General features: G+C 40.0%; 9 protein-coding genes across 10 annotated transcripts in view; 7 read left to right on the forward strand and 2 right to left on the reverse strand.

Moving 5' to 3' along the window:
- Positions 1 to 3303: 3303 nt before the first annotated feature.
- On the reverse strand, positions 3304 to 5482 carry LOC120425046 (E3 ubiquitin-protein ligase FANCL). 2 transcript variants are annotated; one of them, XM_052707533.1, is made up of 3 exons: positions 5343 to 5482; positions 3545 to 4435; positions 3304 to 3479 (listed from the first exon to the last, which is right to left on the reverse strand). In XM_052707533.1, the coding sequence occupies exons 2-3, from the start codon at positions 4385 to 4387 to the stop codon at positions 3318 to 3320; spliced, it is 1005 nt and encodes a 334-aa protein (XP_052563493.1). In that variant the 5' UTR covers positions 4388 to 4435; positions 5343 to 5482; the 3' UTR covers positions 3304 to 3317. The 2 variants fall into 2 exon arrangements, with proteins under 2 accessions (XP_052563493.1, XP_039445350.2); XM_039589416.2 differs by lacking the exon at positions 5343 to 5482 and adding an exon at positions 4951 to 5174.
- On the forward strand, positions 5392 to 11330 carry LOC120425047 (ubiquitin-like domain-containing CTD phosphatase 1). Its single transcript, XM_039589418.2, has 2 exons — positions 5392 to 5659; positions 10336 to 11330. Exons 1-2 carry the CDS (start codon positions 5488 to 5490, stop codon positions 11151 to 11153), a joined length of 990 nt encoding a protein of 329 aa, XP_039445352.1. The 5' UTR covers positions 5392 to 5487; the 3' UTR covers positions 11154 to 11330.
- Positions 11331 to 11482: 152 nt separating this feature from the next.
- On the forward strand, positions 11483 to 14675 carry LOC120425045 (vacuolar protein sorting-associated protein 16 homolog). The gene is made up of 5 exons (XM_039589415.2): positions 11483 to 11674; positions 11748 to 11943; positions 12258 to 13345; positions 13403 to 13551; positions 13609 to 14675. The coding sequence occupies exons 1-5, from the start codon at positions 11616 to 11618 to the stop codon at positions 14628 to 14630; spliced, it is 2514 nt and encodes an 837-aa protein (XP_039445349.1). The 5' UTR covers positions 11483 to 11615; the 3' UTR covers positions 14631 to 14675.
- A 459-nt stretch (positions 14676 to 15134) lies between these two features.
- On the forward strand, positions 15135 to 25950 carry LOC120425050 (titin-like). The gene is made up of 4 exons (XM_039589423.2): positions 15135 to 15448; positions 15588 to 15740; positions 15797 to 18796; positions 24424 to 25950. Exons 1-4 carry the CDS (start codon positions 15272 to 15274, stop codon positions 25354 to 25356), a joined length of 4263 nt encoding a protein of 1420 aa, XP_039445357.1. The 5' UTR covers positions 15135 to 15271; the 3' UTR covers positions 25357 to 25950.
- A 104-nt stretch (positions 25951 to 26054) lies between these two features.
- Positions 26055 to 26469, forward strand: LOC120425062 (coiled-coil domain-containing protein 103). The gene is made up of 2 exons (XM_039589435.2): positions 26055 to 26287; positions 26341 to 26469. Exons 1-2 carry the CDS (start codon positions 26154 to 26156, stop codon positions 26438 to 26440), a joined length of 234 nt encoding a protein of 77 aa, XP_039445369.1. The 5' UTR covers positions 26055 to 26153; the 3' UTR covers positions 26441 to 26469.
- On the reverse strand, positions 26453 to 27886 carry LOC120425058 (serine protease easter-like). The gene is made up of 4 exons (XM_039589431.2): positions 27727 to 27886; positions 27256 to 27652; positions 26983 to 27188; positions 26453 to 26926 (listed from the first exon to the last, which is right to left on the reverse strand). Exons 1-4 carry the CDS (start codon positions 27791 to 27793, stop codon positions 26490 to 26492), a joined length of 1107 nt encoding a protein of 368 aa, XP_039445365.1. The 5' UTR covers positions 27794 to 27886; the 3' UTR covers positions 26453 to 26489.
- Positions 27887 to 39234: 11348 nt separating this feature from the next.
- LOC120425070 (CLIP domain-containing serine protease B9-like) lies at positions 39235 to 43874 on the forward strand. Its single transcript, XM_039589446.2, has 3 exons — positions 39235 to 39398; positions 39458 to 39917; positions 43823 to 43874. The coding sequence occupies exons 1-3, from the start codon at positions 39338 to 39340 to the stop codon at positions 43872 to 43874; spliced, it is 573 nt and encodes a 190-aa protein (XP_039445380.1). The 5' UTR covers positions 39235 to 39337.
- A 993-nt stretch (positions 43875 to 44867) lies between these two features.
- On the forward strand, positions 44868 to 59183 carry LOC120425056 (serine protease grass-like). The gene is made up of 4 exons (XM_039589428.1): positions 44868 to 44948; positions 57888 to 58326; positions 58388 to 58599; positions 58673 to 59183. Exons 1-4 carry the CDS (start codon positions 44882 to 44884, stop codon positions 59086 to 59088), a joined length of 1134 nt encoding a protein of 377 aa, XP_039445362.1. The 5' UTR covers positions 44868 to 44881; the 3' UTR covers positions 59089 to 59183.
- A 6052-nt stretch (positions 59184 to 65235) lies between these two features.
- Positions 65236 to 68214, forward strand: part of LOC120425057 (serine protease grass-like) — a 5772-nt gene continuing 2793 nt past the window's right edge. Inside the window, exon 1 of the mRNA XM_039589430.2 lies at positions 65236 to 65791. Coding sequence (XP_039445364.1) covers positions 65719 to 65791 — 73 coding nt within the window. The 5' untranslated portion in view covers positions 65236 to 65718. The remainder of the gene's footprint in view (positions 65792 to 68214) is intronic.

Genomic DNA, 68214 nt, shown 5'->3' on the forward strand with positions numbered 1-68214 from the left:
AACGGTGGAGATGCCTTACGATCTGACGCGAAATATCGACTGGAAACAGTACGCGGAGGCAGTCTCCATTGGAGTTGAGTTGCGAGCTGGGTTGGCACCGCTTGAAGAATATGCGTTTCTGGCTAATACGATCTATGACAGTGCGTTACAAGCTCAGACGAAACCCGTCCCGGGACCATACATCCGAACGCGCCCTCCACTTCCCTGGTGGGACAAGGAGTGTACGGATCTCTCGGCGGCCAGGTCTGTAGCTTATGTGGACTTCTGCAAGTGTGGATCCCCAGCGAACTTCCAAAGGTATAGAGCTCTCGATCGAAGGTACAGTAATACTCTGAAGCGGAAGAAGCGAATGTACTGGCGGGAGTTCGTTGAAGGACTACCAGCAGATACGTCCATGAGCACTCTGTGGCGCGTTGCGAGGGCCATGCGTAGAGGTTCCGTTCCGAACGAGAGTGTGGAAAAATCGGACAAGTGGATATTGGATTTCGCCAAGAAGGTGTGCCCGGACTCGGTGCCGACACAACCATCATTCGACGATGTTGATGGGAGCGATGCTAATCCTCCCTTCTCGATGGTAGAGCTCTCCATAGCACTATTGACGGGCAACAACACTGCTCCTGGTCCGGACAAGATCAAGTTCAGCTTGCTGAAGAATCTTCCGGACGTCGCCAAGCAGCGTCTGTTGAATCTGTTCAACACGTTCGTGGAGCAGAACGTAATTCCACACGAATGGCGACAGGTCCGGGTGGTTGCCATTCAAAAGCCCGGTAAGCCGGCGTCCGACCACAACTCGTATCGTCCAATCAGCTTGTTGTCGTGTCTACGCAAGTTGCTGGAGAAGATGATCCTCGACCGCCTCGAACCATGGATGGAACGAGAGCACTTGCTGTCTGACACGCAGTATGGCTTCCGGAGAGGCAAGGGAACAAGCGACTGTCTAGCCTTGCTGGCCACAGGGATCGACATAGCCCGTGGTAAGAAACAGCAAATGGCTTCTGTCTTTCTAGACATCAAGGGTGCATTCGATTCAGTCTCCATCGATGTGTTGGGAGTAAAGCTGCGGCGGAGCGGTCTCAATCCGACGATGTGCAACTTCCTCATCAACCTGTTGTCAGAAAAACACATGCACTTTGTGCAAGGTGATCTGGCAATCACCCGGATAAGTTACATGGGTTTGGCACAAGGCTCACGCCTTAGCCCATCCATGTATAACTTCTACGTCAGCGACATCGATGATTGCTTGACCGGTGACTGCACCCTTATACAGTACGCAGATGACGCAGTGGTTTCAATCGCTGCCAAGAAGGAAGTCGATCTGCTAGAACCCTTGCAAGATACCCTGAACAACTTGGCCCATTGGGCAGTTGAAAAGGGTATTGAATTCTCTCCGGCGAAGACGGAACTGGTCGTTTTTACGGGGAAGCATGAACCGCCGCAGCTCAATCTTTCTCTCTCGGGAAAGACTATCGAGCAGTCGGACCACTTCATGTACATGGGTACCATCTTCGATCAAAAGGGAACATGGGGGAAGCACATTAACTACCTGAAGCAAAAGTGCCTGCAAAGGACTAATTTTCTGCGCAGCGTCTCTGGCAACCGGTGGGGTGCTCATCCTTCTGACCTGCTTCGACTGTACAAGACAACGATACTCTCGGTGCTGGAATATGGCAGTTTCTGCTTCCAGTCAGCTGCGAAATCACGCTTGTTGGTTCTCCAGCGGATACAGTACCGAAGTCTTCGCATTGTCTTGGGATGCATGCACTCAACTCACAACATGACCCTCGAGGTCTTGGCGGGAGTATTGCCTCTGCGAACTCGTTACTACGAACTGTCTTACCGGTTCCTGATCCGGTGTGATTACAGGAATAAACTGGTAATTGACAACTTTGAAACGTTGCTGAACCTTCACGTTGAGTCTCGGCGCATGCTTCTATACTATGACTTTATGTCATCGTGGGAGTGGAGCCCGAGCACAACGGTACAGCGCACGCCTCCGTTAACCAACAGCACCCTGATTGGCTTCGACACGTCCATGAAAGCCGATACTCGCGGTATCCCAAACCATCTTCTGCGGGGAGTTGTACCGTCGATCTTCGCATCAAAGTACAACCATGTTCCTCCAAACAACAGATTCTTCACCGATGGCTCCAAGCTCGACGGCTGTACGGGCTTCGGTGTTTATCATGAATCTTATCAGCTGTTCTTTAAGCTGAAGGACCCGAGTTCGGTTTACGTCGCAGAGTTAGCCGCGGTTTACTGCGCACTGCGAATCATCGAGACCATGCCACCTGACCACTACTTCATCTTCACCGATAGCTTTAGCTCTGTTGAGGCTATCCGGTCTCTGAAGCCGACCAGGGAGTCTGCGTTTTTTCTCACGGAAATACGCAAGACTTTAAACAACCTGGCGGCTCAGTCCTTCAGCATCACGGTGGTGTGGGTCCGCGCTCATTGCTCGATTCCGGGTAATGAGAAAGCGGACTTGCTCGCCAAGAAGGGTGCTGAGAGTGGAGACATTTTTGAAAGGCCAATTAGCCTACAAGAATGCTACGGTTTGCCGAGGCAGCGTGCGCTCCTGGATTGGCAAAAACAATGGGACGACGACACCAAGGGACGTTGGATGTATTCCATACGACCTAAGGTGCAAAGAAAAGCCTGGTTCAAGGGAATGGACTTGACGCGTGGATTCATCAGAACGATGTCCCGCCTTATGTCGAACCATTACTCGTCCAAGGCTCATCTTTACCGTATCAACATGAGTGATACAAACTTATGCGACTGTGGGCAGGGTTATCAGGACATCGACCATCTCGTATGGGCGTGTCCAGATCACCAGGCTCACAGAATTAAGTTGAAAGATACCCTCAGGGCCCGAGGAAGACCACCAGAAATCCCGATGCGAGACGCGTTATCTCAACTAGACCTTGATGTTCTCTATCCGATCTATCAGTTCCTCGTAGATTCCAAAATATCCATTTAGTTTTCTTCCAGTTAGTTTTCCTTCAGTTAGTTTTCCTTCAGTTAGTATAACTCGCCTTCACACAAAGCCGTCGTTTCTGGATTGCACCGGAAGCAAAGCAAGAACGCCCCAGCAGCTGGACACCGAGTTGCGGCTGAGGACACAAGCAAAGGCCAGCAGAGCCAACCAAGACCCCTACACAATCCCCCTTCCCATCCCACGCCTTGTCTTTAACATCAATCCCTTCCCTACTAACCCCGAGTAGGCCGCGGGTAATCGGCTCCCCTCCCACTAACATTTACACACAAGATCCTCTGTAATTATTAAGTCAAATGTAATTACAAAAGCCGACTCGGTCCTAACCAGGTCCCAGTACCGAAAAGGACCTAATAAAAATAATTTTATGAAAAAAAAAAAAAAAAAAAATATCGAAGCTCGATGACAACTTTTGCTTACAATAAGGACACGTTCCGATGGATATGGCGAAGAAAGTTTTGCTTTCCTTCAACGATAGGAACCACTGCAACAACAAGAAAAAATACATTGAAACCACTTAATTCTACAAGCAATCCCCAATCAACCCACCTGCTTCATACAATCGATGTGAAACACCAGCGAGCACTTTTCGTTGTCACAGCTGACGATCGGAATCTTGCCCCTCTCGTCCCGGTGCGACATACAGATGCCACAGTCGATCGCGTCCGCCTCGTCCTCGGTGCGCATCGGAAATGACATGATCTCGAATATTCGCAGCATGTTCGTATACACGTCGCTGTCCGGATCCCAGTCCTCCAGCTTGCCGTTGTACTGCTCTCGCAGCAGTTCAATCTCGTCCGTTGGCCCGATGAACGCAACCTCGATCGAGGACGGCTGCAGAGGGTGCAGCGTAATCTTTAGGAACACCTTTTGGCTGAACTTGATGATGCGCCATGTGAGGCGCGTGTCGACCTCCGTCGGATCTACCACGTAGCAAAGCTGATCGAGCGTGTTGAGGTTGCTGTAGAATTCATCGAGTTGCTCTAAAACACGCACGAATTGCGTGGTGTGCGCTTCCGGTGCCGCAGGGTACATGAAGAGCTCCACGGACGAACCCAAATCCGGCAGGCTGTGCGAAATGACCGAGAAGGTCGTTTCGGAGGCTCGTGCCAATTCTAAAAAATGTTGATCGTCCCCTTTGAATCTGGATAATTTAAGCTGCGAAAGCGAGCTGTTGATGTGGACTGGGCAATGGTGCTCCTTTTTCAGCTGTTCAAGTTGGCTCAAGATGGCCAGGATGGCGGAAGCATCCGGATTGGACTCTTTCGCTGGTGGCGTGGTTCGACCAGTTAGGAAGTTTATCAAATTTTCCATGTATTCATCGAGTGTGCCGTTTTTGGAAACCTGTTCAGTGTTCACTAATTGCAACGCATCGAAAACAGCAATTTTCATATTATCAAGTTGCGGGAAATCTGGTAAAATAATTTGCAGCTTGAATCGCTGAAATGTAAAAAATGCAAACATTAATTCAATATTTTGGAAGAAATAGTCCGGAAATCGGGCTAACTTGAAATTTGACGTGAAATTTATTTCAAACCAATTGTTAAATAATAGAAAAAAACTTTTGTTTTAGTTATTTTCAGATATCTGCTATAATTAATTGAATTGTCAAATATTTAGAAACAAACTTAGGAAGAGGAATTCCCGAGAATTTCAGACTTTTTTTTTTTGAAAAGGGCCTATATGCTATTGTTTTTCATATGTTTATAGGACCTAATAAAAAAATACTCTAGAATTCGATACCCATGAATTTGGATTTTTTATTTCTCCTGTAGCAAAATTCAATTTATACATATTTAAAAAAAATCAGAAGCGAAAAAGTAATCGATAAAAAACAAGTTTCATATGACAAGTCAAACAACGGGCAACCTGCTCTAAGGAAAATTTAAGGAGTTACTCTACGACGGTGTTATGCATTCGACCTCCGGCTCTGACTCCAATGTTTGTTTACTTACACCGGCAACATAACCAACAAAACAGTTTTCCTCAATTTCTGCGATAAATGGATGGTTTTGTAAAAACTTGAACTTTTCATCACAAAACAGTGACATTTTTGATGGACGCAATTTACTTCTTCCGAAAACTTGTACTCAAAAACTGATAAATTTTAAATTTCAAAAAATCACTCGACTTGTTGATACAAAGGCTTTGATGACTTTCGACCTGTCTTTACACAACCGGCCGAAAGTGGAGTCACAACGAAATACGTAACGATTTTGTTATTTTCGATGATTTAAAAAATATAATCAGATTATTTCGCAATAAAAAATATCATTATTTAATGAAGAATGTTGATGTTTTTGAAATAAAAAGTTTTTTTTTTCTAAAAACCTTAACCGTTACGTACCTTTCGGTCGCGCCCCAAACGTAAATAACGCGACTCAGCAGTTTGACATAACCGCAAAAAGAGATAGATCTTTTGCAGCAGGTGAAATTTTGAGCAAAAACAAGTTTGTTGTTTTCGTGCGGAAGAGTTTTAAACGCGACAGAAAATGGAACCGCAAGTGTCGAACGAGATTAAAATTATCGTCAAATGGAGCGGCAAAGAGTTCCCGATAGAAGATTTGACCGATCAGGACACAGTTGCTGTGTTAAAGCACGAAATTTGCAAAAAGACACAAGTGAAGCCGCCGCGGCAGAAACTTCTCAATCTAAAGTACAAGGGTAAGTGGGGAGAAAAATTTGTTAATCTAATTACGATCTGCCGGGTCGGAAAAATTTCCATCTCACGTGTTTTGACAGGAAATTTGTGTATGAGATCATCGGTTTTTGAAATTTCATGGAAATTTTCTTTCCCAGTATGGAAAAAATAAAATTTGTAGACACAAGCTTGCTCAGTTTATTTTTTTCTCTTTTTCTTTTTGAACCCTTTCTGTCTGTATTTGAATAAATAAAAATTACTCAATTTTAAGTAGTTCCTGTGCTAAGTCAAAAACGTCTAAAAAATGGGTGTCGTTCCCATATTCCGTAACACTACGACATTGAAAACATTTTCCTTAGCATTAGCGTTAGCACGTTGAGGATGCCCTTAGAAAAGAGAAATTAAATCGCTCCAGATTTCTAAAGGATGAGGACTATGACAAACTCGCACTTTTTGACAGTTAGCCTGCCTTGTTTGTTTGCCTGCATTTGTTTGCAGAAGCGTCAGCCTGTTTAAATACATTTTACTTTGTTTGCGAGTTTGGCAAACTGGTTAACTATTTCTGATATTTTTCTGTTATAAAAAAAAATATAAAAATAAAAGATTGATGGCAATTTATGGATTAACAAAGTGGTCTTCTTGAATTAAGCTGGCAAAAACAGAATTTTCTGAAAAAAGGCCGAGGTGTTTTTTAAGGCCGTTTCAAATACTTTTTCAAAGTATATGTCAAAACAACTGGACAGGTTTCAAAAATAACCCTGTTTTCAAATGGCTTTATCTTGAAAACAAAGAAAGGGAATTGGATGATGAATTGAATGGCGTTATCAGATTTTCGATTGGAATCAAACGTTGATGCATTTTGCGCAATTGGGTACTAAAGCTCTATGTCAATTTTTATGTACAACGGTAAAAAACACGATCAAAAACCATTTCTGACCACTTTTTTTCATTTTAATGCAAAAAAAAAATTACAAGACAACATTTTTTCGATGGATTAACTATGGTCCCCTTGGAACGAGCTGTCAAGTAGGAACTTTTCTGTCAAGAAGGACCACGAGGATAATATTTCAAAATTGATTTAAAAACTTTAAAAATCCATTTTAAACTCTTTGTGGTGGTACAAAGGGTCATTGTACTCAGAAAAATACGCTTTATCGCTGTAAACAATGATATCAGCAATCAAAGCTTCATTTTAGGACCCAATTGAAAACCTGGCATGCTATTTTCTCAACAAACAATCGAGCTCCCCAGACGATATTACATAAGAATATTTTTTTTCGTGTTGGGCGAATTGGAATCTCTTAAGATAACGAGTTTTTAAGCCTGCAGTTACAGAATATAATTACCAAAATACAAAAAAAATGATTCTAATCGAAAATCTGATGCCGCCATTGAATTCAGCGTAAATACAATTTCTTTTAAAAGGAGTATTCGAGTTTTGTTCTATCATTTTATGTTAACAAGATACGGTCATCTAAAAACAGAGGTTTTTCGAAAAATTGTCGAAAAACGCCAAACTTTGGGCGGAAATTGGGTCCTTAAATGAAGCTTAGATTGCAGATATTATTGTTTACAGTGATAAAGCTTATTTTTCTGAGTACAATGACCCTTTGTACGACCACAAAGAGTTTAAAATGGATTTTTAAATCAATTTTGAAAAATTATCCTCGCGGTCAGGGGCGCCGACTCTGGGGGGGCACGGTACTTTTTGCCCCCCCTAAAATTTGGCTGGGGGGGCAGCCCATACATTGTGCCCCCCCAGAAATTTTGGAAGAAAAATATACTTATATCAAATATAAAAAAAGGAAATAATTGAAAATAATATCTAAAACTTAAATGGAACATTTTTTGTACACACGGATAGAATTCTTGTAAGCGAATCCGTAAAATAGTTCAAACACATTTGTTGTTTTCGAAATCGCTGGAATTTTTCGAACAAGATCGTTTAAAATATTCTGGATTTAGATGCATTATTTTTCTAAATCGACAACGTTTTATCTATACCACTGTGCACAGAGGCATCGGTGTTTGATTTGAGAGATGTCGTCAACATAGATTTTACGGATTTGCTCATTAGATTTCTATCTGTGCATGTTGTTCCAAAAACAAAACCAATGTACTTTTTTCCATAGCACTTCATCTACAATAAAACTTACGCAAACTCTTGTGAAAACAATCATCAAGTTTTCAAACGCAACATTCTGCGATTTGCCATTGTAGATCAGGATTTAGCGAATATAAGCTGAAACACTTTTCAAAATGGTAATTTGTTGACTGCTTTACATTTACAAATATGCTGATAAATTCGATAATTTTTTGGTAATTTTAGAAAGGATTTGAAAAGATTTCAAATACATTTGTTAACCGTTAACCGTTCTATACCAATTTTAGCCAAAAAATAGAATTGTTTCAAAAAAAGTAAATTTTTGAAAACTAGCGCACCGCTTCACTGAGAAACCGACAAATTAAAACCTAATCTGAGACAATTCCACATTATAATCTTAAAAAAAAACAAGCAATTTATGATCGATTTAAAAAAAAATAAAAAGGCTGTAGAAATTTTAACTGCACCCTCAAAAAATATGCCAAAAAATCAGGGAGTAGAGAATAATACTAAAAATAGAACATTTTCAGGAAATCAGCATTATTGAGTATTGGAAATCGATTTTAAAACGTTTTTGGTCGTATTCTTAAATTCTTAAATTCTTAAATTCTTAAATTCTTAAATTCTTAAATTCTTAAATTCTTAAATTCTTAAATTCTTAAATTCTTAAATTCTTAAATTCTTAAATTCTTAAATTCTTAAATTCTTAAATTCTTAAATTCTTAAATTCTTAAATTCTTAAATTCTTAAATTCTTAAATTCTTAAATTCTTAAATTCTTAAATTCTTAAATTCTTAAATTCTTAAATTCTTAAATTCTTAAATTCTTAAATTCTTAAATTCTTAAATTCTTAAATTCTTAAATTCTTAAATTCTTAAATTCTTAAATTCTTAAATTCTTAAATTCTTAAATTCTTAAATTATTAAATTCTTAAATTCTTAAATTCTTAAATTCTTAAATTCTTAAATTCTTAAATTCTTAAATTCTTAAATTCTTAAATTCTTAAATTCTTAAATTCTTAAATTCTTAAATTCTTAAATTCTTAAATTCTTAAGTTCTTAAATTCTTAAATTCTTAAATTCTTAAATTCTTAAATTCTTAAATTCTTAAATTCTTAAATTCTTAAATTCTTAAATTCTTAAATTCTTAAATTCTTAAATTCTTAAATTCTTAAATTCTTAAATTCTTAAATTCTTAAATTCTTAAATTCTTAAATTCTTAAATTCTTAAATTCTTAAATTCTTAAATTCTTAAATTCTTAAATTCTTAAATTCTTAAATTCTTAAATTCTTAAATTCTTAAATTCTTAAATTCTTAAATTCTTAAATTCTTAAATTCTTAAATTCTTAAATTCTTAAATTCTTAAATTCTTAAATTCTTAAATTCTTAAATTCTTAAATTCTTAAATTCTTAAATTCTTAAATTCTTAAATTCTTAAATTCTTAAATTCTTAAATTCTTAAATTCTTAAATTCTTAATTTCTTTAATTCTTAAATTCTTAAATTCTTAAATTCTTAAATTCTTAAATTCTTAAATTCTTAAATTCTTAAATTCTTAAATTCTTAAATTCTTAAATTCTTAAATTATTAAAAAATTAATTCATGTATCATAAATTTTAAATTTTTGATTTTTTTAAACATTGAATTTTATTTTTCTTTCTAAATTTCTGATTGTTTTAATTTCTGGATTTCTGCTATTGATTTCTGAACATTTTTTTCAACCCTAGAATATTTTTATACTATTTTTTTTTAAATATTGAATTTAGTGTATCTGTTATTTTTCTAAATTGCAGATTTGAAAAATTGATGTTTTTTTAAATGTGTATTTGTATTTTTATATTTCTGAAGTTTTAAATTTTTGCTTTTTCTTTTGTTTTTATTTTTAGAATATTTGTATTGTTAAATTTCTAAATATCTGATTATTTTTAATATTGACTGTTACTTCTAGAAAATAAGTGAGAATATGCCAATGAGAAGGAATTCGCCTTCCAAACATATAAAAAATTCCCCCGAATTAACATTCTAATCACGTTTTAATAAGTTATTTTTTTCTTAAAAAAATGATGCCGGATGAAAAATCACATCGTATTAAAATTATTAAAATTCGTGATATACAAGAAACTTTAACATCTAATCGCCACTCTTACCTATCGATTTCGGAAAACAACCGTGCCCCCCCAACATTTTGGACTAGTCGGCGCCCCTGCTCGCGGTCCTTCATGACAGAAAAGCTCCTACTTGACAGCTCGTTCCAAGGGAACCATAGTTGATCCATCGAAAAAATGTTGTCTTGTCAATGTTTTTTTTTGCATTACAATGAAAAAAAGTGATCAGAAATGTTTTTTTATCGTGCTTTTTACCGTTGTACATAAAAATTTACATAGGGCTTTAGTACCCAATTCCGATGCCGAAGATCCCAAAAGAGAAGGGATGGTCCAATTTTGCTGAATTTTTGGGATTCTGGCATGATTCGATAGTATAAACAGCTCTTTTCAATTTCGAATTTGTACTTTTTTGTGTACAGTTGGCGCGAAATGATCCATATTAATCCTTGTTTGATGAAGAAGTGTTTATTTAACTAATTGCACTTTAACAGGTAAATTCGCCACCGACGAGGTGCGTCTCGGTATGATGGAACTGAAGCCCAACTTCAAGCTGATGATGGTGGGTTCGCTGGAGGCGGATATCGAGGAAGCAGCTTCGAAGCCGGACGACGTCGGAACGGTAATCAACGACCTGGACAACGACGACGACGACAAGGTTCCGCTGGAGAATAAGGAAATTTATTTGGCCAAAATTAACAAACGAGTCCGCGAGTACAAAATCAACGAACTCAACCCGCCACGCGAGGGCAAACGTCTGCTGGTGTTGGACATTGATTACACTCTGTTTGATCACCGATCGGCGGCGGAGAACGGTTCCGAGCTGATGCGGCCGTATCTGCACGAGTTTCTCACGTCCGCCTATCAGGATTACGACATCGCCATTTGGTCGGCCACTTCAATGAAGTGGATCGTTGAGAAGATGAAACTGCTGGGCGTTTCATCTCATCCCGATTACAAGCTGGTCTTTATGCTGGACTCCGAGGCCATGATCACCGTACACTGTCCGATTCGTGGCGTTATTGAGGTCAAACCATTGGGAGTTATTTGGGGCAAATACGAGCAGTACTCGTCCAAAAATACCATCATGTTTGACGACCTGCGGCGGAACTTTCTGATGAACCCCAAATCGGGACTGCGCATCAAGCCGTTTGCCGAAGCTCACCTGAATCGGGGCAAGGACAAAGAGTTGCTCAAGCTGTCCAAATATTTGAAGGACATTGCGGCGCACTGTCCGGACTTTAACGAGCTGAATCACAAGAAATGGGAAAGCTTCAAGCCGAAAAAGCGTCGCGAAGCGACCGACGAGTAGTGTGAGTGGGAGGAGGACGGGAAGGAGATCCGGCAGTGAGTGAGTGCGCGTGTTGTGGTCTGGATTCGTTTCGAGCTGAATTGCCTTATTCCATTAATGCTTTAATTATGAACTTAAAAATCCTTATCCTTAATGCAAAACAACATGAACAATAAAGATATCGCATTTTAGTTTAAATTTGAAATGGTTCTTAAAATTTGTATCACATTCCCTTGATTTGAGTTTTTTTTAAATTCACTAACGCTAATGCCTAACAACAGTTAACAACTTATCCCGCGTATCGTAATAATTGGATGTCCCCTTTTGAATGATGACAGCTCAATGATTTAAAAATATGTCATTAAAGTGATTGTTTTTGTTTCGCCCCACGAAAATTTTGATAAGATCCGACGAAAAACTTGTTTAATTCGTGAAAAGTGCATAAATTTTCACTGAACACCGGATAGCTTCCCACAGGTCATCATGTCCCTCCTGTGCAACACCGGAGACTGGTTCACGCTGGGCCAGAAAAACTCATACAGGTGAGAATTACTCATCGCTCCTCAGTGGACAGAAATATTGACCCGTTCGTCTCGAAACCCGGATTTCTTTCAGGAAAATCGACCTGTACAGCATGGACTGGCCGGCGACCATCAACCTGGAGCAGATGACCGTGCACGCCGCCTCGTACGGTGGCCCGGTGGCGCTGGTCAAGGACTTTAAGCAGTTCCTCAAGCTGTCCGGGTCGGGTTCGGCCAAACCGGTCATTCGGATTTTCAACTGCGCCGGGAAGCTCATCTCGTCGATTAATGTGAGTTTTAGTTTATTTTTTAATTTTAATTTTATTTGCATTTTTTTTATTTTGAATGCACCGACATAACCCGACAAAAACAGTCCGATGTAAGGCTGTTACACACTTATTTGGAACTACTCATATTTAAGTAGTATTTGAAAGTACCCAGTTTTCTGAAAACTACTAGATTCAATTTTGAGTCGTTGGTTGTTTGCTTAATTTTCTTTAAATTTGCATGCTTCTTACGAAATGTTTGGATGTTTTTAAAAATGCTCTAGAAATAAAATTATATTGTAAAAAATATTTAAAAAAAATCATTAATTTGGTTCCAGTGGGACAACGGCAACCTGGTTTGCATGGGCTGGTCCGATGCGGAGGAATTTCTGTGCGTTCAGGACGATGGTTTTGTGGTTATCTATGACATGTTTGGCAATTTCCAACATAAATTCAGCATGGGAAAGGACGTTACGGAGGTGATTGACGCCAAGATATTTGCGTCCAGTTCGGGAACCGGTGTGGCCGTTATTACGGCCAGCCACAAGATTTACATCGTCAACAGTATCAAAGATCCCAAGTCGCGACCACTATCGGAACTGTTGTCCTTGCCAACGGGACTCACCAGCTGGGAACTGGTCTCGCAAGAGCGTACCACGTGCTGCTTGCTGTCCCGTGATACGGAAATCATATTAGCCAGACACGGTGAAAGTGCCCCTTTGACTCACGTCATTACCATGAAGAGCGATTTCAGCAGCATCATTCTCATGGCCGTCTCGTTCAATCACCGACACTTGGCACTGTACACAAACACCGGAGTTATTTGGATGGGATCGGCTGATCTCAAGACCAAGTACTGTGAATATGCAACTGGACGCACCGAACGGCCACAGCAGATCGCTTGGTGCTGTGACGAAGACCCAACTCCGGACAATCAGGCGGTCGTGGTCAGCTACGTTTCGATGGTTCTGGTGGTCGGCACGACCGGAGACTCGAATATTTACACGTACGATTCCCCCATGGTCCTGATTCAAGAAATGGACGGAGTTCGCATCCTGACCAACGGATATCACGAGTTAATCCAGCGCGTGCCGCGCTGTACCAGCAACATCTTCGGCATCGGAATCTCCGAACCGGCATCGTTCCTTTTCGAAGCGCACCGCAAGTTCCAGGAGCGCAGCCACCAGTCGGACGAATATCTCTGCCTGATTCGGGACCGGCTGGCATCGGCGGTGGCGGAGTGCGTGCAGGCCGCTGGCCAGGAATTCGATACCCATACCCAGAAGAGTCTGATCAGAGCGGCTTACTTTGGGAAGGGGTTTCTTTCCGGGTACAATCCCGAGGAGTACATCGAAATGTGCCGTGTGCTGCGGGTGTTGAATGCGCTGCGCGATCGGAACGTCGGTATGCCGCTTACATTGAGACAGTGAGTTTGAATCAATTAGTGGATATTTGACTTATAATAATTATGATATTGTTACAGATTCAATTTTCTACAACCGTTGGTGATTCTTGATCGATTGATTTTTCGCAAACACTACGGATTGGCAATCCAGGTGGCTAAACATTTGAAACTTCCAGAATCGCGCATTCTGGAGCACTGGGCATTCCACAAAATTGTGCACGATAAGAGTAAGATTCATTCAATTACTTGTTTTTCTTAAATTCTCTAATATTATTAATTTTCAGACGAGGAAGAGGTCGCTCGCAAGATTTCCGAAAAGTTCCTCTCGCACCAAACGCGCACCGAGCGGATCTCGTTTGCGAACGTGGCCAAAAAGGCCCAACAGGTGGGCAAAACGAAGCTGGCCATCACGCTGCTGGAGCTGGAACCACGCAAAAGCCTCCAGGTTCCGCTGCTGCTCAAGTTGGGTGCCAATGAGAAGGCGTTGATGGCCGCCACCCAGTCGGGCGATACCGACCTCATCTACATGGTGATACTGGAAATGAAGAGCACCACGGCGCTGGCCAAGTTCCAGATGACCATTCGTCGGTTTCCGCTGGCGCAGAATCTGTACAAAAAGTACTGCCAAGCGAACAGTTTGTCCACGTTGAAAGATATCTACTCACAGGAGGATGACTTCCAGTCCCAAGCGGAACTGGGTCTGCGGGAAGCGCTGGAGATTAACAATGTCGAGGTATCAATTCCGGACATTAGTGGAAACTACAAGAAAGCCAACAAGACGCTGGAAACGGAAGCTTGCGACGAGACGAAGAAACTCATGAAGCATCAGAAGACGCTGGACGAAAAGTACCAGAAGCGACTGTACGGATTGCCGTTGCATGCTACGATTCGGCAGTTGCTACTGCTTGGGGACATAAAATATGCCGAACGATTGAAGAGCGAGTTCCGCGTGCCGGACCGGCGCTTCTGGTGGCTCCGCATACAGGTTCTCTCGCAGCAGTTCCAGTGGGACGAGCTGGAAAAGTTTGCCAAGTCGAAGAAAAGTCCCATCGGCTACGAACCGTTCGTGGAGGTTTGCTTGGCCCAGGGTAAGGTAGACGAGGCGAAAAAGTATTTGCCCCGTTGCGGGGAGGAAAATAAGTTCAAGTGGTATCTGCGAGCCGGTTGCCACGTGGAAGCGGCCACCATCGCGTACGAGCAAAAGGACATCGATAGCTTGCTGAAGATTTACGACTGCTGCTCGAACGATCCCGCACTGCTGGCCAAGGTGGAGAATCTGATCGGGCAGCTGTCGAGCAAAAAGTGATTGTTGTTGCGTGGTAGGGCGAGGCGGGATTTGTAACGTTTGAAAACATAATTTCCAACAATTTAAAGGTTAATATAATATGCAATAAAAGTCACTATTTAATCTGTAATCTCTTGTTTATTTATTTTCAAAGTGAAATTCCAAACATGGCCACGTTTTACTCAAATTTGAAGAGAAACACCATCAACCCAAAAGATGAGTAAAATTTAAATACCACTCCAGAAGTAGTTAATTCCATCGCAGCGTGCTACGCGTTTGACGCGACCGGTTGGGAGGAGTCTCGAATAACGTAACTGAAGTTTAATTTTAAAATTTTGTATTTATTTTTTGTAGTTACGCAGTGCATAGCGATAGGTTTTTTTATAAGTTGAAAAATGTAAATAATTATTTTAGAATAATTCCGTGTGTGTTTGGTATAAAAAAGCATCATAAAATAAATTGACCGTCAAAATTGCGTCACGCAATCTGCGACCCGTCCCCCGCGCTGGTGCGGCCATCAAGAAGAGAAGAAGAAAAAAAAGTGTCAAAAAACATGGAAGCTAAAGTTGTGTTCTGAAAGGTGGTCCGCGGAAAAATCGATTTTAAGCCCCGGAAAAGGGCCGGAAAGTGAGCAGTGCCGGTGGCCACCGGTGCCGGACGCGATGGAGCGCTTCGCGATCAACATTCTGCACAAGCAGATCTACAAAATATGCCGGCTTTGCGGGGTCGACCAGCCGAGCAAGGTCCCGATTTTGGAGGAGACCGAAATCGAGATCATAGTCGGCGACGAAGAAGAAGCGACGCTGGCGAAAAAAATCCTCGACTGTGTTGGTATAGAGGTGAGGGGGCCGCCTGCTTTGATTGCTCTTTTTTTTCTCTTTCGATTGCTTTTTATTATTGTTTACGTTTAATGAGCTGGGCTCTAATTGTTTTGGTTTGGTTTTTGGGTTCTTCCATTTCCGGCGCGGTGTTGTTTAGGTGAGCAAGGATGACAAGATGCCGCAAAATATTTGCTCTCTTTGTGTGGACAAAATCAGCGATTTCTACGAGTATCGATTGATGTGCGCAGCGACGAATCTGCAGACGCGGACCATTCTGAACCTGCCGCTGGTGGAACCGTCGCGGAAGCAGGTGAGGATGTGCGATTTCGGGTGTGGTGGTCATTTTCAAAACGATTCTTTTTCTAGCTTGGTATTGCGGCCAAAGCCGACGTGAAGGACGTCAAGGAGGACGTGAAGATTGAAGCGGCCAGTTCGAGCAGCTGCAAAAAGGGCAAGAAACGAAGGGGGCCTCCGTCGCCGTCGCCATCCCCCTCTCCGGCACCGACCACCCGGGTTAAGGCACCGATCGATGTTAAGGACGAACCGGTTCCGTCGACGCCGGTCAAGGCCCTGACCAAGAAGGAGCGACTAAAGCAGCTTCAACAGCAACAACTCCTGGCTCAGCAAAAACTCGAAAAGGACAAGGAATCCGAAGCGGAACTGAAGCAAACCCGTTCCAAGCGCAAAGAACCGTCTCCGGATGAGGCGGAACCGAGCAGCAGCAAGCAGCAAACGGCGAAATCCGAACTGACCGTGCCGGTGCCGAAGAAGATCAAGTTTGAACATCCCTGTTCGTTCTGCTCGGACGAGTTCAAAACGCAAACCGAGCTGGACAGCCATCTCGGGCTGAAACACGTTCCGACGGTGCGCAAGTTTGGCTGCGGGTCGTGCCGGGAAACGTTCGAGTCCGTGCTGGAGTTCAAGGACCACAATCTGTGGCACCAGTTGACACGTACTCCGTACACTTGCTTCAAGTGCAAGCGGAAATGGGACAAAAACGCTGCCCTAGTCAAACACGTTTCGCTGAATGCGTGTGGCCGCATTTCCCGGGGTCGCCCTCCGGCGATTCTACCGGATGTGCAGTGTCGGTTGTGCAACAGAAAGTTCAAGACGCAGAACCTGTTCGAATGGCACAGCTGCTTCCTGAAGCCCAAGTCCAAGTGTCCCAAGTGTGACAAGTACTTTGTGAAGAAGCAAATCCTCACCCGTCACTACATGATGTTCTGCACGGGAACACTGCCCCCGCCGGAACCGCTGCTCATCCCGAAAGATGAACCGGTTGAGCAGCCCGCAGCTGTCAACAGCAAATCCGGAGCTGCCGCCGTCCCGGGAACGGCCGCTGGTACCGCCGAACGTCGAACACGTCGTTCGTTGCCCGCCGAACCGGAACTGCCCAAGGAGGAGCGAGAAATTCCGTTCCCGCCTCCGCTCGAGCTGGAACCGGAAGCTCCTGCACCGACTCCTTCGTCCAGCGCCAGGAAGCGAGGACGGCCCAAGAACGCACCTCCCTCCGTTGAAGCTCCAGCTCCAGCTGCTGCTCCGGCCGATGCCGCAGCAGACAAGATTGCCACCCTGCTCGACACCGGTTCCAAGCTGGACAAGGACACCGACATTGCCACCATCAACAATCTGCTCAGCTCCGTCACGGAAGCGATCGCCAGTATTTCCGAGGCCAAGGCCAAAAAGAAGAAAAAGAAAAAGGACAAAACCAAGGACCGCGTTCGGAACGTCGACACGCCCACCGCCGAAAACAGCAGCTCTCCGGTGGACACGCGAACCGAGGAAGAACGGAAGGCGGACGAGTTTGCCGAGCAGGCCGCCCAGATGAGCATGGACGAGCAGCTGGCACTGTGCAAGATGCCGATGGTGGTGCTGGCCAAGACGACCTTCAAGCAGGAAACCACCGAAATTGACACGGAACCGTCGCAACTTCAGGAACCGCTTGGAAATGGCGACGACGATGACGACAACTACGAAGAATCGGGTAACGACTACGGAGGATTCCAGGACGAAGATGACGAAGAAGCTGCTGCGCCACCGCCACCACCAGCGGCAGCTCCGGCACCTGCCGCGGAAGAAATTCCCTTCCCGATGCCCATCAAGCAGGAAGAGGACACGCCTGCCGAAAGTGAATCTCAACCGGCCGACAAAGAAGCACCGCCACCACAAGACACGACGTTCAACGAGCAGTTGGCGCTCAACATCAAGCGGGAACCCGGCTTGGAGGAAGATTCCGAACCACCAGCGGCTAAAAAAAGACGTCCCGAGTCGCGCACTTCGGTGGCCTCCCCGGCGTCCACCCTCAGCTCGTCCTCCGGGCCAGTCCGAGGCTCACCCAAGCCGACGCTTATCCTCAAAATCAAAAAGGAAAAAGGTCTCCTCAACGCAACGGTCTCGGAACCGATCAGCGTGGACGACGACGAAGGAGACGAGGTGGAGGAACGCTCCCAGTCCAAGGCACGAAAAAGTGTCTACAAAAAGCCGAACGTTTTGGCTGTGCGAATCAAGCAGGAAAAGGTCGATCCCGCGTACGAACGGCAAGAAATCATCGCCGCACAATCCTCGGAACTTCCCGGCGGAATCCGCATCAAGCAGGAGCGCATCGACCCGGAAGAACTGGAATCCTCAAGTTCACCAATCGAAGCGCAAGATCTGGGCGAAGCTCCTGCCCGCAAGAAGCAACGCCAAACGAGGGAACCCTCCCCCGTTATCGCATTCGACGGAGTTCGCATCAAGCAGGAAAAACCGGACCGCCCGGTGGAACCAGCAACCAAATCTGCCACCCCATCACCCTCACCGGACGCCACCCCAAAACCAACGGAGAAGAAAAAGAAATCCAAGGTCAAAATCAACCCGTTCGCCCTGCTCAAGCAACGAATGGCGGCCGAGGCCGCGGCCAAGAGCGCGTCCGAACCCCCACAGTCCGCATCCCCTCTCCCGGTCATCACGAACGTCGTGGGCAACGCGGCCGCCTCGACGGCATCTTCCTCCACGCGAAGCAGTATTTCCGGGGACGCGGAACCCGCACCGGAGCAACCCGTCCCCGTAATTGCCCAGGTGCAGTCGATAGCGAAGGACGCCGCCGTCGAGGATGACTTCCCGATGCCAATCAAGGAGGAACCGACGGAGGAGTCTTCGACTGCTGCTGATGAAAAGAAGGTGGCGGATGGGGGAGACGAGGAAGAAGAGCAGGACGAGTTTCCGATGCCGATTAAGGAGGAGGCACCGGAAGAAGCGCCGCCAGCGGAAAGTGCGGACGATGCGGAAGAGGACGAGTTTCCGATGCCCATCAAGGAGGAACCGGAGGAATCTCAGAATGGCGTGGTGGAGCAGCCCAGTGCGGTTGAAGAGGAGGAGAAGTCAAAGGTAAGTAGAGATGATACATCGTTAGGGCGTCTCCACTCCTGGGGGGCAAATCATATTAACCCTGAAGGGTATAAAAATAATGAGTTTGAAATTGCTGGCTCAACCCATTCATGCCTGAATTTCGAGGAAAAAAATAGGTAGTGATGGGCAAATGATTTTTAGGGCCGTTGGAAAATAAACGACTAGTTTAGCAAATGTTGTATTTTGGGACCCATCAGGCCTAAAAGGGTTAGATAGACAACATTTTGCCTTCCTCACAGAGGTAAGGCTATAATCCTGCTCGAAAAATGAACTTTTGAAAAACAGCTCGTAGACCTATATTCATGTATACCTATCGACTCAGAATCGAAAACTGAACAAATGTCTGTGTGTGTGTATGTGTGTGTGTGTGTATGTGTGTGTGTGAGTATGTATGTATGTGTCCAAAATTCTTGCCAAGTTTTCTCAGCACTGGCTGGTCCGATTTTGATCAAACCGGTTGCATTCGACTTGGTTTAGGGTCCCATACATCGCTATAGAATTGTTTGAAGTTTCGATAAATAGTTCAAAAGTTATATATAAAAATGTGTTTTCACATATATCCGGATCTCACTTATATGCATGAAAACTATGTCCGGATCCATCATCCAACCCATCGTTGGTTAGGTAATCAAAAGACCTTTCCAACGAGTCCAAAACATTGAAGATCTGGCAACCCTGTCTCGAGATATGTCCTTTTAAGTGATATTTATGTACTATTTAGAAGCCGGATCCACCAACCGACCCATCGTTGGTTAGGTTATCAAAAAACCTTTCTAACGAGTCCAAAACATTGAAGATCTGGCAACCCTGTCTCGATATATGGCCACTTAGGTCATATTGATGCACTTTTTGGAAGCCGGATCTCACTTAAATATATGTAAACTATGTCCGGATCCACCATCCAACCCATCGTTCGTTAGGTTATTGTAAAACCTATCCAACGAGTCCAAAACATTGAAGATCTGGCAACCCTGTCTCAAGATATGTCCACTTAAGTGATATTTATGTACTATTAGGAAGCCGGATCCCACATAAATGTATGAAACTATGTCCGGAACCACCATCCGACCCATCGTTGGTTAGGTTATCAAAAAACCTTTCCAATGAGTCAAAAACATTGAAGATCTGGCAACCCTGTATCGATATATGTCCACTTAAGTGATATTTATGTACTATTAGGAAGCCGGATCCCACTTAAATGTATGTAAACTATGTCCGGATGCACCATCCGACCCATCATTGATTAGGTTATCAAAAAACCTTTCCAACGAGTCCAATGCATTGAAGATCTGGCAACCCTGTCTCGATATATGGCCACTAAAGTTATATTTATGTACTTTTTGGAAGCCGGATCTCACTTAAATGTATGTAAACTATGTCCGGATTCACCATCCGACCCGTCGTTGGTTAGGTTATTGAAAAACCTATCCAACGAGTCCAAAACATTGAAGATCTGGCAACCCTGTCTCGAGATATGGCCACTTAAGTGATATGTATGTACATTTTTATTCCGGATCTAAAAAATAGTTGAAATATGTTTCCAAACCACTCATATCACCCATTGTTGGTAATGAGTGAGGAAGGCTCCAGCCACATAGGTGGATTTAAGTTAGTTTTTGAAATAAAATCGTATTATTTTTCATTTGCTACTCAATTTGATTCCCGGTTTACATTATTTGATCGCAAGTTCATTTGCAGCAAAAAAAAAAATCATTAAATAAACATTTTTGACTTTGCAAAAACAAATCAGCTACAAACAAAAACAAGTGTTCCATGGTTACGGCTGGAAGTGTAATGAAAAATCACTGTGGTCAAAAGATACTGTGATGAAAATAAGTGCGCAAGAGTGCGAAGTGAAGTGCAAAATGCGCAATAAATTTAATAGTTCATAAACTTAAAAATTCGACGCCAACATTTCAAAAAGCATCATGTACAAACCATGCGATTTGAAAAAAAAGCATTTGAATGTTGAGCATCCATTTTCAATTCCCATTTTAATATAAAAGCAAAATAAGATGTTCTAATAATAACAAACGATGAAAAACGTTGCTTTTATTGATACTTGATCATCCAAATTCAATAAAACATCATTTCCGTAATTTTATTTGAGTAAAACAAAAATAACTCCTTTTGAAATCACCCACGTCGATATCACCCTGCTGTCATTGAGGGGGGGCGCTTTGTTATGATTCGTTTTTCTTCGCCGAATGTACATGGCGCTTTGTTCATGATGCTTTTTTTTCGTCACGAGGTTCATGTAGTCTTTTGTTTGACAGGTTGACAGGGCTATATAAACAGGGACTGCTGATGGCAGAGATTTTGTTTATGTTGCTTTATTTAAAATCATGATTAAACAGACTTTACTGAAGTAACTTTTGCTCATTTTTGGTGGAGAGGTAGCTTATTAGGAGTACTTTCAGAATATGCAATAACCCAGAAAGTGTCAAAATGTACATGATGCCTTTTGAAATGTTACCGTCGAATTCTTCAATTCAACAACTAGAAAAAAACTGTCAAACTCCAAGCGAAACTAACTTGGAGATATCATGGAGACTATCCCTTATCCCCTTAAAAAGTGGAGCACCAACACTTCCCGTTTTCCAAAATCCCTTTCCTTGTTCCTGGTGCGTGGTGGGGGATGGGAGTGAACGGCCATGTACGGCTGTCATGGTGGTGAGAAACTGGTTCAGGTGGAATTGGTTCTATTTCCAATTATCAATTCCTAGGCAACTTGGGCTAAGACAATCATCACATCACATGGCGAAATCCAGTCTGGAATTCGCTTAAATCACCGTCTCCTAGCGAAGCGGAGCGATGAGTGAAAGAATTTTCCGTTTTCTAATATTTAAATGACGAAAATTTACCAAAAACATAACTCCAAAAAACTTTTACTGACCTCCTAGATTGAAATAATGTGATTTAATTTTTAAAATTAACATATTTCCACATTTGACCAGCAAGCACATTTCATTCATTACGGATCATTTCAAATAATTGTCATATTCTATGTTCAGTTCCCAATTCAAAATTTTCTGGGACCGACTGGGATTTGATCCCTGGACCTTCTGCTTGAGAGGCAGAAGGTTCGTGAAACTATTGTTTCAAACTTATTTAAAAAAAAAAATCAACGACATATCTTTTCTGCTCGTGCAAAGCTCTTATAAAAATCTCTTTTATTGTGTTCAACAATACCGAAAATTTCAACTTAATTTCAGCAAACTAATACAAATATTTTAAATTTTAAATTAGAACTTTTTAAAAAATTAGGAAAAATGCATTTTAAAAATATAGGTATTATTTTTTTTGATTATTGCTGTAATTTGAGAATTTTTAGATAAATGTATAGATTAATTCATATTTTTTTTTAAATTTTCATTATTTTTTTTAATTGTTTCTTTTTGAGTATTTTTTAATTAGTTGATTTTTGAGTAGTTTTTTATTAAGTTTATTTTTATAATGATTTTTTAGTTTTCGTGGCAAACTGGTAAAAAAGTCAAATCCCAGTGAATTTAGAGAAAGTTGCTACCGCAACGAATTTTAACTGCCTTCGTGTTTGCTTCCAGCAGTGGAGATGCCTGTATAAGGCTAATGCAAATTTCTTTTAAACATTTTGTCTTAAAAACTTAACCAAAATTCAGGGGGCAAACATTGTTTATATTAGGGAAACAACAGAGGCGACGCATGGCCAAAATGTTTACCTGTTCAAACAATCTTTTCAGTAATTTTCAAGTATTTTAGCTCAATTATATTTTAAAAAATATCTTTTATACATAATAAAGAGAAATTAGATTATGTTAGCAATATTTGTTCGCCACAGAAAAAACCTTGCCACCTCTCGTGTAAATATTTTGATTTGGTATTGTTTGCACCTATTTGTTGTCATCTTGAAACGTCAGAAATAAATAGCTATGTTTAAGAGTGTAGTCGGAAGAGGTACGACGCGCGTTTTCTTCGCTCCGTCTCCGACGTGAAAAAATTGAAATACAGTCCACAAATCTCGAAACAATATTGTTGTGAGAATTGTTGATCACATGATTTTTATTGAATTAGTAACTTTTTCAAATTACAGCAATGATCATTCTTTAAGAAGTGAAATGCTTTTTACATTGTATTTTTCTATAATTAGCTTGTTTTGTAAATAAAAAACTAAATCAAAACTTGAGGCGTAATCCAACCACAAGTTTTTCCCTGGAGTTTTCTTTAGAATGACTTCTCTTATGTTCCATTGGATTAGATTAGAGCAAAAATTATTCATTATTCTCAATTCTCATTAAGCAAACATTCCGGATGTTGACAATTCTAATCCTGATATCACGTGCTCTAGTTTCCTGACCAAAACAGTTAGGCCATAAAAAATGTATTTTACGTTTCTCTTACAAATTTCCCTAAAAAACTAGAGGGAAAAAATTAAAATCGATGAAAATTTGATGTTTCAAATCCATAAAATAAAATAAAAAACATCACATTATAAAGTTTTCTCAAATTACACGATCAAAACTCAAAAATTCAAACCAAGTAGACATTATAACGACAGCTTATTTAAGCTTTATTTTGTTTTTTTTTTTTTGTTTTTGGACAAACAACATGTAAAGGAAATTATTGTATGCTTGGTAGGTTAAAAATTTGGTGCTATTTTCTTCTAAATTATTTTGCAAATTATTACTTTATTTCAGTAAAAAACGCTTTTTGGAAGCAACATGCCGTTCTACTATTTATAACAATTAAAAAAGTTTTACAAAAATATTTAATATTTGAGCGAACACGCCAAATCGTCTTGAAATCATGGAACAGTCAAGCGCATTGGTATCCATAGAGCTCTCAATGAAAATCTAACGCGCACTGAAAATTCTCCCAAGCAGTCGCCAACCTGTTCGGATTTCTCCATGCACGAGTTCCCATACAACGCATCCAAAAATACACCGAAAGCCTCCCCTATTTGAACACGCTGGACGGTATGAATGTGGTAGTTCAGGGTGTGCATGAAAGCTTTTGGACAGTCGACATAAAAGCGCGCGAGCCGAGACACGAGCAGGGAGAGAGCAAAGTTCAAAGAGAGAGAGAAAGCTCCATATTTTGCTCTCTCCCTGCTCGTGTCTCGGCTCGCGCGCTTTTATGTCGACTGTCCAAAAGCTTTCATGCACACCCTGAACTACCACATTCATACCGTCCAGCGTGTACAAATAGGGGAGGCTTTCGGTGTATTTTTGGATGCGTTGTATGGGAACTCGTGCATGGAGAAATCCGATCAGGTTGGCGGCTTCTTGGGAGAATTTTCATTGACGCTCTATGATACGAATGCGCTTGGCTGTTTCATGATTTCAAGAAAAGTTGGCGTGTTCGTTCAATTATTTTGACGAACATTTTTTAATTCTTTCTTCAGAAAGTAATCAAAATGATCACCTGTCCTATTAACAGGTTGAACAGGTGGACGCGACGCCTCTGGGAAACAACATGTATTTTTATCGGGAACCTAATATTGGCATATCAGCATTTCAAACTTTTTGTTTAATTATTTTTATTCAAACATCCCGCTTTTCTCGACCAGGGTCAATAATTGTGAAAAGTATGAGTAAAAAATATAAAATTTCCTTTTTTTCTGTTCAAAGGATGTCCCAGAACAGGCTGAAGAGCCTGCAGCAAAGGAGAAAGATGACGCAAATGACGAGGAACCAGGTTCTAGTCCTGAAAAGGTCGAAGAACCTGCGACGGAAGAAATTGACGAAAAGGAAGACGAAGATGCGAAATCTTCACCTGAAGAAGCTGATGAACCGGAGGCGAAAGATGCTTCTCCTGAAGAACCGGAAGAAGAAGAATCTACTCCTGAAGAGCCGGAGGTGGAGGAATCTTCTCCTAAAGAGATTCAGGAAGAAACGAAGTCGCCAGAAGAGCAGAAAACTGAAGAACCGGAGGATGAAGAAAAGTCGCCAGAGGAGAATCAAGACGAACAGGAGTCCGCTGAAGAGCAGAACCCTCAAGAATGCTCTGAACCATCACCAGCTCCTGCTGAAGAGACCAAGGAAGACGAAGTTGAATCAACACCAGAAGACACTAACGGCGAAGAGCAAGACCAGCCAGCAGAACCGGAAGACGCGCCAGCAAAACTTGACGAACCCCTCGAAGACATTCCGGAGGAATCTACGTCGCCCATTTCGGACACGCCCATGGACGAGTACGAGCAAAACTCACAAGAGCAACCGGAACCTCGACCCGAGAAATCCGACGAACCACCCAAGCCAGCACCCGAGTCCGACTTTGAGGAGCTGCAGAACCTGCTGACGGAGGGCTTGAGGCCACCGGACCTGGACTGCTCGACGTCGGTGACCGAAACCGGCACGCAACCGCCCGAGACGGGCGGCCTCGACGTCGATTTGGACAGCTTGCTGAACAACAAGCTGGACGAGATTTCCGGCGGGGCGCCGCAGCAACCCGACGATCTGCAGCTGGCCATTGAGCGCGAACTGCTGAACGAGATGATGCCACCGGCGCCGGTGGCGCAAGCGAATGAAGGTACTGGCAACGGTCAGGAGCAATCGTTGTAAAGGGGAACGGCAGCGTAGCTTCATTTTTTTGAAATCCAGTGTTTTATTGTCTTGACCTCACCCCCTTTGGATCTGCGACAAATCTTCCTCCTACATTATAACTATTAGAGAGTGTTTCGAGAGTGGTGAATTCGTGACACGCGCATATTCACGAACGCATGAATAGATAAGTGTATTATTTGCCAGCCAGATATGTTCGACGATTTGGTTGAAAGAGCTTGTATAGTTTCTTTATAATTTGCGACTACATTACTCACGAAACCGGAATTATTATTTTTTTCGTGCTTATCGCTCAATTCTGGAGCATTAAAATATTTTCTTCCTAAGTTCTTTTTTTAAAGAAGCAAAAAAATAGAGTACTCCTAAGTTTTCACATTTGCTAAATAATTTAGACAAGATAATTAGTCGATAAACTATAGACATTATTCTGAATGTAAGAGTAGATCCCAGAATAGACGTGTAAGAGATTGTTTTTGGAAATAAGTGATGTGAGCAACAACAAAATAAAAAAAAGGAAATCTGTATTGCTGAAAGTAATAGTGGATAGTGAAATAAGAGTGACGGCGAAATAATCTAATAAATCAACAGTAAATAAAGTGTCATTGTTTTATTCTGACCGAAGTAGGCCAACCTCCCTAAACATAAACGACTTGATTTTTCCCGCCAAATTGAAGGTTCGGTTTTACGTCTCCTTGACAACATGTCTAATTGGCAAACTTTGATCGATACGGTATCCATGGCAACAAAAACGACATTGTTTATTTACTAGTGCTGAAAAAGTCGATTCCGGAACCAGAATGATTTCCGCCGCGGACATTAAACGGCTCGAGGCCCAATGCCTGGAGCAGATCCAGGGCGACGAGCTGTACCATCTGCGGAACGACGCCAAGCTGCGGGCGGTGTACAGCTCCAAGAATTACGACGAGTTCAAGTAGGTGTGCAATCGATGAAGCGACGATGACTACGGAATGCTTTTGCTTTCAGGGACATTGTCGATGCTGCCCACTTGACGCCGTTGAGCCCGCAGGATAAGCGGAACGCCAAAACCAAGCGCAGCCGGTGGAACCAGCCTTGTAACAATTGAATAAATTGCAAATCGGTTTCCATAAAAAGTGTTTTATTCTATTTTAATATCAAGCTTTCATATTCGACATAATCCACCCGAGGTAGCTTCCCACGCGGACGTAAACCCCGGGAAAATTAACCAAGCCACAGTTTTCGATTCCGAACGAAACCACCCCAAAAAGCACGTACCGGGACTGGTTCCGCACCTTCGACAGCCACATCAACGGGCCGCCGGAGTCCCCCTGGCAACTGTCCACCAAATCCTTCCCCCCAGCGCAGATTTGCTTGTCGTCGAGCGTGATTTTGATCTTCTTGCGCGACGTCCTGGCCACCTCGTCGATTTGCTTCTGACACGTCGGAGTCTCAACCCGCTCCAGCTTGGCCTTCAGCAACACATCCGATCGTTCCATGTTTTCGGTGTAGCCCCATCCGGCGACGTAGTATTCCGGGAGGAGGACATTTTTAAGCTCCGGATGCAGCGGCAGGCAGATTGGCTGGATGTGGTCTGAAAGAAGCGCGAGTTTTGTACAACTACTCCGCTGATTAGTGATCTTCAGTCACCTTTGAAGACGATCTTCCTCGCCAATCGAATCAACCCGATGTCGTGCCCGCCAAACTTGCGCCGATGATCGCTGTGCTTGATCACCGACTCGATCGCCACATCCTCGACCGGTCCGGCGCAGTCCAGTTCTACAACGCCATCCAGCGTGTAGTTGTTGCAGTCCTCTTGTTTGCTGATCGTGTGCTCGCCAAGCCGCACAAACTCACTATCACAAAAACACAAATATATGACTATTAATTCAACACGCAGATGTTACGCGATCTATGACTCACAGCTTAGAATGCGCGTTCTCCGTCAGACAATGGGCCGCCGTCAGGACGTACCGATCGCTGATCAACGATCCGCCACAGTTCGGCGTCAGTTCGTCCTCGAGCGTATCCCGGTACATCAGCAGCGCCATCCAGGGAAACTCGAACACGGCCGTCTCGTTCCCGTTGGCAATACGATCGTACGAGGCAAGTCCGCACTTTTCCGGCAGGGCGAATATCCGCTCCGGCTGGCAACAGACTCCTTTCCCTGCCGGTAGCGCATCACACTCGGCTCGTTTCAGCAGATCGTTCTTTGCATTCGCAGGAGATAACTGCTTGATCGCGTACAGATTCGAACACTGCTCCAGCGGTACGCACTGCCCAGCAGAACCCGATGGAGTCACGCATGGTCGTGGAATAGCTACAATCGTCAAAAACAACAACACACCGTAAGAAAGAATAACCTTGAAAAGATCGCCGAATGAAGCAACTTACGATCACCGCCGGTCAGGCCAATCAGCAAAATTAGACCTGCGGCAAAACAACAACCGGAGTCCGTCATTTCCTAGAAGTACCTTGCCCACACGAACACTTGAACTCGACTGATTATCCCTCGTGCGGTGAACAGTGACTTAAAGTCTACCTATACATAGCTTGCACATTCATCTGATCCGCGACATGATTAAACACCAAGCAAACGTTGAATCGCAAACGACCTGTGTGGAATCCGCTTACAGAGTCGCGTGCGCTGATCTTTACCATTGAAAGTAAAACCGATGCGTAGCGGCTAGGTGGAGACGCATGGCCGGTAATGATCAATGGGTAATCCGACGGTTGGCTTTGAAAATAATAACAAAACTAATTAAATTTAAATTTTCCAACCTAATTTTAGAAATTTCAATGCAAAGAATATCACAAAATGCGCATAAAAGCGGCTAGTTTCACTGCGAAAACGTTATACTGGGCGAGGGATAATCGTGAGTTGCCTCATCTAATCTAATCTAATCTAATCTAACACAAACGCAGCCAGTCCGATGAAAGCATGCTGGAAAATCTTGTGATTAGATTACGCCCCAAGCACTTTTCTTGTCAATATTAATAATTGCAGTACATCCGAGAATACCCGAAAATGTAATACAAAAATCAAAGCGGCCAGCCCTACTGCGTTGTGTTTACCGCAGAGAGGATTCTGTGAACGGATCACATTTTACAGAATCTACAGGGGAGGAAGGATGCGTGGACATTAGGGTGGGTACGTTTTTCAAAAAGTTCTCGGATCAAGTTTTAGTATGGTTCCCCTTGTAGGGCATGCCCATAGGGACTTTCATGCCAAATACCAGCTCATTTGGTTGTAAACTGGCTGCGCGCATCAGGGTTAAAGTTTACATGGGAATTACTATGGGAAATTGGAACTTTTTGTTCAAACGCTCCTACAGGTCTGGGAAAATCACGCGCCAACTTCTGGTATGGTCAGGCCTAAGGGGAATGGTCTGGAGAACATCTTTCCCGAAGAGAGCATATGGATTCGTTGTCCCTAGACCTGGCGCATCGGCAAACAATCCGATGTCTCCGGAATCGACGGTTTTCCCTGAAAAAGCATCACATTTTCCTTAGCATGCTATGAAAGCTTGATGCACACGGCGACGCCATACGTCAGGCAGCTACCACGTGGTTGAAATATTTGCAAAAAAATACAAATTTTCTATGCAAAGATTCTGAATTCGACTAAATAATATCAGGATCGCTCGAAATTATCATTTTCTAGTTAAAAGAAGGTTTGCAATTGAATATTCCTGCCGTTTCTCACCCACGTGGTAGCTGCCTGACGTATGGCGTCGCCGTGTGCATCAAGCTTTCATAGCATGCTAAGGAAAATGTGATGCTTTTTCAGGGAAAACCGTCGATTCTGGAGACATCGGATTGTTTGCCGATGCGCCAGGTCTAGGGACAACGAATCCATATGCTCTCTTCGGGAAAAGTGTTCTCCAGACCATTCCCCTTAGGCCTGACCATACCAGAAGTTGGCGCGTGATTTTCCCAGACCTGTAGGAGCGTTTGAACAAAAAGTTCCAATTTCCCATAGTAATTCCCAAGTGAACTTTAACCCTGATGCGCGCAGCCAGTTCACAACCAAATGAGCTGATATTTGGCATGAAAGTCCCTATGGGCATGCCCTACAAGGGGAACCATACTAAAACTTGATCCGAGAACTTTTTGAAAAACGTACCCACCCTAGTGGACATACCGTACCAAACGCTCCGAATCAGTTAGGTGTGGCGTGTTAGTGTTAACTTGGCAGATATTATATTTTTAGGGTGGAAGTGGAATTGGTCAATTTGGGATTGAGGAACGGGAAAGTTGGAAATAGGTAGGAGGGTTATTTATTTTATATTATAATAATATAGGAGAATATAATCATCTAGCAAATAATGATGGAAAGATCTCACCAAGAATCTGCATATCTTCAAAAGACACAGCCAGATTGTGTCCCAATCGCCAGCTTCTAAATCCTTATCCTTTTCAACGGCCGCATTAAATCAGCCAAGATTTCCTCGGCATCTGCGCGATTGAGGCTCTTACTCAGCTAAGCGACGTCTTCTCGGACATGCAGCAAATCAGCAACGGCTCCTGGTTTTGATAAATCCACAAAAGGAATCGATACCCGGATATCTCTACCATGTCCACCTTTTCCACTAACACTCACAAGTTCATTCAAAACTAGCCAATAAGATTTTGACGGAAATCCTCAGAAGACGAAAAAACGCGGAGCGAAAAGTCAAACCAACCGGTCGCGATCATAGCTTACTTCGATCCGAGGGATAATCGTGAGTTGCCTCAATACAAAAAATAAATAAATATAATCTATTCTTCATTAATTGATCCCTGGTTTTTTGGGAAAGGTTTTTAGAGAAGAGATACATTACATCCCCTTACACAACAATAAGCTCAATAATTGAAAAACGCAACTTTTGATGACCAAATATGTATATACTACCCCTGTTCGCATAAATGTCCCATATGCATTTTCATCGAATTTGAGTTATTTATGCAGATTGGTTCAAAATCGTGTGCTCTTTCAAACAAGCCTACAACATCCAGTACTTTGTTTTTCGCGAAAACTTAACACGTAGCCTTATGTGTGGGACAAACTTCAAATGCGTTTTTCTCAGCTTGCTGTTTTTGCATATGGGACATTTATGCGAACATGAGTAGCTCATTGCTTAAATTTTAAAGTTATCGCAGTTTAAGTGAAAAAATGTTACTTTCCCGTTTTTGCGCGCAGCGCGTCGAAAATTTCAGTTTTTATTTTCAAATAATCATATCTCGGAATCCTGTTGATGAATCTTTACTATTTTGAGATATGTTACGTAAAATTGTCCGAGGAATCCGATAACAATATTTTTAGACATAGACTCTTTGGTCCCGAAACCTCCAAAACCGCTTTTCAAGTTTTCATACGACCTTTTCAAATATAAGGCTAGATTTTTTCCAAACTATTTTTCTCTAAAAGCCCAATCATTTGCGTCCAAGACAGCTAAAATCGGTTTCAATGGCGCAGAGTTATGATTTTTGGGAATGAGTTGAACCAGCCTCCGGCTGAAAAACTGTAAAATAAAGAATAAAAAAATATATTTTTTTAGTAAAATGTGGTTTTAGCGAAAATCGATGAAAATGGACATTTTTCGGATCACCCTAACACGACGTAGGTCACCCAAAAGGCCAAACAAAAAAAATACTGGTCTAATTATTTTCGGATACCAGATTCACAGAAACACAGACAATTTCATATGAGCTTGTGTCAGCCATTTTTGAGGTGCACAGACTTAAAAAAACATCATTAAATTAAAATTTTGTAAAAATATCAACCGAAACTTATTTCGTTTATCTTCAAATGCTTAAAAACGCAATTGCTGACGAATTTCTATTACTGTGAATTGATATATTTGGGTTTAAACAAATTTTTAAAGAATAGAGTTTGAACAATAATACACAGACTTTTTTACAGAAATTAAAAAAAAACATGTGGCATCCCTGAACCCCTAGTCTAATTTTGAGCCCGATCGGAGAACTTTTTTTGTTGAATCATGCTGTTTTCGTGAGGAATTGCTGATAAATTGAAATGTTTATGATAAAAAGTTCAAGATGGTATGTCAGAGACATAACCGAAAGACATAGGACCAAACAATTTGAATGTGTTTTTGGATTGCTAGTAAAATCTGAAATAAGATTATTTTATTTTGTTTCATAGATTTGTCGGCAAAATTGTCATAAATGTTCTCCCAAGGTGAACCTTCTATGAGGGCACCGGCAACTCCAGGTTGTGGCCACTACGGTCGAAATGTCAATTTTCATGTTCAGTATCAAAAACCATGCATTTTGATATCCATATTGCCACAACTCGTATGTTTCTGTTAAAGACCCTCCGGGCCCCGGGGAAACCTGCTTTGAGATCACCGGTCACTCAAGGTTGTGGCCACTACTGTCGGAATGTCAATTTTCATGTACAGTATCAAAAACCATGAATTTTGATACCAATATGCCACAACACGTATGGTTCTGTAAAAAGTCCTCCGGGCCCCGGGGGAACCTGCTTTAAGGGCACCGGCCACTCCAGGTTGTGGCCACTACTGTCGAAATGGCCATTATGTTCAGTATCAAAAACCATGAATTTTGATACCCATACTGCCACAACTCGTTTGTTTCTGTAAATGTCCCCCCAGGCCCCGGGGAAACCTTCTTTGAGGGCACCGGCCACTCCAGGTTGTGGCCACTACTGTCGAAATGGCCATTATTATGTTCAGTATCAAAAACCATGAATTTTGATACCCATATTGCCACAACTCGTATGTTTCTGTAAATGTCCCCCCAGGCCCCGGGGGAACCTTCTTTGAGGGCACCGGCCACTCCAGGTTGTGGCCACTACTGTCAAAATGGCCATTATTATGTTCAGTATCAAAAACCATGAATTTTGATACCCATATTGCCACAACTCGTATGTTTCTGTAAATGTCCCCCCAGGCCCCGGGGGAACCTTCTTTGAGGGCACATGCCACTCCAGGTTGTGGCCACTACTGTCGAAATGGCCATTATTATGTTCAGTATCAAAAACCATGAATTTTGATACCCATATTGCCACAACTCGTATGTTTCTGTAAATGTCCCCCCAGGCCCCGGAGGAACCTTCTTTGAGGGCACCGGCCACTCCAGGTTGTGGCCACTACTGTCGAAATGGCCATTATTATGTTCAGTATTAAAAACCATGAATTTTGATACCCATATTGCCACAACTCGTATGTTTCTGTAAATGTCCCCCCAGGCCCCGGAGGAACCTTCTTTGAGGGCACCGGCCACTCCAGGTTGTGGCCACTACTGTCGAAATGGCCATTATTATGTTCAGTATCAAAAACCATGAATTTTGATACCCATATTGCCACAACTCGTATGTTTCTGTAAATGTCCCCCCAGGCCCCGGAGGAACCTTCTTTGAGGGCACCGGCCACTCCAGGTTGTGGCCACTACTGTCGAAATGGCCATTATTATGTTCAGTATCAAAAACCATGAATTTTGATACCCATATTGCCACAACTCGTATGTTTCTGTAAATGTCCCCCCAGGCCCCGGAGGAACCTTCTTTGAGGGCACCGGCCACTCCAGGTTGTGGCCACTACTGTCGAAATGGCCATTATTATGTTCAGTATCAAAAACCATGAATTTTGATACCCATATTGCCACAACTCGTATGTTTCTGTAAATGTCCCCCCAGGCCCCGGGGGAACCTTCTTTGAGGGCACCGGCCACTCCAGGTTGTGGCCACTACTGTCGAAATGGCCATTATTATGTTCAGTATCAAAAACCATGAATTTTGATACCCATATTGCCACAACTCGTATGTTTCTGTAAATGTCCCCCCAGGCCCCGGGGGAACCTTCTTTGAGGGCACCGGCCACTCCAGGTTGTGGCCACTACTGTCGAAATGGCCATTATTATGTTCAGTATAAAAACGTTACTTAATCCACCTAGGTGAATGGGGGCTTCCTCTTCTCGGTTCATACACAAATTTTTATACTGAGAATGTACATGTATAATATACATTGTATATATATAGACAATTCGTTGATTGAGTTCTAAAATTCAACTAAATTGCTAATATTATTATTCACAATGATAAAGCTTAAATTTCTGGGTACCATGACACTTTATACAACCGCAAAGGATTTAAAATGGATTTTTAAAACAATTTAAAGTAATAACTTTGCGATCCTTTTTGACAGAAAGCATATTACTTTATAAAGTATATAGTCTATAGACTTACTAAATTGAATGCTATTCTATCCCAGTAAAAGTAAAATACGCCTACGGTCTGTCGACGAAAATCCATGTGAACAATGCATGCGAGCTGTCTAATGCTGACACGGCGTAAAAACTAATGCAGTGCTCGAACAAGTCATAATTTCCGTAAACTCTCTCCCTCTCTCGCATTCCGCTCTCACATTCCGTAGCTAAAGTGAAAATTTAAGAAAGGGTAAAAAGTGTATCGCTAACGGAGTCGATCGATGGCTCAAGGATAGGTATCTAAGAACGCGATACATATTGTCATTTCCCGAAATGACTTGACTTGTCTTGGCTTGGCTAAGACGTTTTTGAGGCTATTTTGGACCTGATTTGAGGTCGGGTGAAATATTTGCATGCTGGACGCGATTCACAAAGGGAATTTTATTTCCTAAGATGACATTCGAAGCACGATGAAAAATGCTTTCGAATGAAGTATAATAGTTGTGGGTTTTTTAGCCGGATGGGCGAACCAGCATGTGATAATGCATTGGTATCGTCAAAAATAGCAGTTTAGCGCAGATATTAACGACTAAGCTTAATAATTCGTCGAGATATGTATCTCAGTGGATTGGGTTTTGAAAGAGCTTTCCAAAAATGTGCAACATGCCGACATTTCGGTTAATTTTGGCCTCGTTTTAGTCGATTTGAAGGTGGCTGAATGCAAACAGTTTTCTTAAAGTGGCTGTAACTTTGGCAAATTCCAATGGATTTTTGTCCCGTTTCAGCCCGGGAAGGAGGACATTCCAGACTACCTAGTTATGCAAAAATGAAGCAATTTTGAAAAATTTTCATCGTTTTTTGTTTTTCAGTTTTAGGTTTGCAAATCGTTTTTCTTAAATATCTTTTGACAGGAAAGGGCTACGGGGAAGATTTTCAATAGCGACTTATCGGAAGCTAAGAGGGATCGAATGCAACCGGAAGTGTCCAAATCCGTTCAGCCAGTTCCGAGAAATCGCAGTGACATTTTTTGGCCAATTTTCAAGTGATTTTATATGGCATTCCTCGGAGAGGAAGCCAAAACTCGGGTTCCCCCAAAATAAAATAGTCTGCCGTAAACCAATTGCGACCAGTTGGTCGCGTTCTTGTTGCACTCTTCTCAGCAAGTCGAGTCGGCGTAGTGAGCTAGGGCGCGCCCCAGAGTTTTATTTTTGCCTGTGGGTTCGAATCTCGTTCTCTCCCGCTCGCTCTCTGAGCTGATTTGTTTTTTTTTCTCCCTGCGCGTTGTCGAGCAATCTTCCGGCCGGAAGGTGCTCGACTTGAGTTTTCGAGCAATCTTCCGGCCGCTCGACTTTTGAGGCTATTTTGGACCTGATTTGAGGTCGGGTGAAATATTTGCATGCTGGACGCGATTCACAAAGGGAATTTTATTTCCTAAGATGACATTCGAAGCACGATGAAAAATGCTTTCGAATGAAGTATAATAGTTGTGGGTTTTTTAGCCGGATGGGCGAACCAGCATGTGATAATGCATTGGTATCGTCAAAAATAGCAGTTTAGCGCAGATATTAACGACTAAGCTTAATAATTCGTCGAGATATGTATCTCAGTGGATTGGGTTTTGAAAGAGCTTTCCAAAAATGTGCAACATGCCGACATTTCGGTTAATTTTGGCCTCGTTTTAGTCGATTTGAAGGTGGCTGAATGCAAACAGTTTTCTTAAAGTGGCTGTAACTTTGGCAAATTCCAATGGATTTTTGTCCCGTTTCAGCCCGGGAAGGAGGACATTCCAGACTACCTAGTTATGCAAAAATGAAGCAATTTTGAAAAATTTTCATCGTTTTTTGTTTTTCAGTTTTAGGTTTGCAAATCGTTTTTCTTAAATATCTTTTGACAGGAAAGGGCTACGGGGAAGATTTTCAATAGCGACTTATCGGAAGCTAAGAGGGATCGAATGCAACCGGAAGTGTCCAAATCCGTTCAGCCAGTTCCGAGAAATCGCAGTGACATTTTTTGGCCAATTTTCAAGTGATTTTATATGGCATTCCTCGGAGAGGAAGCCAAAACTCGGGTTCCCCCAAAATAAAATAGTCTGCCGTAAACCAATTGCGACCAGTTGGTCGCGTTCTTGTTGCACTCTTCTCAGCAAGTCGAGTCGGCGTAGTGAGCTAGGGCGCGCCCCAGAGTTTTATTTTTGCCTGTGGGTTCGAATCTCGTTCTCTCCCGCTCGCTCTCTGAGCTGATTTGTTTTTTTTTCTCCCTGCGCGTTGTCGAGCAATCTTCCGGCCGGAAGGTGCTCGACTTGAGTTTTCGAGCAATCTTCCGGCCGCTCGACTTTTGAGGCTATTTTGGACCTGATTTGAGGTCGGGTGAAATATTTGCATGCTGGACGCGATTCACAAAGGGAATTTTATTTCCTAAGATGACATTCGAAGCACGATGAAAAATGCTTTCGAATGAAGTATAATAGTTGTGGGTTTTTTAGCCGGATGGGCGAACCAGCATGTGATAATGCATTGGTATCGTCAAAAATAGCAGTTTAGCGCAGATATTAACGACTAAGCTTAATAATTCGTCGAGATATGTATCTCAGTGGATTGGGTTTTGAAAGAGCTTTCCAAAAATGTGCAACATGCCGACATTTCGGTTAATTTTGGCCTCGTTTTAGTCGATTTGAAGGTGGCTGAATGCAAACAGTTTTCTTAAAGTGGCTGTAACTTTGGCAAATTCCAATGGATTTTTGTCCCGTTTCAGCCCGGGAAGGAGGACATTCCAGACTACCTAGTTATGCAAAAATGAAGCAATTTTGAAAAATTTTCATCGTTTTTTGTTTTTCAGTTTTAGGTTTGCAAATCGTTTTTCTTAAATATCTTTTGACAGGAAAGGGCTACGGGGAAGATTTTCAATAGCGACTTATCGGAAGCTAAGAGGGATCGAATGCAACCGGAAGTGTCCAAATCCGTTCAGCCAGTTCCGAGAAATCGCAGTGACATTTTTTGGCCAATTTTCAAGTGATTTTATATGGTATTCCTCGGAGAGGAAGCCAAAAACCATGAATTTTGATACCCATATTGCCACAACTCGTATGTTTCTGTAAATGTCCCCCCAGGCCCCGAGGGAACCTTCTTTGAGGGCATCGGCCACTCCTGGTTTTGGCCACCACTGTCGAATTGGCCATTTTTCATGAGAACCGCCGCATCATAGCGACTTCCACGCCGTCCGCTTCGCTCGAATTTCCTCCTTCTGCTGCCGGTGGTTCTTCCTTCTGGTTGCTGGTCCTCTTCTTCTATTGGCCGCTGCTGCTGCTGCTCCGCGCCGGCCCGACGTGCACAGTTCGAGTGCTCGTTCCAAAGTGACTTGCTTTTGCGAAATTTTCTGCTTAAATAGCGGCACAGCCGGAGAACGGCACAAAAGGGGCGCGGTCTCGAATGCATACGCTCGCTCTGATTGGTCATCTGTCCGATTTGTACTGAAAAATTACTCATTTTGATTGCATGTTTTAAGTGCTTTAACTATGTTTAGTCAGACTATCTATGTAGTTAAACAATAGCTGAAGTCTTCCTCTTTCGATTGGTGGTCCAACCATCTGGATTGATTCACAGGGAAAAAAGATATAAGCGTTCAAAATGTCCCCTTTTTTAACGCTTAAAAGTGACGCTTTGGATCGAATTTCTGAACTGGCCCCCCAATATAGTAAGTAAAGACATAGTCCTATGTCAAAAATATGTTTCACATTTTCTGTTTCGCGCTAATCACATTGGTGACATTTGTACCATACACAGCAAAAAAAAATTGTAATCCATCAGCGTGTAAAAGGCTTGAGTTTTAAGATAAATATTCATGATTTTATGAAATTTTATGTAATGTTACATAAAAAAATAAGTAACCCATCAGTATAAGGAACCGAAATGTCAAGCTGATATAGGCATTTTTCCTTCCCACTTCTCAACGGTCTGATAGCCGAGCTGGCTAAGGCGCCACTCCTCTCTCTGTGTGCTGGGTTTTATTTCCGTTGGATGCATTTTTTTTATGTTAAAAAATCTTTACATGCAGTGTCTCACAAAGGTGATGTGCATGCTTTTGCATGAGATTTTACTATCGTTTTTGTTTTGCTGTGTACATCAAAATATGAATAATCCTACGTTTTATTTGTGGAATTGCCTACTCTGAAAGAAAAAAGTATTGATAACCTAGCTGATAACAATGTATGTGATTGAGTTGGAAAAGTTGTTCATCATATCAACTTACAAACACCACAAGTGACTCTCTGTGTGAAATCTGCCAACGACCGGTTCTAAAAATAACTGGAAAAAAACCAACGATTTACCCCCAAAACTTCCCTCCTATCATGAAATTGCAATAAACTCGTTCCAAAATCGCGGTGGGAAATCAACTCACAAACCATAGAAAAAAAATCCTCAAAATGTGATCATCACACCCCTTTCGATCAAAGTCCCACGACAGAAAAAGTCGGCCTCAACAGTATCAACCGTTTAACAACGTGTTCTCCCTGGGGGAATCCCAATGTTTTCGAAAAATACCACTGAAACACACACCCGGCGCCATATTACACCAGCACGAGCTACAACTAACGGCCGCCAAGCCCCGATCTTGAGTCTCTCTTGTACGGAAGAAAGGTGTTGGGATTGCAACCTAGTGTATTAGGCACGCTTTAAATGTTTGACATTGATTGGACAAAAACTAGCGCACGCAATGTAGAATGGCATTCCAGAGTGGCAAACTAAGGTTTCCTTTGTCCAATTGTCGCAATTGCAGAATGTGGCAAAATAGCACGATCTGATCGGAACTACATTTCATATGGAGAGTGTCAACGTAGCACGAAGCTTTTGTTGAATATCTCAGAATCTAAATCGAGTTTAGTGGTTTTTGGAATGTACAGGTTTTGCAAAAGCTGTACAAAATGGCGCTCTTAACTCAGATCAGGCCTAAACCCGACAAGATAGTACGATCACAACGATTTGGAAAAAATAATCATGTGATAACTTAGGACATGTGTGTTTTGTAATGTCTAGTTTAAGTTAAAACGTGTGACATCTTTATATTAAGAAAAGCTCCATCTAATCAGTAGGTGAACAAGATCTTCGATTCGCCACTCCAGCTTCGTGATTCCGAAGTCCGAGCCGACCTCGTACGGGTTTCCCTGCAAACTCCTTCTTTTCGCTAATTCTCCGAGAGTTGCGGTTATTTTTTGTCCTCTCACTCTCTCTCTCTAGACTCCTGCTTTGGACGGTGCTTCGATTCGAGATTTTTTAAAGGGAATTTTGAGTAGTGGTTAAATGAGCCAAAATGACTCTTTACTGAAATCAGCATTCCTCTAATTGGGTCATAAAATTAAGCTTAGATTTGTGATATTATTGTTCACAACGAGAGAGCTTATTTTCTGAGTACGACCGCAAAGCATTCAAAATGGATCTTTAAATCAATTTTGAAAAATTAACTTCGCGGCCCTTCTTGACAGAAAAGGTCCTACTTGACAGCTCGTTCCAAGGGGACCATAGTTGGTGCATCGAAAAAATGTTGTCTTGTCAATTTTTTGTTTGCTTAAAACGACAAAAAGTGATCAGAAATGGTTTTCAAATGTGTTTTTTACCGTTGTACATAGAAATTTACATAGATCTTTAGCACCCAAATTGATAAACTAAATTTTTGGAGATAATTCATCATGATTGACCCGTCGTCATTGGCACGGATTCAATAGTTCAGTTGTAATTGCCGCGGCAATACTCGTCCCGGTCGCGATAGTAGTTATTTAAGTCTCCGTTAGATCGAATGCTGTTTTAGTTGTTCTGTTAGATTGCATCTTGATAGAAACGAGATGAAAGCTTCCCTGCTAGGATTACTCACCCTTTGCGGGCTTATTTCGTCGATTGTGGCACGTTAGTATTCTTACAATTTGTTCAAAAAGATCAAAGCTTATCAAAAGTGTCAATTGCAGAGGATGCCGCCTGCACGACTCCGGATCGCAAACCGGGACTTTGCGTGGAAATCAGTCGCTGCCAAAACATCTACAGTATTGTGTCCAGTCCCAACCCGAATCCGGTGTATGACAAATACATCCGGGCGATTGCGTGTACCGTGCCGGGTGAAGCTCGCAGTGTTTGCTGTAGACCGTCGGAAGTGGTGGCAAAACCCACGACGACGACCACTCCGGTTGTTCCGGTGATTCGGGTGGACCAGGAAGACAAGTTGGCACTGTTGCCGGAAGAGTGCGGCAAAACCACCGCCGACCGGATATCCCGCGGCAACGTGACCAAAGTGTTTGACCACCCCTGGATGGTTTTGCTGCAGTATCGGCACAAGGGTGAAGTTATCGGGGGTTGTGGTGGGTCGTTGATTAACGAGCGATACATTCTTACGGCTGCGCACTGCATACGGACGAGAAGTTCGCTTCAGCTGTAAGTATTCGTTAGAATGGGGAATACGATTAGTTGATGATAAATGGACAAAGGAATCATGTTTCTGATCTTTTTTCTTAACTTCTTCTAATTTTTTTAAAGAAAGTTTAGTTACTCTCTTAAGAGGCAGTATTTGTAAATATTGCTCGGTTTGTTCTAGAGGTCGTATCGAGGTGCTCCGATTTAGATGAAACTTTCAGGCTTTGTTTTTCAATTTTGTCATATTCGGAATTCTCAGAAAATTTTACATTAGATTGAGGTGTTGGTATTTTGAATTTGATTGGAAAAATTGCCATTTAGAATTAATTAAAATATTGTTTGTCGGATTAGGGGTAAAACAAGTTTTCGCCTACTTGATACAACATTTGACGTATTGATCACAGGGTAAATAAGATCTATTTCTTTTTTCAAAAATGTTTTATTTAATTATTCTTTATATCAAAATTACAACTCCAATACTTCTAACTTACGTGAAATTGTCCGAGGATTCCGAATATGACAAAATTGAGACCAAAAAGTGCCGCTATGGAGGCATACAGGGCAAAAACTAACGTTGTAAAATGTTTGTTCTAGAAAAATCGTAAAACTATGAGAAAAACTGCGATTGGCCAAAAAGTTAATACAGTAGGCTTATAGTCCATGAAATTCCCTAACTTTTGACCTATGGGAGTATGGGTGTTGGAGGCTGCTGCCAAAAGTTATTAATGTTTAAAAAAAAAGAATTTTTAACAGTAATTTGCAAAAGCTATGAGAAAAAGTCAAACCAATCCTGGATGTCTATAGCACATTTTGAAGGGCTTCAAAAGACCATTTGAATGCATCTAAGAGAGTTGGAATTGATGAATTTTTACGGAAATGCGAGCAATTTTAAGATTTTTCATGTGTTTTGGACCTCAAACTTCAATGCCCGTTTTAACCCACTTCCCTTTGTCGTAGAGGGCTCATATTTGGCATGAGTTCATCTCATGTATAGACAAACAAACCCTGAAAGTTTCATCCTAATCGGAGCACCTCGATACGACCTCTAGAACAAACCGAGCAGAATCTACAAATACTGCCTCTTAACTTCTTCTAATTTTGTTTTAAGAAAGTTTAGTTACTCTCTTAAAAATGATGCTAATGTGATTTATGAAGATTTGAGTGAAAGATGTTTCATAACAGGGTGTTTTAAAATGGGTGGATTTTTAAGCATTTTTTGATCAAATTTCAATTACTTTCAATAAAAAAAAAACTAAAAAAACGTACGTCTCTATATAATTTTCAACGTTTTCGCAAATCGACAATTCTTTGTATTTTTTTATTTGGAGGAAGCTTTGTCTATGTATTGCCAGTGTCAAAAGAAGTTATTTTGCATAATAAGTTTTTCGATACAAGGAGCCTTAAAATGTTGCGGGCTGTTCATACAAAATGGGCATGTGAATATTCGAAAATCTGTATATTGAGGAACGATTTTCTGATCGATTTGATGTCTTGAGTAAAGTTCTAGGTTTGGGACTCTTCACAAAAAATAGGTAAACTGATAAAACAAATTTCCGATTTTTTTTTATTTGACTCATGATCAATAAAAGATGAATTCTCATTTATTCATTTTAATTATTGAGATTTTTTGTAGTTTTAGGGAACTTAAAAGGTACACTTTGTACCGAAGATATTTTTTAAACAAATGTAATTTTAGGAAAAAAATAAAAAATATTTTTTTTAATCTTTTCTTTGGTTTTTCTTTGCAATTTAAAATATTTCATAAAGGAAAAACACCCAGGGAAAAACAAAATGTCCTGCAATTTAGTTTTGACATTGTACACAGTAAAAAATCGAGTAATTTTTAAAGGTGTAAAATTCTAAGGTTTAATATAACCTCTTTTATGATGTGATTTTCGTGAAATTTTCTGCTTTAAACTTTAAGAAGCTATTACTCAGCAACCAGCAAACGGATCAACAATTTCAATAAAATATTGTAGGAATTTTTTTAATCACATCGATTTTTTTTTACAGTTCCGTCGTGAAGCTACTACCTTTTCCTGTTATTCTCGAACGACGAAACAGCCCAATTTTCTTTACCAAAAACAACAGAATCGAATGGAAACACATTTTTCAAAACAAATGCTGAAAAGTTCTTCTTTCCAGCACTGAAATGGAAAGTTTATGCAACAAATAGTGAAAGTGAAATAGTAGTTTATGCAACAAGTTGCAAAAAGATTTTTTTTTCATTAATCCAACGAGGTTCTCCGAGTTGGATAAATATGACAAGTGTAACGAGTTCCATACAACATTTTTTTGCAATTGGGTCCTAAAATTCAGCTTATATTTGTGATATTATTGTTCACAACGATAAAGATTATGTTTCTGAGTACAAAGCTTTGGAACGACCTCAAAGGATTTAAAATGGATTTTTAATTCAATTTTTAAAAATTAACTTCACGGCCCTTCTTGACAGAAAAGGTCCTACTTGACAGCTCGTTCCAAGGGGACCATAGTTGATCCATCGAAAAAATGTTGTCTTGTCAATATTTTTTTTGCATTAAAATGAAAAAAAAAACAGTAATCAGAAATGGGTTTTAATCGTGTTTTTTACCGTTGTACATAAAAATGGACATAGGGCTTTAGTACCCAATTCCGAAAAACACCCTTTGAGTTGAATTTTAAGTGAAATGTTTATGTATTTTGTCAATTAACCGTTTAGAACAAAATAATGTTGAAAGGTATTACATTTCGAAACAAGTGCTGAAAAGTTTAAATTATCGGCATTTATTTTGAAAAGTGTTACTATTCGATTCTGTTATTTTTGGTACAGAAAAGTAGGCTTTTTCATCGTTCAAGAATGACAGGAAAAGTAAGTAGTTTCACGACGGAATTGCAAAAAGTAATACTTTTCAACATTGTTTTGATTTAAAAGGTGAGTTGACTAAATACATGAACACTTTACAGAAAAAATGATGGTAATATTCATCAGGAAATGGTGACAGATTTTGGTTCCAAAAAAATGTGTAATATTACATCAGGAATTGATGAATATTCAACAGGTTTACAATTTTACACATTTTGTATGTAATATTACTCAAAAAAATAAGGAATATCCAACCTACCAAATTTTCAACCTTCCAACATTCAACATTTTTTGCTGTGTTGACTTCCAATTCCACTCAAAGGGTGATTTTCTGTATTTTATCCGTATTTATTCAACTCGAGAATCCTCGATCCAACATAAAAAGAGTTAAAATATGCTTAATTAAGTTTTAGTTAGCCCGATTGTTTGATTTGACTCGGGAAATCCTTCCGCGTATATGCTTAAATTTACAGGATATTTGTTTTTTTAAACAGATTTTTTCATTAAAAGCATATACGTAAATTTATATGAAGGAACTATTTATTTTATTTTAATATTCTGTGGCTGTCTTTTTCTTTACCAAATCATAAATAATGCCATATTTGAAAAGACACCAACAAATTACGTACACTCAAACCCCGATGGTTTGACACCAACTGTAGTCAAACGGGGTCACTTTTTAGTTTGACACCCCTTTTACACGGAGTTCACACACACTATCAAACGTTTGTTTTGATAGTTTGCGTGAGCGCCGTGTAAAAAGTGACAGTTCGTCACTTTTTAGTTTGACTTTGACCAACCAGCGGGGTACAAACTAAAAAAGTGTCAAACGAAAAAGTGACCAACCACCGGGGGTTGAGTGTATTCACCGGAACATAAATTTGCTGCAAAACAAACAAATATCAACATTTCAAATGTTCGTAACAATAAATTGTAACCTTTTTGAACAAGTGGACAGTGATTCAACAACGTTTAGAATGGTTTTCATTATTTGCTATAATTTCAAGGTCCAAGCACTTTTCCAAACATTTTTTACTGAGCAACTCACTCAAATAGTAACACAAATTTAAACTTCTTCCAGGATCAACGCCCGCCTTGGCGAGCACACGCGCAACAGCGCCATCGTAGATTAGGGGTAGGGTGAAGGTGGGATTAGTTTGAGTGAGGGGAGGAGAGTAAATGAAGTGGTAGTAGAAGGAAGTTGAGGGGAGGGGATGAAGGTTTTTGTTAAAGGCAAATAGTAAGGATGATTAGTATGAGGAAATTAAGGATGGTAAGTAAGGTGGTGTGGTTGAGTGGGGGTGGGGGGTTGTTTTTGGTTAGTTGGGGTGTTGTGTGTGTAAGGGGGGTAAGATTGGGATAGATATGAATAAGGTGGGGAGGAAGGTGTAGGTTTTTTTTTGTTTGTTTTTTTTTTTGTTTTGTGTATTATGAGATAAATTGATGGGGATATATATGGTATGTGGGTAAGGGGTGAATAGGTATATTAAAGGGAGTAGTGAGGATATTGGAATGGGAGATAGAGGATATTTGTTGGATGAATTATGAGGTGGGGTGTGTGTTTAGGATATTATGGATGAGTTAAAGTAGGATGTGGGGAAAGGTGGAAATGGTGAGGGGGAATAGGGATGGAGGGGTGGAAGGGGGTAAGATGAGGGTTGTGAGAAAAAAAATTTAGGATTTGGTGGGTAGGTGTAGGGATGGTAGGGAGGAGGGGTAAGATGGGGTTTAGGTAATGTGGGATGTTGTGAGAAAGGTTAAGTAGAAAGAAGGGGGGATGGTATGGGTAGGGTAGGGAATGGTAATATGAATAAATGTGAAATTGTATTTGATAGAGTTGTGTGGTTGTAAATATTTGTTTGGATTAAGTATGGTAGTTTAAGTGGGAGTTTTGTTAGGGAATAGGGATAAAAAGATTTGAGATAGATATTTGATAGTAAGTTGGGTGGAGGGAGTTGTGATAATATTGATAAGAGAATTTTTTTTTTAATTTTGAAAGTTAATGGGATAAAGAGTAGAGTAAAGGGGGAAGGGAGGAGGGGTGGGGTAATTGAGGAGGGATAGAGATATGGGGGGATTAGATATTGGTTTAGGAGAGATGAGTAAGAGGAAGAGTTTAGAAAAACCGTCTTCCGCGATTATGAAAGTGGACATCCTGCTGCTGGCCTGCGTGGCCCTCGGAGTTTCGATTCCGGGCAGTTTTGCACGTACGTAGTCGTCCCGTGATCACCTCGATCAATTAGACCGTTTTATTAGATCGTGAAGAGTTTAACCCCATGGGGACAGTGTAAACGGCAAGCGATGCCAGAAAAAAAAGATGGAAGATGACCGGTTTTTGTGTGAGATGAGTCACTTTGCAAGCGACAGATCGAAAAAAAAGTGTGATCGTCGATGATGATCGCAGACCTTGACTCTGTGGTGTGGTTCTTTGCTTGGACGCGACTATCAGCCGGTTGGCATTGATGATGATAGTCGGCCGCGTCGTGCGTTGTTTAGATTTGGAAAGAACCAAGCGAGCGATCGTGGAGCAAAGTTGTGTACAAACAATCCCATTATCATCGACGAGGTGTTTCCTTGAACTGGGGTTTTCGAGGGTTTTTTGTTCATGTGTGATTGCAATGTGAGGATTAACGTGTTTTAAAGAGCCAAATGCACTGGATTTCGTGGTACCGTAAACCGGGGTGACTTTGATAGGATTTCAATTTGTTTTTAGAATATTTTCCAACAGGTAAGGTTTTTCTCAAGATTATTATTTTTAAAACATGTACTGGGGTAGACCACACAAAGTCCATGCACTATTTCGGAAAAAAGTTTTTTCAATAATGTTTAGAAAAATAGTTACGTTAAAAATTCTTAGTTTTAATTCCGGGGTGACTTTGATAGTCATAGTTTTTCTTGTTAAAATCATATTTAAGATGTTCAAACTTTATTTGTACGCTAAATGTACCATCACTAAGGTAGCTGATATAGTTTTTAAGAAAAAAAAATCAATGTTTATATTTAGTTTACTAAGTGTATAAGCTTTTTAACAAAATACATATAAATTTTAGGTAAAATTGTTAAAAAGTCGGAATTTTGCCTAAAATTTGTTAAAACTAGTTTTGTTTATAAAATTATCGATTTATATTGCATTTTATACTGAATTCGAAGCACGAATCACAAGTTTTCACATTTTACATGAAATTTGTTCAACTGAAATTGCCTATAAATTTGGAGATTTTTTTAATTGTGTTTCAAAAACACATATTATTTATTATTTACAAACTTTTTTAACCTTCTCCTAGTGGAAAATTGTCCAAAGAATCCGAAAATGCATTCCGTTTTCCGATTAAAAATCATGTTCATTGAGAAAATCATGACACTTTGAGAAGTTTAAAATAATGACTTTTATCAACATTTTCTTAACTATAGTTAACTAACTTTTTAAACTTGTCAAAATTTTATGAAAAGTTCTTCTTGAGGTACTTTGAACACTTCTCTACCATGGTCAGTATGTTTCTAAGCCATTCCTTGCCTATTTTAATTGTACTCTTCATTTTGCGGAAAAATTGCAAACCTATCAAAGTCACCCCGGCTATCAAAGTCACCCCGGTTCACGGTACTAAAAAGTGGGTGGATAAATCCGGATATAAAATGACAGCAATTAAGTTTTTTTTTCTACCAAGTGGAGATTTGCGCATTTAGAGTGAAAGTTAATTAGCAAAGTTGTGGATGTCCTAGTCTTCAAGAGAAAAAAATATAACAAAAACCTGAGCAAACGTAAACTAAGATCAAACAAAAAATAAATGATGATGATGATGATGGTCCCACCTCTTACCCCTACAAAGGTTTGAGCTGGACGAGTTATCGTTATGATATTTTATTTGAACATTTAAATCAGTAATTTAAAAAAAAACGACCTTATTTTTAAAGCAAATATAAATTAACCTTTCAATTAACTCCGTCATTACAGTTTACTTTACTAGTTGATAGGCCTGTAACTGCATCAGCTTCAAGGAATCGCATTTGGTACTAACTACTGTTCGGAACACATATAGTTTTACTTGTATCTATCTGAACTGAATAAGCAAAAACGGAACAGATTCGAGAAGATTTTTTTTTGTTAATTTAAGAATGCTTGTGTGAATTTTCTGGCGAAGGCTGTAGATACTGTGTGTGTGTGTGTGTGTGTGTGTGTGTGTGTGTGTGTGTGAGTGTGTGTGAGTGTGTGTGTGTGTGTGGGTGTGTGGGTGTGTGTGTGTCTCCCACGTATGATACAAACAATATTTTTCCATAATTTCGCAGCCAGCTAGCAGGTATTGGATTGGACCACAATAAACAATATTTTCAATGGAAACTAATATTTTTCATAGTTTTTGTAACTCGTTTGTTTAGTAGACCTCGAATTAAAAACAAATTATGCCATTGGTCGCAACGCTTGATCAGAGCGTATCCTGGACCTAAAATCAACGTCTCCTAGCAAAGTGAAAAGGGGTAATGATACATATAAATAAATTATAATTATAAGCTAATTTTATGCATTCTTAAATGAAAAATAAAAATAACACTGAAAGCTTGATACCGTAGATTTGTTTTAGAATTTCACGCTAATTAAAAAGAGTCATATTTGATCAGGCCCGTAGCCAGGGGGGGGGCTACCGGGCTGCAGCCCCCCCCGAAATTTTTCCCAATTTTTTAAAATTGTACTACCTTAAAAAAATCTCAAAACAATGATTGTGTGTACTACCTTAAAAATAATCTTAATACAATGATTGTGTGTTCTCTCCACAGAAATAATTTGTAAGATAGAGAATCAAGAATAGATTGATCAAACTAAGTAATTTGCCTGTCCATTGCCGAGCTCAGTTTTCGTAGATTATGGATCCAATATTTAAAAATTGATCTGCAGATTTGAACATAGTTTCATTCAGTAACGTTTCATTTATCTCGTTTTAGCATTACATTGGTTAGGGTGGTCCAAATCTGGGCTTACTTGAGGCTACCCCCTAAAATCAAAGATTGACCCATCACTAGCCTAAGTTCCAAATTTGAGCTTTTTCTGACCACTGACCACCAAGTTTGGGAAAAATCGTCAAAATGTATGGAGAAAAGCAACTGTTTCAGTTTTTGACCTGTGGAAGGCGCAATAACTACCCAGTTCTTACCAATTTTCATAACTAATATCTTCTTTAAAATTGGAAAAACTTTCCCGAAGACACCTTATTTTTTTGGGTTTTTTGGTAAAAAGTTATTAGCCTTCGAAAATAGCAATATCCGGGGCTACATAGAAATAATTAATGTTTAAACTCATGTCTGTGCTAGCTTGCCTGACAATGCACCTGTTATGTTGCGCAAAATTGGTCATTTTCGGAAGCTAATACCTTTTTAGCAAAAATCCTTAAATCTCGTTGTCTTATTTTTGATAGTCGAACTTAAGTATGACTCCTGAAGAACCATAAAATAATTTAGAATTTTTAGATTCAAAGTGGCGGTCAAAATGGTGGCCAAGAAATATTGTTCAAATTTAACTCAAATGTGGTTGCAGATGCCGAATTTGATGTTAAAAGCAAGCAAATAAAAAAACGATTTCATTTGTTCATGATTCGATTATCCGAAGTCCTTCGAACTTTTGGATAATCGGCTAGTCGAATTTGGACTGAAAAATTAATAACCCTTCTTTATTTGCATTAAAACCCCTTATCTTTTTGAGGACCTTCATACTATTAACAAATGATGTTTTTTTTCAATTTTTCAAAAAATGCTATAATTTCTACAAAATATTCAGATTTTGTTTTCAAGATCGAAATCATTTAAAATGAAGAACATTTGAGTGAATTTCGACTATTATCATAAATACACTTCTAATTTTATCGTTTTGGTTTTTAGAATATGGTTAGTTACATATCTCCCGCTTCGTCCCGCCCGTGTGGATCAATCGGACCGCGCACTGGACTCACAATCCAGAGGCCGCCGGTTCGAATCCCGCGGCGGGCGCTCTAAAATTCTTTGTGTAAATATGGGTATTCGGCGCCGTCGCTCCATGCCATACTTTCATACACTTAGGAGCCCAGGGCGGCGAAGTCCTTGTAGATAAAAGGAAGACACTAGTGGTTGGTACTAGCAATAGTGGCCGACAGCTATAAGGTCAACTTCGTATCGTCGTAGTTACATATCTGAGACCTTAGACAAAAATGCTTGAAAAATATCTGTGTGTATTTTTTATTGCTTTTTCGTAATCCTTTTACCCGAATCCACTCGTCCAAAATGCTTACTTTTGGTCACATTTATTTGTTTCCACCGTGACCACTCTCCAATTTTTATTTAATATATCAAAAATCGAAAGATCAACTAAGTGAATCCTTATTATCAACTAATTTTCGCTTTGTGCATGCTTGCGATTTTTGAAGCAAGAAATAAAATGATAAAAATGTTCAAAATGTAAAAAAAAAATAAAGCTTGGATTCAAAAACTCAGAAATTAAATTAATTAAACATCATTTTCAAATTGTTAAATTTCTGGTAAATAATTCATTTTTAAACATTTTCGTTTCAAATTTTTGGATTTTATGGAACTTTTTCATTTCAAATTTTTGGACTTTATGGATTAGAAATTTTTGTAACATTTCGTTGAACCGCGGCAATTTTTTTTTTTCACGAAAAAAGCTTTTCGCCAGTAACTAGATATTTTGATAACTAATGAAGCAAAACAACTGTACTGATTTAAAGTGAGGTTTTGAAACACTTTTAAAATGATAAACCAACGGCTTTTAATTTTTTTTTATATTTTTGATTGTTTGCTCTACTTTGTCGACTTTGGTCAGAGTTTAGTGACATAAAGTTCAGAATAATATTTGCAACGGTCTAATTGAGAATTTACAAATTTTACTACTTTTAAATTTCTTAATTTTAGATTTCACCACCCTGGGCTCCTAAGTGTATGAAAGTATAGCACGGAGCGACGGCACCGAATAGTAGTATTTACACAAATAATTTTAGAGCGCCCGCCGCGGGATTCGAACCGGCGAACTCTGGATTTTGAGTCCAGTTGGTTCGATTTCGATTCAGATGGTTCGGTTCGATTGATCCACACGGACGGGATTGTAACAATTACACATAATAATTTCCAAAAAAAAATCAGAAATTCAATAAAATAAATCAAAATCGAAAAAATAAATCAAATAATCAATATTAAAAAATATCAAAATTTAAAAAATACACTCAACCCCCGGTGGTTGGTCACTTTTTCGTTTGACACTTTTTTAGTTTGTACCCCGTTGGTTGGTCAAAGTCAAACTAAAAAGTGACGGACTGTCACTTTCTACACGGCGCTCATGCACACTATCAAAACAAACGTTTGGTAGTGTGTGTGAACTTCGTGTAAAAGGGGTGTCAAACTTAAAAGTGACCCCGTTCGTTTGACAACAGTTGGTGTCAAACCATCGGGGTTTGAGTGTACTATTATTGTACCATTGATTATTGTAATGACTTTTCTCTTATTTTAAACTTAATTCTGAGCAAAAACCAAAATCCATTCTTAACATATTCGGCATTTTAAGATTCAGCGTTTTGACAGTTGGCTTCATGAGGCAATTTTTCAATATTATTTTAGCGAATACATTTTTTTTAAACGTTATTCTCAGTCGCATTCAAATAAACAAATCAAAATCTCATCAACACATATTGCACCCGAAGAAATATCAAATGCCCCTTTTTGTTTCTGTTTCTTTTCAGCTGCGTACCGCTAAAGCAAAATCTTTCCGTAAATCTTTTCTTGACTGTTTCTTGATTTTTTTGTATGGAGTTTTAAGAGTCTCCGTATACAGGACATTTTTTTTTATTTTCATTTGAATGGTTCTTATAGCAAAATTCAGACTAAGATTAGATTTACAGGAATAATCTACTTGGTTTAAGAATTCTTACATACAGCATATTCAAACATTTCAATAAATTATGTTTTTTTAATCTTAATTTTGTGATGCTTCAAATATTTTTATGTTTGAATTCTAGTGCAGACTGAGATTATATTTACAGGAAAAATCTAATTGATTTATGAGTTCTTACATAAAGTTTTCTTTACTTTTAATTTAGCAAGGTTTCTTAAATATAAAATTTCTAAACCATAAAATGTGCAGGATTTTGTTCCCAGAGTCAAGATATTTCTTGAATAAACAACGATTCTAATAAATGGTTACAATTCTATATTATTCAACATAATTTTTATTAGTTAAATCCCAGAAATCCAAAAAAAAGGATTTCATTTGTGTTTTTTTTGTTTAGAAAGATACAGAGAGTCTTTTCTATAACCAGCACAACCAATTTACTTTTACATTATTTTCCTCCTTTATCTTTTAAAATCATATTGGTTATCAACAATTATTTTAAAAATTAATTCAGTTTTGACAGTTATTTCAAAATAAAAAAATAAGTAAATTGAAGATTTTAATTTGTTAATCGTGTTCGCATTTATTCGCATTTTTATCGTGCAAGTTTATTGACATAGGACTATGTCTTTACTTACTATATTGGGGGGCCAGTTCAGAAATTCGATCCAAAGCGTCACTTTTAAGCGTTAAAAAAGGGGACATTTTGAACGCTTATATCTTTTTTCCCTGTGAATCAATCCAGATGGTTGGACCACCAATCGAAAGAGGAAGACTTCAGCTATTGTTTAACTACATAGATAGTCTGACTAAACATAGTTAAAGCACTTAAAACATGCAATCAAAATGAGTAATTTTTCAGTACAAATCGGACAGATGACCAATCAGAGCGAGCGTATGCATTCGAGACCGCGCCTCTTTTGTGCCGTTCTCCGGCTGTGCCGCTATTTAAGCAGAAAATTTCCCAAAAGCAAGTCACTTTGGAACGAGCACTCGAACTGTGCACGTCGGGCCGGCGCGGAGCAGCAGCAGCAGCGGCCAATAGAAGAAGAGGACCAGCAACCAGAAGGAAGAACCACCGGCAGCAGAAGGAGGAAATTCAAGCGAAGCGGACGGCGTGGAAGTCGCTATGATGCGGCGGTTCTCATGAAAAATGGCCAATTCGACAGTGGTGGCCAAAACCAGGAGTGGCCGATGCCCTCAAAGAAGGTTCCCCCGGGGCCTGGGGGGACATTTACAGAAACATACGAGTTGTGGCAATATGGGTATCAAAATTCATGGTTTTTTATACTGAACATAATAATGGCCATTTCGACAGTAGTGGCCACAACCTGGAGTGGCCGGTGCCCTCAAAGAAGGTTCCCCCGGGGCCTGGGGGGACATTTACAGAAACATACGAGTTGTGGCAATATGGGTATCAAAATTCATGGTTTTTTATACTGAACATAATAATGGCCATTTCGACAGTAGTGGCCACAACCTGGAGTGGCCGGTGCCCTCAAAGAAGGTTCCCCCGGGGCCTGGGGGGACATTACAGAAACATACGAGTTGTGGCAATATGGGTATCAAAATTCATGGTTTTTGATACTGAACATAATAATGGCCATTTTGACAGTAGTGGCCATAACCTGGAGTGGCCGGTGCCCTCAAAGAAGGTTCCCCCGGGGCCTGGGGGGACATTTACAGAAACATACGAGTTGTGGCAATATGGGTATCAAAATTCATGGTTTTTTATACTGAACATAATAATGGCCATTTCGACAGTAGTGGCCACAACCTGGAGTGGCCGGTGCCCTCAAAGAAGGTTCCCCCGGGGCCTGGGGGGACATTACAGAAACATACGAGTTGTGGCAATATGGGTATCAAAATTCATGGTTTTTGATACTGAACATAATAATGGCCATTTTGACAGTAGTGGCCATAACCTGGAGTGGCCGGTGCCCTCAAAGAAGGTTCCCCCGGGGCCTGGGGGGACATTTACAGAAACATACGAGTTGTGGCAATATGGGTATCAAAATTCATGGTTTTTTATACTGAACATAATAATGGCCATTTTGACAGTAGTGGCCACAACCTGGAGTGGCCGGTGCCCTCAAAGAAGGTTCCCCCGGGGCCTGGGGGGACATTTACAGAAACATACGAGTTGTGGCAATATGGGTATCAAAATTCATGGTTTTTGATACTGAACATAATAATGGCCATTTTGACAGTAGTGGCCATAACCTGGAGTGGCCGGTGCCCTCAAAGAAGGTTCCCCCGGGGCCTGGGGGGACATTACAGAAACATACGAGTTGTGGCAATATGGGTATCAAAATTCATGGTTTTTTATACTGAACATAATAATGGCCATTTCGACAGTAGTGGCCACAACCTGGAGTGGCCGGTGCCCTCAAAGAAGGTTCCCCCGGGGCCTGGGGGGACATTTACAGAAACATACGAGTTGTGGCAATATGGGTATCAAAATTCATGGTTTTTTATACTGAACATAATAATGGCCATTTCGACAGTAGTGGCCACAACCTGGAGTGGCCGGTGCCCTCAAAGCAGGTTCCCCCGGGGCCTGGGGGGACATTACAGAAACATACGAGTTGTGGCAATATGGGTATCAAAATTCATGGTTTTTGATACTGAACATAATAATGGCCATTTTGACAGTAGTGGCCATAACCTGGAGTGGCCGGTGCCCTCAAAGAAGGTTCCCCCGGGGCCTGGGGGGACATTTACAGAAACATACGAGTTGTGGCAATATGGGTATCAAAATTCATGGTTTTTTATACTGAACATAATAATGGCCATTTCGACAGTAGTGGCCACAACCTGGAGTGGCCGGTGCCCTCAAAGAAGGTTCCCCCGGGGCCTGGGGGGACATTACAGAAACATACGAGTTGTGGCAATATGGGTATCAAAATTCATGGTTTTTGATACTGAACATAATAATGGCCATTTCGACAGTAGTGGCCACAACCTGGAGTGGCCGGTGCCCTCAAAGAAGGTTCCCCCGGGGCCCGGGGGAACTTTTACAGAACCATACGAGTTGTGGCAATATGGGTATCAAAATTCATGGTTTTTTAGACTGAACATAATAATTGCCATTTCGACAGTAGTGGCCACAACCTGGAGTGGCCGGTACCCTCAAAGAAGGTTCCCCCGGGGCCTGGGGGGACATTTACAGAACCATACGAGTTGCGGCAATATGGGTATCAAAATTCATGGTTTTTGATACTGAACATAATAATGGCCATTTTGACAGTAGTGGCCATAACCTGGAGTGGCCGGTGCCCTCAAAGAAGGTTCCCCCGGGGCCTGGGGGGACATTTACAGAAACATACGAGTTGTGGCAATATGGGTATCAAAATTCATGGTTTTTGATACTGAACATAATAATGGCCATTTCGACAGTAGTGGCCACAACCTGGAGACATTTACAGAAACATACGAGTTGTGGCAATATGGGTATCAAAATTCATGGTTTTTGATACTGAACATAATAATGGCCATTTCGACAGTAGTGGCCACAACCTGGAGTGGCCGGTACCCTCAAAGAAGGTTCCCCCGGGGCCTGGGGGGACATTTACAGAACCATACGAGTTGCGGCAATATGGGTATCAAAATTCATGGTTTTTGATACTGAACATAATAATGGCCATTTTGACAGTAGTGGCCACAACCTGGAGTGGCCGGTGCCCTCAAAGAAGGTTCCCCCGGGGCCTGGGGGGACATTTACAGAAACATACGAGTTGTGGCAATATGGGTATCAAAATTCATGGTTTTTGATACTGAACATAATAATGGCCATTTCGACAGTAGTGGCCACAACCTGGAGTGGCCGGTGCCCTCAAAGAAGGTTCCCCCGGGGCCTGGGGGGACATTTACAGAAACATACGAGTTGTGGCATTATGGGTATCAAAATTCATGGTTTTTTATACTGAACATAATAATGGCCATTTCGACAGTAGTGGCCACAACCTGGAGTGGCCGGTGCCCTCAAAGAAGGTTCCCCCGGGGCCTGGGGGGACATTTACAGAAACATACGAGTTGTGGCAATATGGGTATCAAAATTCATGGTTTTTTATACTGAACATAATAATGGCCATTTCGACAGTAGTGGCCACAACCTGGAGTGGCCGGTGCCCTCAAAGAAGGTTCCCCCGGGGCCTGGGGGGACATTTACAGAAACATACGAGTTGTGGCAATATGGGTATCAAAATTCATGGTTTTTGATACTGAACATAATAATGGCCATTTCGACAGTAGTGGCCACAACCTGGAGTGGCCGGTGCCCTCAAAGAAGGTTCCCCCGGGGCCTGGGGGGACATTTACAGAAACATACGAGTTGTGGCATTATGGGTATCAAAATTCATGGTTTTTTATACTGAACATAATAATGGCCATTTCGACAGTAGTGGCCACAACCTGGAGTGGCCGGTGCCCTCAAAGAAGGTTCCCCCGGGGCCTGGGGGGACATTTACAGAAACATACGAGTTGTGGCAATATGGGTATCAAAATTCATGGTTTTTGATACTGAACATAATGGCCATTTCGACAGTAGTGGCCACAACCTGGAGTGGCCGGTGCCCTTAAAGCAGGTTCCCCCGGGGCCCGGAGGACTTTTTACAGAACCATACGAGTTGTGGCATATTGGTATCAAAATTCATGGTTTTTGATACTGTACATGAAAATTGACATTCCGACAGTAGTGGCCACAACCTTGAGTGACCGGTGATCTCAAAGCAGGTTCCCCCGGGGCCCGGAGGGTCTTTAACAGAACTATACGAGTTGTGGCAATATGGATATCAAAATTCATGGTTTTTGATACTGAACATGAAAATTGACATTTCGACCGTAGTGGCCACAACCTGGAGTTGCCGGTGCCCTCATAGAAGGTTTACCTTGGGAGAACATTTATGACAATTTTGCCGACAAATCTATGAAACAAAATAAAATAATCTTATTTCAGATTTCACTAGCAATCCAAAAACACATTCAAATTGTTTGGTCCTATGTCTTTCGGTTATGTCTCTGACATACCATCTTGAACTTTTTTTTATTTCAAGAAGATGTGTCTCAGGAACTAATAGACCAATCTCCAATAGTTCTTAGTCTATACACGATAAGAACAATACAAATTTTGCTTGAAGTTGCTGTTATATCATTTTCATTGAAAATACTTGCTTAACAGTTTGTACACTATTTTCAATAAATTTGATAATGTTAATTTTTGCGTTTTAATGAAATAAGCACTTCAAAGCTTACTGTGCATTTAATTTTTTTGCCGAAAAAAAACTTAATTATTTCTATGAATTCATAGACTTTAAAATATGTTGACTCTGGATATCGCTGGATAAGAAAGTCTTTAAGCATTTTTTGATACTCGTTGGTTGAAATTGAACCGTTTATTCGATCGGATAATTTATTTTTAATTTTTTTTTCAAAGATAAGCAACACTGAAACGATACATTGAAATTTTATTTAAAAATTACCTTTTATTAAGATCTGATTTTTTTCATTTTTTTTAAATTCTCAAATTCTGAAACAATTTGTCATATAAACCATCACAGTGATCACACAGCTGATAATATAAATCCAGACGGTTTAAAATTTGATAGTTCAAATTTACCAGTTTGTTCGTGGGTTTTTCTCTCAGTATAAAGTACAAAAATATAATACTTATGGTTAGATAAATCGATATTTTTTCAGGATTTTTTTATTAGAAAAATGTTATTCAAGTTATGTAAATTTTAAATTTAGCGACAGTTTATCACGAAATTCAATTACAATTAAACAATTCAAGAAAATGTAAAAAACACTTTCTTCTCTACTCCTTTAATACAAACTAGCTGTATGAATAAAGAGAAACTCTTGACGAAGGAGTTTCTTCAATAAAGACATTGAAAACTAAAGAAGAAAATCTTTTAAAACATTTTTGCATACATTATTTTACAATTTTACAATTCATCTTAATAATTATACCATAAACCAAGTGATGGTATAAATAATTTGCTGGTTTCTATACTCTTTGAATTTTTGCACCCAAGCCCCCCCCGAACAAAAATCCTGGCTACGGCCCTGTATTTGATTTTATATTTGAAAATAACGTTGATTTATGTTTTCGAGCAATGAGTTTTTCCGCGTTGTTGTTTTAATGCTACGGTCAAAAAAATATGCAATTTTTTTTTATTAAATTATTTTTCCCCCAAATTGAAACGACCGTTTCCAATCTGTATAAAAAGACTGAAATTGCCGAATATAATAGAAAAAAAATTATACAATGTATTCACAATAGTTTACTTTTGATTGTACAAGTTTTTGGAATAAACAATCACAGCAAAAAATCCGATGGTAAAATCGCATGCAAAAGCATGCACATCACCTTTGTGAACAAAAGCATGTAATATTGTATGCGAAAACGTGTACACAAAAAGCATCTACAAAAGATAAATAAATAAATTTTGCACACCTCAAAAATAATATCAATCTGTTGAGAGTCATATCCAGATTACCAAGTCCGCGCCACCAACCGTCTCGGCTATCTCACCGTCTTATAAATGTTTTGTCCAACGCCGATTTAGCAGTAGGTTTCCCGTACGTCGTATACTAAATTAACTGTATACGATGTATGGGGAACGTACAGGTACATCGGTGTTGATCCATCTAATTTCACAGGGGTGAGATAGCCGAGATGGTTGGGGCGCGGACTTGGTAATCTGGATATGACTCGCAATAGATGGATATTATTTTTGAGGTGTGCAAAATTTATTTATTTTCTTTTGTAGATGCTTTTTGTGTACACGTTTTCTCATACAATATTACATGATTTTGTTCACAAAGGTGATGTGCATGCTTTTGCATGCGATTTTACACAGAATTTTTTTACTTTGTAATATTTGTTTTAGCATGAATAATTTTTTCACCTTTTTCGGAAAATTTAAAATGGGCAAAACACGTAATAAAATTTGCATTGGCCTAAAAAAATTCTCCGAAATAAAAAAAAACATTTGTTGCCAAAAACAAAAAACACCAACAATAGCAATCGCGACACTTCTTTTTTGTTTGTCTGAAACAAGGATGCACAGATGAAAAATTCCAAGCATTTTTGAATTCGATTTTTTCCTTTACCGTACGAAAAAATCGATAGTATTTTTACATTTCTATCACAGACACGAAGACAAGAAACTGCAATGAGGCACAAAAAAAAAGCTTTCCACTAGCGCAATCTGTTGCCTTGTTTCCAAATCATATTTTTTTTTCAACATCGAATTGATCGAAAACGTCCGACGTTTGCTTACAGAAAGCGCACCGTGCACCACCCCCAGCCGGCAGCCTGGCATGTGCGTCCGGGTCGAGCGTTGCAAAAACATCTACAGCATCATCACGAGCCCAACGCCGATGCCCCAGTATGACAACTACATCAAACGGGCCGCGTGTACCCTTCCGGGGGTGCCCCGAAGCATTTGCTGTCAGCCGACCGAGGTCGGTCCGGAACCGACGACCACGACGCTGGCCCCGTTGTCCGGGAACGTGAACCTGCTGCCGACGGACTGTGGCCAATCGGTGAGCGATCGGATCGCCGGTGGTAACGTGACCAAGGTCTTTGACTACCCGTGGATGGCCCTGCTGCGGTACGAAACGAACGGAGCGTTCATTGACGGCTGTGGCGGATCGATCATCCACAAGCGTTACGTGTTGACGGCGGCCCACTGCCTCAAGACCAGGAGCACGCTCAGAATGTAAGTTGGTGGAATGTGGCGATGGTTTGAAATGTTTCAATGGTTTATTCTTCTTTCGCAGTGATCACGTAATTTTGGGAGAACACACCAGAAGCAGCGAAATCGATTGCAACATCTACCGGGGCGCCGACGGAGAGGAAATCGAGCGGGATTGTGCCGACCCGGCCGAGCAGTACAAGGTGGAGTCGTTCGAGATTCATCCGGACTACAATCGGCCAAAGTTCGCCAACGACATTGGGCTGATTCGGTTGGAGCGTGCCATCACGTGGAAATGTGAGGATCGCTTTGAAAAAGTATTAGTAATAAGTATACTAACGAGACTACCCTTCTCTCCCCCCAAAACCAGACCACATCCGTCCGATCTGCCTCCCGGTGACTGCGGACCTCCGGTCGAAACAGTTCGATCGTTACGTCGTGACCGGCTGGGGCACAACCGAAAACCAAACCGGTTCGGACGTGCTGCTGGAGGCGATTCTGCCCCGCGTCAGCAACGCCGACTGCCAGCAGAAAATGACCGAGAACCGGCTGAATGTGGCGCTCAGTGACAAGCAGATGTGCGCCGGAGGAGAGAAGCTGGTGGACACGTGCCGGGGTGATTCCGGAGGTCCGCTTGGGTTCAGCACCAACTACAACGGGGCGCGGTTCGTGCAGTTTGGCATTGTTTCGGCCGGGGTGAACACGTGCGGACAGAAGAGCGTGCCCGGAATCTACTGCCGGGTGGCCAGCTACATGGACTGGATCTTGCAGAACATTAGAGCTTGAGATGCGTGGACTTGAGTGTGAACGAGAGTTTTTTGATATGTGACATAGAAAATATATTTTTAATTACCAAATAAATAATGCTCACCTGATTTGAATATTGATTTATGTTTGTATATAAAAAATATCACATCATAATTTTAACAGTTCAGAAAATATAATCTAATCTTATCTAGCGCAGCCATTCTTTTGAAGGGATCCTGGAGAAAGCCTTAGGTTAGATTACGCCTAGCTTTCTTCTTGTCATTTATTAACATTTGTAGTACGCCATGGCATTAGAATGTATTGAACCTCACACACGATGAAGCGGCCAGGCCTACTGCGTAAAGTTTTATCGCAGAGATGATTCGTAGATGTGGGTTGATTTTGAGCACGGAGTCTTCATACAACAACACACTTCTGATTCTACAGAGGTGGACACACCACCATAAGCTCCAAGATTTGGTTTTAGGCAATTAAAGTTGTGTGTGGAAGTATAGTAAAAATCACAAAAAAGAAACGTTTCTTAATCCACCAGTAGGTGGTTGGTGCCTTCCTCACATTTACAAAGTAATAACGTCATGATTCGAAATCCGGACACTTAGTAGCATATTATTTTTGTTATAGCTGGCAAAAAATCATGTAATAAGTTGGAAATGTAGAAATATCATCAGGATTTAGTATAAACAGTCAGTTTTAAGAGGACGCATGCAAAATATGTCTTTTCTAACAATTTTTCATCAGAATTTGAAAATTAAAATCACTTGTTGTGCTTCGAATCCCGGACACTGTTAAAAGCTGATTCGAAATCCGGACACTTTTGCTTCGAATTCCGGACACTCGATTTTGCTTATGAATCGCACAAATTTGGACTGAAATGATAGTGAATGGCATTCTTTAGGTCTCAAATATGCTGTTAACATCAAAACAATCGATAGTTTATACACAAATTTGCTAGAATTTAAGGAAATCAAAAACATAAATTTCTGTTTTGCCTTCCCGGTGCTTCGGACGCCTATGAAATATTTCAGTTGAAATGTTTCGCATTTTTGGTAAACTTATTATTTTATTTAATTTAATTGTTTTGGCATTAACTACAGCGTTCAAACAAACTTTAAATGAAAGTTGATGTTAGAATTCATCAAATAACACAGTTTTGACATTCATAATGCGAACTTATATCCAAATAATTGATAAAACAAGTTGAAGTGTCCGGGTTTCGAAGCGTCCGGGAATTCGAATCATGACGTTAATGAAAATAAGTTTATGAAAAAAATATATAACTGGTACAGACTTTTCCAGAAAACATGCAGACTCTCATTTGAAGCAATGTGGCAACCGGGTGTTTCGCATCTGGCGCGACTCTCGCACGTAAACAAAAAGACGGCCTTATGAGGTTATGCTAAAAATCACCCTTTTTGCCTTTCTTACTAAAGTTTGTAGATACAAAAATCTTTTTCTTAGCATAACTTTTTAACTACTTTACTAAACAGAATAAATTTTAATAGGGTCTTATGGGACCCCAAAATGAATCGAATAAGGCTGACCCGGCCAAAATCGGTTCAGCCAGTTCTGAGAAAATCGTGTGGAAAAAAAAACATGTCTACACACATCCCCACAGACATTTGTTCAGAATTTGATTCTGAGTCGATATGTATACGTGAAGGTATATCTAGAAGGTATATTTAAGAAGTTCAATTTTCGAGTGATTTTATAGCCTTGCCTCAGGAGGTGAGGAAGGCAAAAAGTCCAGACCACAGATGAAATAATCGCAAAAAAAATCTTGCTGGCTAGTTTCCTTCACTCGCGAAAGAAATAGGAGTCGGAACACACAAAAAAACGCTACCGAACATTCCTTAGAAAAACAATCAGAAGAAGGTTTTTTTGTATCTCATTGTCAGCACCAATTCAATTAATTAATTTTGTTTTGTTTACATTTATGGTCAACTACAAAAAGTGACAGGTTATTTTTCAACGTGTGACATTAAACCTGCAAGTGTAGTAGTGAAATCGGTGCTCCGCCGAATAATCCAGATAACGATTTTTTGAATTTTAATTTACCGATCATTCGTGAGCGAGAGAGGAGAGCCATGTTCCCTTCTGTTTTTTTTTTCTTTTGATGAGGGTCAAAAGATATTTATTTGATGAAGATTCTTCCATCGCTGGTCCCACACAAATTTTCAGATAATCATGGCTTTGGATAAACGAGTCTGAACTGTATAGGGAAAAAATAATTAAGAATGTTGCCGGTAGGTGGCGTTGCTTTTTACCCAAATATATATATATATATATAATATTAATAATCAGGGTGGCCACTCAAGTCGGGAAATCGGGAAAGTCGGGAAAAAGTCGGGAACTCGCCAAAATCCGCAAAAAATCGGGAAAAAGTCGGGAATTTATGATTTTTTGTCAAAAAGTCGGGAAAATTCGGGAATTCTAAGCATACTTGTTTGAAAATTATTTTTTAACTCTTGAATAATTTTGTAGTATTTTGTGCAATTTTCAAATTGAATTTGCTCAATTCTACTTGAGTAACTTACTTAAAATTTAAGGTTCTTTTCACTAATTCAATATATTTGAGTATGGAAAAGCTGTTTAAAACATTCAAAATCATAATATATATAGGAGTCTTTGACACAGATCTTCATAATATTTTTCATGAATCATATGATCTCTTTTTTTTTGTTTATCAAACAAGAGGTTAAGTTAATGATAAACTAATATAAAAATAGAGCCTAATGGCCAGCTTAGAGTTATGATTCTATTTCATTTTGTCACATAGATTGAATATTTGAAAACAGATTCCAACTTGAGTTTGGCAATGGTTTTTTTGGTAAATATTTTTAATTGTTTAACTAAATTCATTAAGTAATTAAAAATATGTTTTTTTTTTCAAATGTTGCCTTTTAACTTTTTTTGAGAGTATGGGTAAATTACCTACTATACAAAAAGCTTGATTTTCAGCTTTCGGAAAATTTAAATATCGAATAAAATCCAAAATTTAAAAACTTTTTTTACGTTTTGAAAATATAAAGAAAATTTGGAAATTGCAAAAAAAAAAGAAAGTAAGAGTTATTGCAAAACTGTTAAAAAAATTGTCTCTTCAAACATTTTGCTTAAAATAAGTGGTAAAACATGAAATCATATCAAACTGAATGTTCATTGAAAAAAAAAACAGGTAAATACTGACCACTAGATAAACTAAAATTGAAAAAAATATATCAAAAATTACAAAATTAAAAAGGGAACTTGGCAGAAACATTTTTTTATAAATTCCTTGACAAATTCTAAATCCTTTGAATAAATAATATCAGCAATTATGTTTTAATCATTCTTTGATTTAAAATGATGATGAAGTTTAAAAAAATAGAAAGAAATTTTAAGTTCAGTTATCTTTGACCTTTTGATGAAACGAACCAGATGAAACGAAGTATCAAAAACTATACTTTTGCCAATTTAAAAAATTACAAGGAAGTTGTAAGTATTGTTGAACTTTCGATATTTTTTTCAAAGACTAATAATTAGTCTTTGAATTATTATGATTCAGAGTAGAAACACAAACAATTATTGTTTGTGTTTCTACTCTGAATCATAATAATTTAATTCCATTTTTGAAGCTTTTTTAAATTGTTGTTTAGTTTTTGTATTTACAAAAAATGCCTATATTTGGATTATTTTTAAATTCATTTATTTTTTTTTTGTGGTTAATATTGACATTTCTTATAGAAAGTTTTTTGTATGAAATCATTCTTTAGATAAGAAATGCGTATTATTTGAGCATTCTGAAAAAGTCTGGAAAAAAAGTCGGGAAAAAGTCGGGAATTTGAAAATGGGATTTGAGTGGTCACCCTGTAATAATATTATATAGTTTCTCGTAGGAAATTCTATACAGTCCAGACTCGATTATCCGAAGGCCTCAGAAAAAAAATCACTTCGGATAATCGAATCACAAAAAATATATGAAAGACCCAACTACTCTAAAGAAAATGGCGGTGATGAAATAGTAAAAAAATGTATTCTGCAATATAATAGGCAATCAACTATACAAATTTGACTAAAATGGTACCGCAGAACTCGAGTTTGATGTTAAAAGTCAGAAAATGAAAAAAAAAATGTTTTCGGATAATCGAGGCTCCGGATAATATTGTTGATTTTTTAAAATAATTGTCTCGACGACTTGGAAACAAATTCTTCAAAATTATAAAATTACTGCAAAAAAATGTGCCTTTCCCAAGTGATGTTGGCAAAACCCTGATTTTTGCTATGTTTTATTCATAGTTTGTTAAAACAATTGCAAACAATGGAAATGCTGATTCATTAGATAAATTTCATGTACCAGCCGACAAACAGAATACGGCAAATAATTTTCAGGAATATCCCGGTTGTTTTTCTACCTGAATCTTAAAAGTTGCTTTCCATCTTGTTTACTTTTAAATCTTCCGCAGGCGCCTCCACAAACATGTTGAATCGTGCCCACTTCTTGCGCGTCTGAATCGGTTCGAATTGATTGATGAAACCTTGTTGTTGCTGCTTTTTTTTTTAAATTGAATTATGTCAGAGACAAACGGACTGAATCAGTTTTTTATGTGTTTTTTAAGAATCGAGATTTGTTTAACATCATAAAAAAATATTTTTTGTTTGAAATCTTTGAGCCAGATAATTAAAAAAATAAGGTTGTTAATGAATTTGATCAGTTTTTGATTTGACTAATATAAACAGGATTTTCCATCTTTAACCCTCTACAACCCAGGCGGGATTCGATTTAAAAAATAATCGCCAATAATTCATTTTTCAACCAATTTGTGATCTTCCAAAAGCATTAGAAAGAAGAACTCTTAAAATTTTAGAAAATGTTTGGGTTTGAAGTTTTACTTGTTTTATGTGACTTTGCCAATGTTTTTAAATATGTCATTTTTTTATGGGTAAACTTTGTCTGTGTTTTTTACTAACATTTCCTATATTTTCAGTAAAAAGAAGTATGCAGTAATTTTTGTAGTGTCCCAGAATATGCCTCTACGCACTTTTTAACAATTTAAATGATAATGGTACCATTTTATACCAGAAAATGTGAAAAACAAGCAAAAAATTGAAAAAGTGACTGTTAAATCATGAAAAAATTAGATAGGCAAAATGTAATTATTGGAGGTGGTAGAATAGGCCAAATATTACCAAAAACAAACATGAAATAAACAAGATAAATGCAAATTAAATTACTAAAAATGAAACAAGAAAAACATAAAAAAGAGACGTAAAGTTTTTCGTAGAACAAAAGTTGCTCAAAATGACCTCCTGAATACGGGAAAAATAAAAATTTTCGAAAAAAAAAATTTGGGCAGTACAGGGTTAAGATATTTGTAACTTTCGTCACATTTTCGTGAAACCAAAATTTCTAAAAATTTTCAGATAAATCTTCGAAATTAGCATCCCAATAGCATGCGGAAATCACGCAATGGTACCAACATTACAAAAAAAAAAGTATGCCATAGAGACGTGGCGTTACATGGTGCTGCTATCTAGTTTTATTAAGTGCAAAAGTGGAAAAGTGCTGAGTCATCGTCTAAAAATAGACGGCATCCTCTCTCGCCAGCAAAATAAAGTCGATAAAGCAGTCGGTTTCGTTGGCCGAAAAGTGGAAAACGTGGTCAAAAAATAGCGACGCCATCCCCCTATGGCATGACAGCTACACTTTTTTTTTCTAATGTTGGTACTTCTGTGCGATTTTCACATTTCGGGCGAGCACCACTCGTAACGCCATCTTCGCTAAAAAATCTGAATAGATTATTGCAAAAAAATAGGTTTTCAAGAATATAAACAGATTCAGAACTGTATTGTTGTTTGAACCTTTAAGTTCAAACTCAATCCACTCCAACGAATCATTTTTGCGGTTAACTTTACGCAGTTGGCCTGGCCGTTTAGAAAAGAAGGATGTTGGAAGTATTCATCCCGAAATTCTTCGGGATGCTTCCGAAAAAATGGTTGCGCTATAGGGTTAGATTAGATTAAATTTCAAGAATATTAAAAAAAAGTGTGATATTTAATATCTGGAACAAAGAACTGATGTTATGACATCCAATTGTCTTAAAGCAACAAACAACTTTAATATTTATTCACGATACGATGAGTCACACCAAGCTCGACCCACCTTCGCGTCCAATTGCACAAACCAACCTAATCGGGTGCGTCTTTACAGCTCTGTTGCGGTGACAAGATCTGGTTATGTTGGGGAATTTTCAAAACCTCCCCCCTAGAGTAGGAAAAAAAGGAGGGGTGTCCAACAACACACCTCTCGCAACGAAACCACGCGCCAGGTCAGTTTGCCGTTGGCGCACAAGAAAGCACGTGACACGATCTTGAACCCGCCGACGTAGGGCAGGCCAGGAATGATCAGGTTTGGCCGAGGTTCGCAACCCAAGAGAAAGAGAGTCATAGCCGAGGTATGTCAATCGCGTGACGACGAGCTTCGAGCACCTCATTGAGATTCGCTGAATGACGACATTCTGAGGCGGCTTAGGGTCTTCCTGATCGATGCCGGCTCGCGTTGTCCGGTCAGTCTTGTCGAAGGATCGAGCCGAAGAGGTTGACTTTTAGTGAGCGCGCGCGTTTTGAGTTTACAAGTTTATAGCAAAGGCGCCGTTTACGATACGATACGAAACGATGCATTTGATAGTGGTACTTGGACTTGCGTTGAGTTGGGGTAGTTGGTGCTTTTTGCAAGGAGCTGAAGCGCGTAAGTTTTTTTTTTCTTGTGGGAGGATGATCGTTACGGCTTTAATCGAGTCAGTTTACCGGTTTTTTTTGAACGCATTAGACTGTGACAAACTGGTTTGTTCGTTTTTGTGTGGATTCTTGTAGTATTTGTATTTTTCTGGTATAGATAACGTCATGATTCGAAATCCGGACACTTAGTAGCATATCATTTTCGTTATAGCTGGCAAAAAATCATGTAATAAGTTAGAACCGTAGAAATATCATCAGGATGTAGTATAAACAGTCAGTTTCAAGAAAATGCATGCAAAATATGCCTTTTCTAACAATTTTTCATCAGAATTTTAAAATTAAAATGACTTGTTGTGCTTCGAATCCCGGACACTGATAAAAGCTGATTCGAAATCCGGACACTTTTGCTTCGAATTCCGGACACTCGTTTTTGCTAATGAATCGCACAAATTTGGACTGAAATGTTAGTGAATTGCATTGTTTAGGTCTCAAATAAGCTGTTAACATCAAAACAATCGATATTTTATTAAACATTTGCTAGAATTTAAGGAAATCAAAACCATAAATTTTGCTTTGCCTTCCCGGTGCTTCGGACGCCTATGAAATATTTCACGTGAAATGTTTCGCATTTTTGGTAATCTTATAATTTTATTTTATTCAATTGTTTTAACATTAACTACAGCGTTCAAACAAACTTTAAATGAAAGTTGATGTTAGAATTAATCATATAACCCAGTTTAGATATTCATAATGCGAACTTATATCCAAATAATTGATAAAACAAGATGGAGTGTCCGGGTTTCGAAGCGTCCGGGAATTCGAATCATGACGTTATGTGCCAAAAGTATGTTAATAATGTTAGGGGTAAACTGGAATTTCAAGGAGATAAGGAAAAACAACTTAGAGGGGATTTTTGTTTTGAAACGAAATATTGAATTCGAAGCCTTTCTCAAGGGAAATTTGTGCTTGATTGCTGGCAAATATTTGAGCAATATAAAATCACAGCGAAGACGTTAAGTCTGCATCGATAAAAGCTTTGCAATATGTGCCGCAATAATGTCGACGCCTCTGTGCTCTTTTATGCTAATTAGATACACAGTAAAAAAAGGATGGTAATATTCATCAGGAAATGGTGACAGGTTTTGTGTCAAATGAAATGTGTAATCTTACATCAGAAAATGATAAATTTTCATCAGGTTCACATTTTTACACATTTTTTCGGTAAAAAAAAAGAAAAAAGAGAGTTTGTGTGTCTAATCTAATCTAATCAAACACAAGGGCAGCCAGTCCGAAGAAAGCATCCTGGAAGGGCTTGAAGTTAGATTACGCCCCAAGTTCTTTCTTGTCATTATTAATGATTGTAGTAATTCCGAGATCACCCGAAATGTATTACACTCATTAAAGCGGCCAGGCCTACTGCGTTGCATTAGCCGCAGAGAGGATTCTGAAACGGAGAGCACAATGGAATCGATTTGTCTAGAAAAGGGTAATTCTCCGCCAACTCACACAGCAGTTGCCCCGACTCCTCTTCGATTTGCGTGAAACTTTGTCCTAAGACGTAACTTTTGTCCCTGATCACGAATTCGAGGTCCGTTTTTTTGATATCTCGTGACGGAGGGGCGGTACGACCCCTTCCATTTTTGAACATGCGAAAAAAGAGGTGTTTTTCAATAATTTGCAGCCTGAAACGGCGATGAGATAGAAATTTGGTGTCAAAGGGACTTTTATGTAAAATTAGACGCCCGATTTGATGGCGTACTCAGAATTCCGAAAAAACGTATTTTTCATCGAAAAAAACACTAAAAAAGTTTTAAAAATTCTCCCATTTTCCGTTACTCGACTGTAAAAATTTTTGGAACATGTCATTTTATGGGAAATTTAATGTACTTTTCGAATCTACATTGACCCAGAAGGGTCATTTTTTCATTTAGAACAAAAATTTTCATTTTAAAATTTCGTGTTTTTTTCTAACTTTGCAGGGTTATTTTTTAGAGTGTAACAATGTTCTACAAAGTTGTAGAGCAGACAATTACAAAAATTTTGATATAAAGACATAAGGAGTTTGCTTATAAACATCACGAGTAATCGCGATTTTACGAAAAAAAGCTTTGAAATTTTAAAATGAAAGATTTTGTTCTAAATGAAAAATGACCCTTCTGGGTCAATGTAGATTCGAAAAGTACATTAAATTTCCCATAAAATGACATGTTCCAAAATTTTTTACAGTCGAGTAACGGAAAATGGGAGAAATTTTAAAACTTTTTTAGTGTTTTTTTCGATGAAAAATACGTTTTTTTCGGAATTCTAAGTACGCCATCAAATCGGGCGTCTGATTTTACATAAAAGTCCCTTTGACACCAAATTTCTATCTCATCACCGTTTCAGGCTGCAAATGATTGAAAAACACCTCTTTTTTCGCATGTTCAAAAATGG

Source organism: Culex pipiens, chromosome 1 (genome assembly GCF_016801865.2).
Source record: "Culex pipiens pallens isolate TS chromosome 1, TS_CPP_V2, whole genome shotgun sequence".
NCBI classification, from domain to species: Eukaryota; Metazoa; Arthropoda; class Insecta; order Diptera; family Culicidae; genus Culex; species Culex pipiens.

What these genes read in the sequence shown, in the direction of transcription:
- LOC120425056 (XM_039589428.1), top strand. Translation starts at nt 44,882, where the DNA reads ATGAAAGTGGACATCCTGCTGCTGGCCTGCGTGGCCCTCGGAGTTTCG. An exon ending in GATTCCGGGCAGTTTTGCAC is followed by an intron (nt 44,949 to 57,887) that starts GTACGTAGTCGT and finishes GTTTGCTTACAG; the next exon opens with AAAGCGCACCGTGCACCACC. An exon ending in ACCAGGAGCACGCTCAGAAT is followed by an intron (nt 58,327 to 58,387) that starts GTAAGTTGGTGG and finishes CTTCTTTCGCAG; the next exon opens with TGATCACGTAATTTTGGGAG.
- LOC120425070 (XM_039589446.2), top strand. Translation starts at nt 39,338, where the DNA reads ATGAAAGCTTCCCTGCTAGGATTACTCACCCTTTGCGGGCTTATTTCG. An exon ending in TATTTCGTCGATTGTGGCAC is followed by an intron (nt 39,399 to 39,457) that starts GTTAGTATTCTT and finishes TGTCAATTGCAG; the next exon opens with AGGATGCCGCCTGCACGACT. An exon ending in ACGAGAAGTTCGCTTCAGCT is followed by an intron (nt 39,918 to 43,822) that starts GTAAGTATTCGT and finishes AACTTCTTCCAG; the next exon opens with GATCAACGCCCGCCTTGGCG.
- LOC120425046 (XM_039589416.2), bottom strand. Translation starts at nt 5,046, where the DNA reads ATGTCACTGTTTTGTGATGAAAAGTTCAAGTTTTTACAAAACCATCCA. An exon ending in TTGTTGGTTATGTTGCCGGT is followed by an intron (nt 4,436 to 4,950) that starts GTAAGTAAACAA and finishes TTTACATTTCAG; the next exon opens with CGATTCAAGCTGCAAATTAT. An exon ending in ACATCGATTGTATGAAGCAG is followed by an intron (nt 3,480 to 3,544) that starts GTGGGTTGATTG and finishes TTGTTGTTGCAG; the next exon opens with TGGTTCCTATCGTTGAAGGA.
- LOC120425047 (XM_039589418.2), top strand. Translation starts at nt 5,488, where the DNA reads ATGGAACCGCAAGTGTCGAACGAGATTAAAATTATCGTCAAATGGAGC. An exon ending in TCTCAATCTAAAGTACAAGG is followed by an intron (nt 5,660 to 10,335) that starts GTAAGTGGGGAG and finishes GCACTTTAACAG; the next exon opens with GTAAATTCGCCACCGACGAG.
- LOC120425045 (XM_039589415.2), top strand. Translation starts at nt 11,616, where the DNA reads ATGTCCCTCCTGTGCAACACCGGAGACTGGTTCACGCTGGGCCAGAAA. An exon ending in AGCTCATCTCGTCGATTAAT is followed by an intron (nt 11,944 to 12,257) that starts GTGAGTTTTAGT and finishes ATTTGGTTCCAG; the next exon opens with TGGGACAACGGCAACCTGGT. An exon ending in CAAAATTGTGCACGATAAGA is followed by an intron (nt 13,552 to 13,608) that starts GTAAGATTCATT and finishes ATTAATTTTCAG; the next exon opens with ACGAGGAAGAGGTCGCTCGC.
- LOC120425062 (XM_039589435.2), top strand. Translation starts at nt 26,154, where the DNA reads ATGATTTCCGCCGCGGACATTAAACGGCTCGAGGCCCAATGCCTGGAG. An exon ending in AAGAATTACGACGAGTTCAA is followed by an intron (nt 26,288 to 26,340) that starts GTAGGTGTGCAA and finishes TTTTGCTTTCAG; the next exon opens with GGACATTGTCGATGCTGCCC.
- LOC120425050 (XM_039589423.2), top strand. Translation starts at nt 15,272, where the DNA reads ATGGAGCGCTTCGCGATCAACATTCTGCACAAGCAGATCTACAAAATA. An exon ending in TCGACTGTGTTGGTATAGAG is followed by an intron (nt 15,449 to 15,587) that starts GTGAGGGGGCCG and finishes GGTGTTGTTTAG; the next exon opens with GTGAGCAAGGATGACAAGAT. An exon ending in AAGAGGAGGAGAAGTCAAAG is followed by an intron (nt 18,797 to 24,423) that starts GTAAGTAGAGAT and finishes TTCTGTTCAAAG; the next exon opens with GATGTCCCAGAACAGGCTGA.
- LOC120425058 (XM_039589431.2), bottom strand. Translation starts at nt 27,793, where the DNA reads ATGACGGACTCCGGTTGTTGTTTTGCCGCAGGTCTAATTTTGCTGATT. An exon ending in TGGCCTGACCGGCGGTGATC is followed by an intron (nt 27,653 to 27,726) that starts GTAAGTTGCTTC and finishes TGACGATTGTAG; the next exon opens with CTATTCCACGACCATGCGTG. An exon ending in GAGAACGCGCATTCTAAGCT is followed by an intron (nt 27,189 to 27,255) that starts GTGAGTCATAGA and finishes TTTTTGTGATAG; the next exon opens with TGAGTTTGTGCGGCTTGGCG.